Source organism: Rhincodon typus, chromosome 31, assembly GCF_021869965.1.
Source record: "Rhincodon typus isolate 14 chromosome 31, sRhiTyp1.1, whole genome shotgun sequence".
Classification (NCBI taxonomy): domain Eukaryota; kingdom Metazoa; phylum Chordata; class Chondrichthyes; order Orectolobiformes; family Rhincodontidae; genus Rhincodon; species Rhincodon typus.
Window position 1 is genome coordinate 20,388,632 of NC_063362.1, and position 72,089 is coordinate 20,460,720.

The following is a 72,089-nucleotide window of genomic DNA, read 5'->3' on the forward strand; positions in this document are numbered from 1 at the left end:
CCCTCTCTAACTAGGGTTCTGTTTGGGAAGTGCAAGATATAGCAGTTGTGGATGCCTTATATCTTGTCAAGTATTCATTGCAGGAGTTTTAAAAAAAATTAATTTGTTGAGCAGAGGCAGTTGAGAGATGATCTGAATGAGGTGTTTCAAACATTACTAGGATTGAATAGGACAGGCGTAGAGAAACTATTTCCTCTGGCAAGGGACTCAAGAACAACTTTCCCAAAAACTCTCAGAAAATAGGAGCTTTCAAGACCGAGATTAATATCTTTTTGTTAGATAAGGACATGATGACATGATGGAGCAAAGGCATATAAACTGAGCTCAGGTGCAGATCAGCTAGGATCTAACTGAACAGCAGAACCACCGCACAGACTGATTAGCCATTCCTATTACTAATATTCCTTTGATGCTAAATTGATGTAAATTATGGAGAAAAATTATGTTTTTGACAGGTTTTCTCTTAAGAAATCAACTCCCATACAGCATGGGCATAAAGATATTATGACAGGGCAGGATTAAGTAAAAATGGTGGGAGGAGGTTCATGCAAAGCATAAATGCCAGAACAGACCTCTTGTGGTGAATGTCCTGTTTCTGTACTGAAAATTATATATAATTCAATATACAGATATGAGACATCCAGATCATGACCTCCATTTTCTTGTACTGTACTCTAATGTACCCATGACTTGTTGACTGTGCCTATAGATTGCCATCACCCTCTGTTATACAAACAAGAAGAAAGAGATGTAACTTGAACTAAACAGACGATAGATAAAAATCTGTGTTTGGGGTTTTGCTTGTGCATCTTCAATTGGAATTTCTCAATATTATATCACATAATCTGCTCCTCTATGCTATATTAACAACTTCAATAATGAGTTGAGAAGATTCCTCTGATCAGTATAAGTTAGTAACATTGTTAATATATTGTAAAGGAACTTGCATGAAGATTTCACCAGGTTGAATAAACAGAATTCCTTTAAATGTTTACAATGCCATGAATGCACAGGAAAATCAATCCTGCATTTAATCAGATAAACTTCAGGAAATACAATATTAAGAACAGAAAATAGTGAAAATATCTAAGAGATCAATCAGTAAAGACATTGAATTTGGAACTAAGTCAGGATGGGTGTTCTGGGATGGAGTACAAGTTATAATACAAGCCAGTAGTATTGAACCTCATGGGTTGAAGTGGCAGTGGGTTCAAGTCCCACCTACTCTGTAATAACTTTTCTGACTTGAAAAATATCTAGGACATAGACAGCACATGAACTAGATTTGTGTAGAGTGGAACTCCAGAGGCCAGTGAAGGAAAAATTGAGCTTCGAGATGATATAGACCTGGCTGAAGACTTTGTTAGTCACTGGGACAAAGCTGAATAATATTACAGAGGTAGTCGCCAGTATGGGTGACAGACTGGAGATAGTAGGAACTGCAGATGCTGGAGAATCCGAGACAACAAGGTGCAGAGCTAGATGAACGCTGCTCCTATGATGCTGCTTGGCCTGCTGTGTTCATCCAGCTCTGCACCTTGTTGTCTGGGTGACAGACTGGGTTTGGGTTTGAAAATCAGACCAGTTCGGCCAGAATGGTCTACGAACACAGTGAAGGAGTTGCACGCAATCATAGGCTGTGATGCAGACTTTCTGTAATTTAACAAAACATCAACATCTTACAGGTGCTACCAGAACTGCTGTGCATTCTCAGTATATTCTGTTTCCATATTAGATAAAGAAATGCCTAGTAACAAAACAGAGGATTTTACTCAGTAAATATGCCAGGATATTCACCCAATGATATAAGTTGTAAAATTAGTGAGCGTTTGCACCCATCAATCATTGACAGCACATGTATACACAAGTTAAAACCAGAGGTTTATTTCATTTGGTGAGTTGACTGTCTGACATGCCCTGTAATGTAGATATTTTCTAATCAACATGCTCAAAGATTTAACTTTACTGGTGGGACTTGAACCCAGGCCTCTTAGATCAGAATTAGGGACACTACCACTGAGGCACAAGCACATTCAGTTCCCCTTTATCCATCACTGAGTTTCTGCAGTGCAAGGGATTCATGTATATATGTAAACAAGGTAGGATGTTAACAGAATTTCCTTAAGGAGAGATCACACAAACCTAAATTTAGAATGTAAGTACAATAAATTAAGGCTTTATTGACCCCTAAAACTAAAGCAGGATTGTTATAGATCAATTTATTTAATCATTTAAAAATGTGAACTGAAAAGTAAACAATGGTAAATTTCCTGCACCTTTTCCAACTATGACCATTTAATGCTCTATCCATTGCATTGTCAGGGTTATCCAAAACAACTGTGATGTTGTTTCTGAAGTTTCCAGTTATGAACAGGCGTAACAGTGTTACTGGAGAAGCTGTACTCAACACGGGTACAACACTTCAGGTTTACACCTTCAAATCAGACCATTGAGCCAGGCTACCCTCTTCGTCAAAGTGATCTCCATCCAGAAGACCTGTCTGATGTCACATTTGAGATTAGCAGACCATGTTTGAAGCAGTCAACCCAATTCCACCACATTGGAGAAGGTCTATACAGTGCCTTAGTGCTGGCCACAGATTCTTATCATGACTCTACTGACACCTAGAGCCACCTGTGCATTCAGACTGACAGTAGATATTATCTTCTGTTCCTCTTCCTTTTATCAGTATTTTTGCTGAAATTGTTTAGCAAGACATAGACGATAAAGTAAATATTAAAAAGCATCTAAGGGCTTTACCCATTTGAGTTTAGAAGAATGACAGATGATCTCAATAAAGCATGTAGAATCTTGAGCAGACTGGATAGGTTGGATACCCAGAGAATGTTTTCCCATGTGAGGGAAAACTAAAAGCAGGGGACACAGCTTAAGAAAAATATGCCATTTTTTAAACACAAAGATGAGATCATAGAATCCCTACAGTGTTGAAACAGGCCCTTCGGCCCAACAAGTCCACACCGACTCTCAGAGCATCCCACCCAGACCCATCCCCCTATAACCCACCTAATCTACACATCCCTCAAGACTATGGGCAATTTTCCATGGCCAATCCACCTCGCCTGCACATCTTTGGACTGTGGGAGGAAACCCATGCAGTCACAGGGTTCTTCTTCTCTAGAGGTGCAAGGGAGTGTTCTTCTTTTCCCCAGATGGGAATCTGCGTATTTAAATTTATTCAAGGCTGACTTAGATTACAGGATGCAATCAGGTAAGTCGAGCTCAGACCATAACCTGATCAATCATGATCTTACTGAATGCTGCAATATGCTGGCTGATCCTAAGTCCTGTGTTCATCTAAATATGTTCAGTTGACACTGTGGATGATAAAGCTCAGCACATATATCCAATTCCCCAAATGTTCAAGTCTTGAGCAGTGGCCTCAGACTTGATTCTTAGTGAAGGGCAGGTCCTGAGGGGCATACATAAAAGCTGAAATGAGCCTTGCTGGTCCAACACTTCCATGCAGGTGAATGCACAGAAGCATACCAAATTATGCGGTATGGGCGGTCATTCTGCCCCTTCAAATTAAAAAAGATAGCAGCCAACTGGACAGGAGAAAACCTGTAAAATTGAGAAAACTCATTAACTAACCTAAAAGAACTAAAAATCTTAAGTGAAACACAACTGCCTATATGGCAATTCCTTGCTGTCAGACCTCAATGTAAAGTTATTTTCCACTTGAGGCATTTTGTTCCATTTGTTCATGGGATGTGAGCACTGCTGGTGAGGCCAACGTTTCTTTCCCGCCCCTAAATGTCCTGTAAAGGTGGTGGTGCATTGCCTTTTAAAACTGCTGCAGTCCACGGGGTAAATGAATACCAACAGTGCTGTTAGGAATTGAATAAATGGTCAAATAGAGGCAAAATACTGAGGATGGTGGATATATGAAACAAACACAGTCACATCTGAGATTAGGAGTCCGTGTTTGAAGAATAGTAGTCAACACAAATACTATCACATTTAGAGCAAGTCAGTATAGTGCCTTAGCACTGGCCTTCGATTGTAATCATGACTCTCCTGAGCTTCCAGTGGAGCTTAGACCACAACCTAATCAACCATGATCTTACAGACTGCTGCAATAGGCTGAAAGAATCTAATGGTCTACTCCTGCTCCTACATCCTATCAAACACAAACTGGAGAATGTTGGAGAAGTTCAGCAGGTCTGGCAGCATCTGTAGACAGAGAGAAACAGAATTAACTTTTCAGCTCCGATATAACTCTTTAGTTCTTCAGTTCACTAATTGAGTATAGAGAGGGGAATTTCTTTTATTCATTCATGGAATGTGGGCATCACTGGCTAGTCAACCACACTGTATGTTTAGTAAGGACGGCAGGTTTCAGATTTCATTAGTGAGCCAGACTTTTCCCCCTTCCCCAACAATCAACAGTGGTTTCATGGATGTTATTAGATTCTTAATTCCAGATTATTTTATTTAAGTCAAATTCCACCATCTGCCGTGGCAGGTTTCAAACTCAGATCCCCAGAACATTCCCTGGGTGTCTGGATTAATAATCTAGTGATAATACCACTAGGCCATTGCCTCCCCATCCACAGTTCAATGTCCTGAATTAGGGTGATGACAGAAAATGGGAAAAATAAGTCACACAGATGGTGCCAAGTATGAAAACCCGTGAAAGCACTGACAGGCATCCAGCGCGATTTGTTTTCTTTTTAAGAAAAGACAACTTTGTACCAGTGTGTTTACATTATTAAATTTTTTCCCAGCTTTTTGCTCTGTTGGGTAAAGGTCTTGAGGAGCAAGAGACCAGGCAATGGAAGTTCAGACAACAGCTCATCTCATCGTATATGGATTGCTGGTGTTTCTGGGTATTTTGGGAAATATTTTGGTCTTGGTGACAATATTAGCCACAACAGTGGAAAACCATGGACTTGCTGCTTCTGACATCATCCTCAGCAATCTGGCAGTAGTCAACCTGCTCATCTCAACCTTCCGGAACATCCTCCTGTTCATCACAGAGTCAGGAGTCAACATCTTGCTGACCCTCAACTGGTGCCGAATGTTCATGTTCCTCTGGGTGTGGCTAAAGTCTGTGAGTGTGTGGGTTACCTTCTGCCTGAGTTGTTTCCATTTTCTCAAGATAAAACAACATGTCCATCTGAGCACCAAGAGGAAGGAGATTATACATGTGCTGGTGATATTGTTTGCAGTGTGGTCTGTTAACTTTTTCTATGCAGTCCCAGCTTTCATTTACTCCTGTGCTGTCAGTGGGAATGAAACAAAGATTCTGATGGTGGTCAGCACCACTATGGATCCTTTCCTGGGCTATGTGTGGAAGTTCCCAACTTGGAAAAGTGGTATAATGTTTGCAATGTTCACCCTTGTCCTTCACGAGCTCGTACCCATTTTACTAATGGTGGGCACCAATCTCAGCACTGTGTATTATCTCAGCAAACACATCAGAGCGATCGCAGATGAGCATCTGCACAGTGTGCAGGTCGAAAGGACAGCTGCCAAGCTGATCCTGGCTCTAGTAACATTGTTTGTCCTCTGTACACTCACTCACTTGTTAGATGTGGGCTATTACAATCACAATGCAGGCCCATCCACTGCCTTTCTGCTGACCCTGGCGAGGTACTGTGCCTCAGTGTTTACAGGCTTCAGTCCTCTGTCAATAGCTGCAGGACACAGCAAACTGCGAAATAAAGTTTGCAAAGTACTGCACATCAAAACAGTTTAATTTTTTTCATATTAAAAATGGCATTAATGTTCTTAACCATCAGTGCTGAGGTTAGGACTGATAATTAAAGTGAACCAAGTGATAGTGACAGTGTGTTTTTTACTGCTAAATTTCTTTCCACAGCTCTCAAAATGATAGAAAGTTAATTGTAAAAAATCAATGTTGAAAAACTAAATAAGTGTCAGTGATTGCAATGGAATAAATTACAGTATTTATAGCCCATTATACATGTATTATTTTATTACAAGGAACATGTAAACAGTCTGTAACAAAATATATAGAATGCTGAATTACATTACTAGATCAACTGAGTACAAGCCAGGAGATATTATATGAAGATTGTACTGGACACTGGATTCAGTTTTGGTCATAAGAACATAAGAGAAACATTCAACTTATAAAACCCATGAGAACAAGTGAACCAAGTTTAACCTGCTCCTCAACCTTGGGTTTAGGCTCCTGTTGTTCTGATCCATAACCTCTCCACCAAAACCTCCGGCTCCCATCGCAGTTGTATTTGTCCCTCTTTTTACTTCAGTCAACTCTGTCTCCACATTTTTCTTATAAAGACTTGTCTCTATACCCACTTTAATAACGCAGTAGCAGGTTCCTGTAGTGTGATTATAACAAGGTCAGCCAGGTTGACTTTGTAGAATATGAGTTCCCTGTTTGGGGCTGTTGGTTCAATCAGGGAGCCCTGCCTGACAGATAAGAACAGTAGTCTCAGACTTCCTGTTCACTCTGACAGCTGGCTCTGAGGGTGCTGGATCGGTGTCAAGGACTCTCCAGGTATAAGCAAAGGATGACTTGATGACAGATACCGGCCCCTGTGGAGTTATTTCAGTCCCCTTTAGCAATCTTCACATTTTCTAACCAAGTCCAATATGCTGAACCATAACATTCATGAAGGTCCCAAATCTGAGATCCCAAACATTATAGTGAGTTATTAGAATTATCCGACCTGATAGCAATAGTTCAGAAGGTTGTGGGTTCAAATCCTACTCCAGAGACTTGAGCACATAATCTAGGCTGACATTCCAGTGCAGTGCTGAGAGGGAGCTACATTGCTGGAATCATAATCCACTGAATGACATGATACTGAGAGCCCATCTTTACTCTGAGATTGTTAGAAATATCCTATGGCACTGTGTCAATGAAGGACAGGGAATTCTTGGTGTCTTGCAAATATTTATCCCTCATCTAATATCACTAAATCAGACGAACTGACTGTTAGCACATTGGTGTTTACGGGTCTTTGCCCTCACAAACTAGTCACGGCGTCTCTTCCAATACATCAGTTACTGCTTTTGTCAATGCCTAAGACCCTGTACACAGTGGAGTCATTAGACTTTGGCAAAAGGGAAAGATTGCATGAGGCATAAACAGAACCTCATCTCTGAGATTAAGGAGTAAATGGCTTCCTAATATTGCTCTCAAGTACAGAATTTTATCAGGAAATATCATCAACTTACTGAAATAAGACAAACAGGCTTTTGTTGCATGTTTGAGAATTGCAAAGATGTTTGAACATGGAATGATAGGTTGGCTGCAGCGCAGGAAGCCATTTAGCCCACAGTAATTGTGCTAACTTTCTCCTTCTCCAAGATCAATTCACCTGGTCACAGGACCCTACCTTTTCCCTGTTACCTTTCAAATATTTTCTCTTCAGATAATTGTCCAATTTTCTTTTGACAAATGGAGAACATGCACTGATATCAACAGGTGCTGATATTGACAACCTCAGCTCGATAGGATGATACTTCATTCTCAGCGTGGTTTCACTGAACATTCGAGACACTCACAGTTCAATAGCTCCATCTTCTGTTTCATCCAGGTTCGGCTAGTCTGTGACAGTGTGTTTTTACTGCTATCTTTCTTTCCACAGCTCTCAAAATGATAGAAAGTTAATTGTAAAAAATCAATGTTGAAAAACTAAATAATGTGTCAGTGATTGCATTGGAATAAATTACAATATTTATAGTCCATTATACATGTATTATATTATTACAAGGAACATGCAAACAGTCTGTAATAAAATAAATAGAATGCTGAATTACATCACTAGATAAACTAAGTACAAGCCAGAAGATATTATATGAAAATTGTACTGGACACTGGATTCAGTTTTGGTAATAAGGACATAAGAGAAACATTCAACTTCTAAAAACCATGAAAATAAGTATAATAAGGTTGGTCCTTAGCGTTAGAGAATTGATTCTGAGTAAAGTTTGGAGCGAGTGGGGCTTTTTACCCTACAATAAAAATGACTATGATGAAACCTCATAGAAGTATAAAATACATTAAATTTTACTTCAGGAAATGCAAATAGATATTAGAATAAGGGGCTATTTATTAAATATGGCAATGGGAAATAATCAAGAATGAAAAGTAACTTGGACCCTTCAATAAACAATAACATTGCAAACAGAGAATGCTGGAGAAACTCAGCTGGTCTGGCAGCATCTGTACAGAAAGAAACAGAGTTAACATTTTGAATCCAGTATAAAGAGTCATAGATGCTGCCATACATACATATACCATAGAATAGTACAGCACAAGTCCGTATCCGTCAATTTCCTGCCCAAAGGTAAGGTACAAAGTGATAAAGGTGCAGACATCTCCAAATTTAATTCCTGATCAGCATTGAATTAGACGAGCTGACAGGGCAGCAATAAAATCTCCTGTAAAATTCCAAATCTTTCCACTGAGTTTCTCCAGCATTCTCTGTGTTTGTTTCAGACTTCCAGCATCCATAGTATTTTGTTCTCATTGCAATAAATTACAATCTGCTGTGTGTTTTATTCTATGGATGAGCTTTTTTTTTATACTGGTGTTTCCACCATCTATACTTATCTTGTGACTTTGCCTATATTGCTGTGGTTAATTAAATCTCCATTTAATCCAGAGATGTTGCTCGTCATGTGCTTACATTTATTGCAAGAGTTTTTCATTGACATTCACTAGTTTTCTACATTAGGAACTGATTTTCACACCACCTAAGAGATTGCCATGTAATCACTGACAGGTGATAAACCACCATGTTGTCCCTAACTTTGAAATTACAACACATATCCATCCTGTTTTAACATAACAGTGGCTGTGAATGCTAGCAAACATCCATGGAACTCATTGAATATGGCATTCAATACTTCATCTCATTCACAATTAGACTCACTTTTTACGTCAATTAACATTTTGAAATATAATTTTCACTATAGTAGACATCTGATGTTGACTGTTCCCTTGTTTCCAAGATGGTTAGGTAATCCCACATTAGACCAAACGAAAAGGAACAGGAGTAAGCTGTTCGGCCCCTGGAGCCTGCTCCACCACTCAATAACATCATGGCTGATCTGACATTCTTCACGTCCATCTTCCTGTCCTTTCCCTGTAACCCTTGATTCCCTTACTGATCAAGAATCCATCTCCGCCTTGAAAATACACAATGTCTCTGCAACAAGGAGTTCTAAAGACTCTCAACCCTCAGAGAAGAAAGTCCTCCTTATTTCAATCTTAAATTGATGCCCCTTTATCTTGAGACTGTGCCCTCTGTTCTGAGGCTTCCCATGAGGGGAATCCTTCGCTTGTATTTACCCTGTCAAGCCCCTTAAGAATCCTATATGTTTCAACGAGATCACCTCTCATTCTTCTGAATTCCAATGAGTAGTGTCGCAACCTGAATAGCCTTTGCTCATAAGAAAATCTCTCCCTACCAGGGTCCACCCTAGTGAACCTTCTCTGAACTGCTTCCAATGAAATGATATCTTTCCTTAAACAAGGGGACCAAAATTGCTCACTGTACTCCAGATGTAGTCTCAAAAGTATCTTGTACAATTGCAGGAAGATTTCCCTACTCTTATACTCCAACCTCCTTAATTCCACCAGATGTTACGATCGGATTTGAACCCATATCCCCAGAGCATTAGTCTGGTCCTCAACATTACCACTACACCACATCTCTCCAAGACTTGCAGGATAATTTTGTTACATATTTTAATCAACCTGTTCAGGGATACTGTAATAGCCTAGTGCAGGTGGATCTTAAATCCAGGCCTCCTGGTTCAGAGGCAGGGGCACAACAGCCCATGCACTAGCTTCTATAATGGAGATCAAGCTTTGGTTTATTATGCCAAAATAAAAGCCTGTGTTCTCAGTCATAGCAGGAGCTTGTTCATCCAACTAACCAAATACCATTGAAGGAACTCTTAGAGGCTTTGAAGTTTCGTTTGCAGAATAGATTTCAATACAAAACACCCTGTTACTATGTAGTAATGTGCTATAGACAGTGAGGCAGAATACTAGTCCATGATTTGATTGCAGACACAGTGAACTCTTGATAAGGTGAGTCATTGTCAGGAATTTGCCAAGTGGGCAGGAGAATCTGCCATGCATGGAGAAAAGAATGGTCAGATCATGACCTATTCCCACATAATTCTCAATAATTAGTTATCAAAACAATCTAAGTAAAATCTATAACCAAGGAACACAAAATGTAACTTAGGATTGTTGAAAAATGGAGGGAACATTGCTGGCTAGTTCTCAATATTCCAGGAATACAGAGGATTAACTATCTAATGTCCTTCCTTCCTGCGCTTGGGAAATAGTAAGAGAAGGCCATTCAGCCCCACAAGCCTCTTCTGGTATATCTCCCTGCCCGGACAAACTATTTTGAAAATTTCATATGATAACCATTTGCCCACAAAATTCATGACTTCAAATTTGAATGTGTATATATCACTGATCACCTACATCATGCTGTGAATTCACAGGCCACAGCGGTAATTCTCCTCACTGTGAGATCTGCTCTGCAAGATGAACTTGATTGGAAAATGGGACTAAAACAGGGACTCCACCAGCAACTGACGCATGGTTTCAAACCTATGGTCACCACCTTATACTCTTACTTACCAGAACACCCTTAAACAGGTGGCATTCTTGTATTAATAACTAATGAACTGTGCAAGGTTTGGCTGTCTAGAATGCCCTGAAAGGAAGGAGGAAATCTTAAGGAAACAAGTTGCATTTAGAAAGGATATTTGGTGTAGTAAAATGGAAAAATGTGCTTTGCAGGTCCATTAACAAATAAAATTTGACACTAATCCCATAAGGAGATGTTAGGACATATGAGTAAAAGGGGTAGATTTAACAAATATTTTCAAGGAGGAAACAGAGGTGGAAATGTGGATGAGAATTTTAAAATTGAAGTACAGAGGCAAAGGATGAATATGACCTTGCACAAGTGAAGATGCAGAAAGCAGAACTTAGATGAACTCAAGTTTATGAAGGCTGAAAGACAAAAAGTCAGCCAGGAGAGCACGGAAATTTTCAAGCCTGGAGGTAACAAGGGCACAGATATATATTAAATATATTTCTTTTAAAACTCACAGTTTTACCTTTCTTCTTATATAAGGTTGGTTTGCTGTGCGCACTTCTAACACCTCACATGCTCAAGTACCTTGGCTAATTAACAATGTCCTTCATGCTTTAAATTAGAAAATCTCAGCAGACTTTTCCGGCTGATATGGGGGACAGTGAAGTTCAATTTTATTATCACAGAATATTCACAATTGTCTCTTTTCAGCATGGATTACTCAAAATAATCAAGATTTTGACTTTTTTTCCCTCTTAACTAGCCGAAGGCAGTGCAGTTGAGTAGAGTGCCTTCTCTTCCCCAAAAATATATTTATCAAATTCTGCTGTGCCCAACCAGTCCTGAAGAAGGGTAAAACCCGAAACGTTGACTTCGCTTTTCCTCCAGATGCTGCTTGGCTTGCTGTGTTCTTCCAGCCTCCTGTTTGTCTAATTCAGCACATGCTGGGATGAAACCAAGATCTCTTTGAGTCTGTATATTTTAGATCCACTCTGGCTAACATATTTAACAGCCACAATGAGGTAAAAGTAAGTAAAGAAATATTTCAAACCAAACTAGAAATCATATCTATTTGTACCAAGAGCCAGAGAAACCTACTGTAATTTTATAGGCATAAATGTCGCTGCATGGAGACAGTTAATATTTAAATGGTTGAAACCCAAAACTTTCCCCTTGTAAAGGATGAGCACCAAATAAGAAATAGATTTACCCACGAGGCAATATAAAATCACAAATTAGTTTAAAAGACTGCTGCCAATTGAGAAATAGACTGGGACGGATTTGGATTGTAATTAAAACAGAATGAAATAAAAGAGATTGGGATTGAATTAGGATAAAAATGGATTATGATCGGGACAGGCTGCGATTACATAGTGGATTCGTGCTGAAGGAGACAAGATTAAGGACTGAGGCAAGTTAAAGCTGTTTTTTTGTTTGGGGGCAGTTTAACTCCAGCAAAGGTTGAGATTGAGAATGGGATTAAAGGTCCTGGTTGGAGTAGGTTCCAGAACAGATTGATGGCTAGTTGAGTGGTTTGCTGAAGTTAGTCCCGGCGCTGCGGATACTGGGGGGTTGGAAGCCAAAGGCCACGGTTTCGCTGCTGCCGGGTTTTTTGGGAGGAAGCTTCACGCCGTAAGAGCGTGTGGGCGCCGGCAGCTTCAGGCCCCTGGGACCCGCCTCCCCAGCCCTGGCGCTAGTCACCTCCGGCGGGTGGTGCCGGCACGCAAGCCCGAGGCTTCAGACTTGGCTCTAGGCCCTACTTGAAAAGAATAAAACCGGCAGCGGGTACGTTTTGTTGCGTCAAAGGATATCACAATGTACCAGGACTGAGCTCAGCTTGTCCGACTTCACTCTATCACATCATGTAGTATAGTTGTTCAGCTTACCGTCAGCGCTCAATAAATATCTTCTATTTTCTCCTTTTCTCTCTTTTGCTGCTTCAGAACTTGGGGTTTTCTCCTTCACTTCGAGGGCAAGGCCAGAGTGCCCTTGGCTCTGGTTTCTTGTTTTCTTGCCTTCTTGCCCTCCACCCCAAGCCTTGCATCTTCTTCTCCAGTTGGATCCTGTCACTGTGGTGACACTCTGCCCTATGCCTATCTGATGATCCTGGTTCGCCCTCTGCAGCTTCCATGTGGTCCTAGCCGGCTTCTGAGCCATGTCCAAGAAGCAAGCGGTCAAAACCAGGACTAACAAGAAACTGGATTTGGAGCGGAAAAGAGACGAGAAGGCGGTGAGACGAGCCCTGGCTAAAGAGAGGAAGAACAGGCCCCAGGAGGGCTCAGAGGATGAAGAGTTTTTGAGCTTTGCCAACCAACTGCTGGCCATGGGACTCAAACTCAGGGAAGTTCCTGGTGATGGGTAAGAAACATGTTATTCACACAGTCATTGCCTAATGATTCTGCAGCATGAGACAGTTTTAATATTTTAAGATAAAACCTGTTGGTGATTGATGCTATACAATGTTTTGATTCTGTCATTAGTGTAATACATAACTTTGAATTTCCTTCTTCTAAAGAGTGGAGGAATTAAATTTTGTTTTTCATATGGCATCCTGCTCAGCAGATACCTCATGTTGAGCTGTAATTCTGCTTTTTCGCTAAAACTGCCAGAGAGTAAATTGGTCACCAGTGTTGCTGTGTGTGGAGACCATAATTATTCAGCAGTGAGGGATTGTCAGGTTTGAGGTTTAAAAACCCAGCTGCTACTGATGTCATTTGCAAATTCCATCATGGTGAAAAATCAGATCTAACTTTGTTTAACACGCTCAACTTGAATTGAAAATTCTTTGCTTCAAACCTGACGTTGGTGTGTATGCCCAAGCATTTGTTACAAATTTTATGTAGCATATAGACTAAGCGATCTTGCAGTCAGATACTTTCTGCCTTGTAATCTTCCCTCAAGCTGAAGTTATGGCCTTTACATTCTGATAAAGGATTACTGGATACGAAATGTTAACTCTGGCTTTCATGCCACGTTTTCTGCCAGATGTGCTGAGTTTCTCCAGCACTTTGTTTTTGTTTCATGGTTTCTATTCCTGGTTTCAGAAAAAATGTCTACTTTAAAAATGGTGTCCGGGTTATGAAATATTGAATGTACTGTTAGTTGGATGGACAGATTTCTATATATATTTTGGTGAACTTTAGGATTTGCATTTCATATTTTGATTTTCCTGAGCTAATAAATTGAACTATGCATTATCAGTTGAAAACTTCGCGTGCTCAGATTTAATTTCTCTGCCTTCCATTTTAGCTGACTAGTTAATCTGTTAATAATAGTAGAGAGAAGAGCTTGAAATTACAACTAGCAGCTTTGACTTCTGATTGTTCAGTGCATTTTTGTGATATGCCTTGGATTTAAACAAAGTGTTTAGATGCCTCTTTGAAATAGAACGTTGAGAATTTCCCACGCAGATCACATGGTGTAACTCCAAAACTGTAGTCACCTCAGATCAACGCTTTTTGAAAGTAAACATAAGTGTGGCTGAAGGGCTGTCTTTTTTCCTCGTGTCCTTGCCTGAAGTAGCTCTTAACAGATTCACCTCAGAGAGGCACTGGAGAAAGTTGCAAAACAACGATTTATGAGAATGGTATCAGAACTGAGAGCTCGTGCTTGTCCAAAAAAATTCAACCTGGCTCCTCCTCAGAAAAAGACATGGCTGGAGGAAGATAGGAAAGAGCTCTTAAAGGATATGAAAGGTTAGCTATAGAGTGCACGTGTCCACTTGCAGACAAGACTAGATCCTGGATGGTAAATGTAAGATAGTTCCTAATAATTCCAACAGAGAATTCAGGAAAATCTTTGGTAGAGCAAATCAGGGCAGGACTTATACACTTGATGGTAAGGTCCTGGGTAGTGTTGCCGAACAAAGAGACCTTGGGGTGCTGGTTAATGGTTCCTGAAAGTGGAGTTGCAGGTAGGCAAGGTAGTGAAGAAGGCATTTGGTACACTTGCCTTTGTTGGTCAGTACGCTGAGAAGAGGAGTTGGGAGGCCACGTGGCTGTACAAGACATTCGTTAGGCCACTTCCAGAATACTGCGTTCAATTCTGGTCTCCCTGCAATGGGAAAGATGCTATAAAACTTAAAAAGGTTCAGAGAAGATTTACAATCATGTTGGAGGGTTTGAGCTGTAGGGAGAGGCTGAATAGGCTGGGTCTACTCTTCCCTGGAGTGTCAGAAGCTGAGGGATTACCTTTATAGAAGGTTATAAAATTATGAGGGCCATGGATAGTGTGAATAGCCAAGATCTTTTCCCCAAGGTAGGGGAGTCTAAAACTAGAGGGCATAGGTTTAAGATGAGAGGAGAGAAATTTTAAAAAGGACCTGAGTAGTAACTTTTTCATGCAGAGGGCAGTGCGTATATGGAACGAGCTGCCCGAGGAGGTGGTGGAGGCTGGTACAATGACAACATTTAAAAGGCATCTGGATAGTATACAAACAGGAATGGTTTAGAGGGATATGGGCCAAATGCTGGCAAATAGGACTAGATTAATTTAGGATATCTGATCAACATGGACAAGTTGGAGTGAAGGGTCTGTTTTTGTGCTGTGCAACTCTGACATACATTAAGAACCAAATACAGAAAAAGATGGAGAAGATGCAGCAGGTCTAACCACATCTTTTAGGAGAGAAATAATTAACGTTTTGAATCTGATATGAAAGCGGTTGGAGAATGGTCTTTATACTTTTTGACCGGCAGAGGAGGGGCAAGGAGATCAGATGGTGGGAAGACTTGGTGCAAAAGACAAAGGGCTTATTAATTGAGGTGACAAAGAAATAGATGTAAATAAGGTGTGAAAGTGAATCTTTGGCTGAGAGTAAAGTAAATAAGAGCTGTGGGAGAAGAACAATGTAAGCAAAATGGAGGACTGATGTAGTCAGGCTGTGAAGTTGTGGAATTCAATTTTCAGTTCTAGAAGCTGTAAAGTGCCTACGGAGAAAAAGTGTTTCTTGAGTTTGCAATGCGCTTTGTTCAAATGTTGCAGCAGGCCCAGGATCAAAATGCTAGCATGAGGAATTTATGCTAGCATGAGGTTTATTGAATTGGCAGGCAACTGCAAGATCAGGGCTATTCCTACATACAGGAGAGGTGTTCTGCAATTCAGTCACTCAGTTTGCGTTTGGTCGTGCTAGTGTAAAGGAAACTGTGTTGTGAGCAGTGAACAAAATAAAGTAGATTGAACAAAGTACAAGTAAAATGCTGCTTCACCTGGAAGTTGTTTTTGGGGCCTTGGACAATAAGGAGGGAGAGGTGAATGCGCAAGTGTCAAACCTTTTGTGATTGCATGAGTATCTGCTATGGGGCTGTGAGGGAGTGATAGAGGAGTGGACCAGGCTGTCACAGAGGAATAGTTCCTGCAGAATGCTGACAGTAAAGGGCAGGAGAAGATGTGTTTGGTGACCTCCTGCTGGCGGCCAACAAAATGGCAGCGGTGATTCTTTGAGTGCAGAGTCTAATATGGTGGAAAGTAAGGACAAGGTAAACCCTGTCATTGTTCTGGGAAGGAGAGGAAAGGGTGAGGGTAGAAGTGTGGGAAATGGGTCAGCCATGGCTGAGGACCCTGTCAACCACTAGTCAGGGGAAGAGTCCTCAGATGAGGAGAAAGGAGGTCATGTTGGAGGCACCCCTAGTGGAAGGTGTCATCAGCAGGATAGATGTGTCAGTCATGGAGAAACTGGAAGGAATGAATAATATTCTTTATAGAAAGTCTAAGTGGAAGTATAGTCAATGGAACTGTGGGAATTGGTGAGCTTGTAATGGCTGGTGGTAGACAGCCTGTAAACAGAAGACGGGGAAGAGTTAGACGTTGACCAGAAGATGAGAGAAGAAGCAAAATTGGAAGCAAAACTGACAAATGTTTCCAGTTCCTTTGAGAGCCAGAAGCAGTACCGATGATGTAGTTGATGTACTAGGGAAAGAGATGTGGGGTGGGGGCCTGAGTAGAACTGGAACAGTAAATGTTCCACAGACCCCACAAAGAGGCAGGCATAGCTGGACTCATGTGGGTACCCATAGCCATACCCTTGTCTTGGAGAAAGTGTGAGGAGTTAAAGGAGAAGTTGTTCAAAGTGAAAATGAGCTCTGTCAAAGGAGGGTAGAGATGGATGGATTGTCATTCCAAGGAAAAAGCAGAGAGCCTTCAGACCGTCCTGGTGGTGGATGGACATGTGGAGGGATTGCACATCTGTGGTGAAGTGGGCGTAGCTAGGACCAGAAAACTGGAAACTGTGTAAAATGTAAAGCATCAAATGAATCATGAATGTAAGTGTGGAGGGACTGAAAAAGGGGAAAAATAGAGTCATGGTAGAAGAAGTAAGTTCAGTGGGGCAGGGACAGGCTGAAACAATGGGTCTGGCAAGGCAGTCCCACTTGTGATTTTGGAAGGAGGTAGAAGTGGGATGTGCAGGGTGGGTTGGAGGTCTATGACATGGAATGCTGTGGATGGGAGACTTCCAGAGGAGATGAGGTCAGTGACAATCCTGGAAATAACTGTCTGATGTTCAGTGGTGGGGACATAATCCTGGCAGTGCTGAGAACAACCATCTGAGACTTGGTGCTCAGCTGCTGTAAGGTAGAGGTCAGCATACCAGATGATGACCTAATTGCCAGGTTCAATAATGAATTCAGGGGTGGACCTGAGAGAACAAGTTGCAGCAAGTTCAGAAGGTGACAACTTGGAGTGTGTGAGGGGTGCAGAAAATTAGGGCAGCTGATGTCAATTGACAGTTCTCCATGAAGAGATCAAGTGCTTGTAAAAGACACTGAGGGAGGGGCCCAAGGGGAGGGAGAGTGGAGATGGCTGAAAAGTCTTTCTGGCCGGGAGAGGAGTCTTGTCCAAAGAAGTGGATATGGAGGCAAAGAAGATGAAAAAAAAGAGTTCGCCATTGTGTCATGTGCAAAATTCAATTCATTGAGGTGGGGGCGTAACGGGATAAAACTAAGTCCTTTGCTGAGCACATTGTTCAGCATCAGGGAAGGGAAGATCAGAGGGTATAGTGAATGCATAGCAAGAGGTGGGAGTAGATGAAGAGATGGAGTCAGGGAAGGGAAAATGAGGAAGGATCCAGGAGGATGTTGGTACCCTTGAGTATTTGGAGCTTGCGTTCCTTAACACTTGAAAGGAAGAGACAATGTTCGTTAAAGCAAAATACCGCGGATGCTGGAAATCTGAAATGAACACAGAAAATGCTGGAGAAACTCAGCAAGTCTGGCAGCATCTATGGTGAGAGAAACAGGGCTAATATTTCAAGTCTGATATGACTATTCAGAACTGAAAGTTTCTTGTTGAAGTGCTGTCTGAGCTACATTTCCTACTAAACATGCAGTGATAATCTCACCTTTGGACAATTTGCAGTTTTGATCTTGAATGTGGAGTGATGTAAGCATGGACATCCAAGGGTGTGATGAAGCTTAATTATTCTGGAGTAAAGGTGTGGTATAAAGCCATCTAATAGCATTTTGTCTGAAAGTTCTGACTGTACAGAATGAAGCATGTGTGTGTTGCTATTCCCTTGAAAGAGGGTTTGAAATTTTTTAAGAAGTTTCTTCGGTTGAAATTGTAGGGTTTGGAATTGTATCAAATGAGCCACAACATTCTGTAGAAATACTTGATGTGAGATTTAGAAACTTGCTCAAATCCAAATAAACCAAATGTAAGCCCACTGTTCCCAACAAGTGTCACATTTGTGTCCATTTTTGTCAGGACTACACTTTTATAAAGCACCTTGAGGCATTTATTTACTTAAAAGACGTTAGACAAATGTCAGATTCCAAATATGGAATTTCTCCGTACTTCATACAGAATAGATTGATGCTATGAATACCATGCATGTATAACAGAGAAAACATATCTTTTGAAGAATGCAGCACATCTTGAACGTTTTAGTGATAAGGTGGTGACACTTTATTCTCACAGTTCAAGGTCATTGTATCCTCTTGATGTACTATGTCCTCTACAAAATTTAATTTTTATGGTTAGCCTCTAGATTTTGAAGCGTAGAATTTCAGAACAAAGAATCATTCGGTCCATAATTCTTCATCTGGATTGCCTTGCACTTTTCCTCTTATTTCCCACCTTTATTTTGAATAATTATTAGAAAGTTAAAAGAGAAATGGCAGATGCACTTTCAAGGGAAATGCAAGAATAATATGTTTGCAGTGGGAAGTTAGATGTGGATTTTGTTCTAAATTAGATGGAATTGAATTGTTGGAACAAGTGAAGGATCTGGTGGTCTTGGTGGACAGGCCACTAAATCTATCAGCTCAATGTTTCCAACCTGTTAAATAATCAAGTTATGCATTATGCCACAAGAGGTGTGACATAGAAGACCATAAGATGAAGAAACAGAAGTAGGCCAGGGTAGTAGAATCTGCTCCACTATTTGAGATTATGGCTGAAGTGAAAATTCTCAACCTCCCCTTTCTGCCTTATCCCCATAATCCTTGATTCTCTTTATTGATTAAAAATCTGTTGACCTCCGGCTTGAATATACTTATCGATCCATCCTCCAACAGTCGTATGCAGTAAGGAATTCCACAGATTAACTATCTATGGACAAAAAAATCTCTGGTCTTAAATGGCAACCCCTTAGTCTGAGATTGTGTCTCTGGTCCTAGATCTCCCACAACAGGAAACAACCTCTCTGCATCTACCCTGTGAAGCCCCCTCATAATCTTTTATGTATTAATGTCTTCTTTCATTCTTTTGGACTCAAACTACCTAACCTTGCCTTGGAAGGAAATTCCACACCACCCAGAACCAACTGTGTGGACCTTCTCTTGACTATCCCCAATGCCAGCAAATCTCTCCTTAGATGAGGAGACCAAAACTGTTCACAGTATTTCAGATATGGTCTAACTAGTGCCTTGAATAGTTTTAGCATGACCTCCCTATTTTATTCTTCATTCCCTTTGAAATATTACACATACAGATTCAGGGGTGTCACGATTATAATGAGGTCAGCCAGATGCACCACACAAAATTGGAGTCTCCTGGTTGGGGCTGTTAATCTGGTCCAGTCAGGGAGCCCTGGCTGACAGATAAGAGCAGGCCGTGGGGCTCCAATTATGCCTGTCTCTTTTTGGGATGCAGGAACTTTTGTGTCCCAGTCCTACTCTGACCCCCATCCACAACTCTTTCTCCAGTACCATCGATGATATCATCGGTGCTGCTTCCCTCTCTCATTGGAATTGTAAAATTTTACCATTTTAACTTGTAATTTCCATCACCTTCACCTGGTCTATCTCTGATTCTTCCCTTCCCTTACTTGACCATTTGTTTCAGTTTTTGGAGATAGGTTGATATACACTACAAACTCACCAACTCCCACAGTTACCTTAACTATACATTCTTGCACTCTGCTTCCTGTAAGGACGCCTTCTCTGTCTCTACCACATCTGTTCTGATGATGCCACCTTTCGCAGGGATGGCCTCAGAAATGTCCACCTTTTTCTTTCCCAACCAAGGATTCCTTTCTGCTGTGTTCAACCCATCTCCCACACTTCTGCCCTCACTCTTTCCCTTCCCTCCCACAACATTGATAGGATCCCTCCGGTCATCACTTGCCATGCCACGAGCCTTCACATCCAAAGGATTATAAGTCGCCATTTCCATCACCTCCAACAGGATACCACAACCAGACACACGTTCCCCTCCCCTCCCTTGTCAGCATTGCGCAGGGACTGTTCCCTCCAGGACACTCTAGTACACTCCTCCTCCATTCCCAACACCTTCTCACACTCCCATGGCACCTCTCCGTGCAATTGCAGAAGGTGTAGCACCAACCCATTTACCTTCTCCCTCCTCCTCATCCAAGGCCCCAGGTGAAGCAGTGATTGCTCTGTACTTCATTCAATCTAGTCTATTATACTTGCTGCTCACAATGTGGCCTCCTGTACACTGGGGAGATGAAACACAGGCTGGGTGACCGCTTTGCAGAACACCTATGCTCTGTCTGTGAAAATCGAGTTCCCTGTTGCCTGTGACTTCAACACACCACTGCGTTCACAGCCAACACATCTGTCGCTGGCCTGCTGCAGTGTTCCAGCAAGCCTTCGTGCAGGCTCGAAGAACAACAATGCATTTTCTGCTTGGTGAGCCCTGCAGCCTCTGGGACACATCAAGTTCATTAACTTTACAGCCTGATTGCAAACCTCTTTTCTGCAACCCCACCCCACCCACAGTTCGGCTTCAGTATAAATACGAGTGTTTCAGGCGACCTCTGATGGAGAATCATGGGATTCGAAATGTTAACTCTGCTTTCTTCCTACAGATGCTGCCAGACCTGCTGAGTTTGTCCAGAAATTTCTATTTTTGCTTAAGCTAATATGTGGAACAGATTGTCAGTATGAGTTGTGAAGAAAAAAATTATGATGAGTTTCAAGGGGAAAGACTGGTTTTGTCAAAACAAGAGAGTTCTGTGTTATTTAAAATGCACAAAGAAAAGATTGTAAATTATTGGTCTGTGGGCCAAAGGTCATTTCAACCAGAAACTGCTCTATCACTTGTTTATGTAGCTTTCAAAATATAACAATGAAGTGTGTTGTGCACCATGGAATATTGTGCTCATCCCTTTTGCTACAGTTAGATTGCATGCTGAATTACTTTGACGGTGAAACTTTGACATTATTTAGCAATGGCTCAATCCATGACTGCCTAATGATTGAAATCCTTCAGGAACTTGGACAGCCTATACTTGTGCTTGTGAGGCTACCATCCTATGAAATCTCTTGACCCTGAAGTTGCTGATTTTTGCTTACTTTGTTTATAATTTAGAGTGGCTTCAACAAAATGTCTACTTTTTTTTTTGTTAAGGAATTGTCTCTTTCGTGCTCTCGGAGATCAGCTAGAAGGTCACTCTCGAAACCACCTAAAACACCGGAGGGAAACAGTGGACTTCATGATAAAACATCGTCAAGATTTTGAACCATTTGTTGAGGACGATGTCCCTTTTGATCGATATGGTGAGTCTTAATGTGATTGTCTCATTAACCCAAAGTATGAGCAAAAAAAGAGAGGTGATAGCAGAAGATTAACATTTGCCAAAGTTGTGGTATGGATGTGTTGCACGTGCTGTGCTATCAACATTACTCTGGTTCATACTCATTGTTAGCCTGGCGGTCCTACACCAGCTTCCTTCACCTGAGGTTATCAATAGACTTGGCTAGTTAGTCTAACATCTGTCATAGGGAAATTGCTAGAATTCATTATCAAGGAGGCTATAGCAGAAGGACATTTATAATGGGGTCAGGAAATATCAGACGTTTTTTTTATTTGCAAGGGAAATTGTGTTTACCTATTAGAGTTGTTTGTGGAAGTAACAAGCAAGGTGGTTAAGGAGGAACCTGCAGATCTGGTGCACTTGGATTTCCAAAGGCATTTGAAGATGGATGGTGCAGGCGGGTAATCTGTTGGCGTGGATAAAGGTTTTGTTAGTTAACATGAAGCACAGACGAGGAATAAATGGGTCTTTTTTAGGTTGGGGAAATTGCGACTGATGGAATGCTACAGACATCAGTGGAGAGGCACGAACAATTTGCAATCCATATCAAAGACATGGATGAAGGGACCAAAGGGGAGTCGATGGCCTAGTGATATTATCGCTGGACTGTTAACCTAGAGATCCAAATGATGTCTTGGGGACCTGGGTTTGAATCCTGCTATGGCAGATGTTGGAATTTGAATTCAATAAATATCTGGAATTAAGAGTCTAATGATGACTGTGAATCCATTGTCGATTGTTGGAAAAACCCATCTGGTTGACTAATGTCCTTTAGAGAAGGAAACTGCAATCCTTACCTGGTCTGGCCTACATGTGACTCCAGATCCATAGCAATGTGGTTGACTCTTACTGCCCTCTGGGCAATAAATGCTGCCTAGCCAGTGATGCCTGCATCTAGTGAATGAATAAAGAAAAAAAACAATGTATGGTAGCTAAATTTGCTGATGATTCCAATATAGGTAGGAGTGTAAATTGTCAGGAGGAACTGAAGAGTCTGCAATGGTAATAGGTAGTTTAAGCGAGTGGGCAAACATTTGGCAGATGGTATAATGTGGGAAAATGTAAATTCATCCCATTTAGCAATGTATTATTTGAACAGAAGGAAATTCACAGAACTCGGAGGTACAGAGAGATCTGGGTACTCTGATAACATGAATCACAAAAAAGGTTAGTATGCAGGTACAGCAAGTGATTAGGAAGACAAATAGAATATTTTGGCTCTTGCAAGAGGTTTGGGATATAAAAGGGCATTGGTGAGAGCACATCTGCTGTATTGCATACAATTTTAGTCTCCTTTATTTGAAAAAAAATTAAACTCCCATTATAAGTAGTTCAGGATCATCTTATGAAAGAAGTTTGAACAATTTGGGTCTGTACCCATTGGAGTTTAGAATAATGAGAGGTGATCTTATTAAAGCATGTAAGATCCTTAGGGGACTTGAAAGACTGAATACTGGGCAGATGTTCCTCATTCTGGAGAATTAGGGAACACAGCTTCAAAATAAGAGTTCTCCCTTTCAATATGGAAGTGAGGAGATTGCTTTCTTTCAGAAGGCCATTAATTTGTGGAATTTTGTTCCACAGAAAGCAATAGCATGGCTGTTGAATTTATTCAAGACTGACTTAAACAGATTTTTGATTTAAACCAAGGCTTTCTCTGCCATCTCAGATAGCACCCATGACTGCAGTGAAGCAGGGCAGGGAATTCTCCTGGTGTAAGGGAGTTTTTTTTTTGTTTTAACCGCATCATCGGTATTTATGTACAAATTGATTGCTGTATTTCTTTGTTTATAACAGTGAGGACATTTCAAGAGTATTTTATTGACCATGATGCACTTTGGAATAACCTGATGTTGCTATGTGATTCTGAAAACTGCACTGTTTGCTGGGGTGTCCAACTGTTTCTAGCAACATCTTTTGCGTGCAGTTGTGCTTAATAAGGTAGTAATTGCTGCAGCAAATGCTACCTCCTGGTACACTTCATGATCTTTCACCTATAGTCAACAGCATTTGCACTTATTTAGTGCCTTTTAAAAAGATGTCCCAAAGCCTGATGGTGGTGATAGGCAGATAAACAAGCAGCCAGAGTACAGGCATATGGAGAGATTTAATTAGAGGGATGCAAATTTTAAATTTTGAGGTGCTGGGGAATCGGCACTAATTGCAGATCGGTGAGGACTGATGTGATAGGTAACAGTGAAGATTGGTGTGAAATATACTGGTTCCTGTACCAACAAATCTCTAAACTGACACTGTTGAGACCACAGTATTAACTTACTTCAGATGGGGATAACATTTGCTGTATATTATGACTATTGCTTTCATATCTAATTTTCAGTTGCGAATCTGGAAAAGCCGGGCACATTTGTTGGCAATGATGTGATTGTCGCCTTCGCAAGGAACAACCAAGTGAATATTGTGATTCACCAGCTTAACGCCCCACTTTGGCAGGTAACATACAGTGCTGTGTAACAAATCACACTGAAGTGCCAAGCTAATATACGGTTTTTAGAGGATGTTGCATTGGAGACTCTAATTTCTCAATACCTTTGCTGGGAGTGATTTGCACAGAACATTTTCACATCACATTCTCTACTCGGCTTCCATCTTCAGTATTCTGCAGCATGCTTGTGGTATTCTATTAAAGACCTCAAATAAATATACAGAGTCAGAGTCCTATAGTATGGAGACAGGCCCTTTGGCTCAAACTAGTCCATGCCAATCAAAATGTCGATCCGCACTAACCCCATTTCCCTTCACACGGCTCATATCCTTCTAAACCTTTCCTATCCGTGTATTTGTCCAAATGCCTTTTAAATGTTGTTAATGTACCCACCTCAACTGCTTCTGCTGGCAACTCATTCCATGTGCATACCACCTTCTGTGTGCCCCTCAGGTTCCCATTTATTCTTTCCCCGCTTACCTTAAACTGATGCCCTGTAGTCCTCAATTCCCCAACCCTTCGAAAAAGACTAAGTGCGTTCACTTATCCATGCCTCTCATGATCTTATACACTCCTATAAGATCACCCCTCAGTCTGGTACACTCTAAAGAAAAAAGTCCTAGCTTGTCCAACCTTTCCCTATAACTCAGTCTCTTGATTCCTGGCAACATCCTTGTAAATTTCTTCTGCAGTCTTTCCAGTTTAATAATATCCTACCTATAGCAAGGTGACCAAAACTGAACACAGTACTCCAAATACAGCCTCACCAATGTCCCGCACAACTGCATCCTAACTTCCCAACTTCTATACTCGATGCCCTGACTGATAAAAGCCAGTGTGCCAAAAGCCACCTTCACTGCCCTGTTTACCTGTGACTCCACTTTCAGAGAACCGTGCACCTGAACTCCAAGGTCCCTCTGTTCCACTACACTCCTTAAGGCCCTCTCATTCACCATGAAACTCTTACCTGGATTTGACTTTCCAAAACGCTACACCTCACACTTATCTATATTAAACTCCACTTGCCATTTCTCAGCACACTTCCACAGCTAATCAACATCCTGTTGCAATTTTTGATAAGCTTCCTCACTGTCCACGATACCGCCTATTTTAGTGTCATCTGCAAATTTACTAATCATGTCTTGTACATTCTCATCCAAATCATTGATATAGGTAACAGCAAAGAGCCCAGCACTGATCCCTGAGGCACGCCACTAGTCACAGGCCTCCAGTCAGACAAGCATCCTTCTAACTATTACCCTTTGCTTTCTATCATCAAGCCGATTGTGTATCCAATTTGCCAGCTCTCCCTGGATTCCATGTGATCTAACCTTCCAGAACAGTCTACCATGTGAAACCTTATCGTAGGCCTTACTGAAATCCATGTAAACTACGTCTACAGCCCAGCCATCATCAATCTTCCTGGCCACTTCATCAAAGAACTCTGACAAATTTATGAGGCATGATCTCCCATGCACAAAGCCATGCTGATTACTCCTAATCAAACCCTGTCTTTCCAAATGCATGTATATATTATCCCACAGAATCTTCTCAAGTAACTTACCTACCACAAATGTTAGGCTTACTGGTTTTTCTTTGCAGCCCTTCTTGAACAATGTTAGCCACCTCACCCGTGGCTAACGATTATGCAAATATATCAGCGAGGGCCCCTGCAATTTCTTCTCTTGCAGGGTTCTCAGATATACCTGGTCAGGACCAGGAGATTTATCCACCTTCATACATTCTAATACGTCCATCACCACCTCTACTGTGATATGGACTGTCCCCAGGATATCGCCACTAACTTCCCCAAGTTCCTAAGTCTTCATGTCTTTCTCTACAGTAAACACAAGAGAAATATTCATTGAGGACCTTTCCCATCTCCTGCGGTTCCACACATACATGTCCACTTTGGTCTTTGAGGAGCCCTATTTTTCTCTCTAGTTGTTATTTTTCCTTTAATATACTTAAAGAATCTCTTTGGATTCACCCCAATGTTCTCCGCCAAAGCTATCTCGTGTCCCCATTTCACCTTCCTGATTTCCTCCTTCAGTAAACTCTTGTATCCCCAATATACGTCCAGAGATTCCCTTGATCCCAGCTGCCTGTACCTGAATCATGCCTCCTTTTTTCTGGTCAAAACCTCAATATCTCTTGTCATCCAGAGTTCCCTACTCCTGCCAACCTTGCCCTTCACCCTCAGAGGAACATATAGACCTTGAACTCTAGCTATCGCACTTTTAAAGGCCTCCCAATTGCCAGAGGTCCCTTTGCCTCCAAACAAACTACTCCAATTGACCCTTGCAAGCTCTTGTCTAATTCCATCAAAATTTGCCTTGCCCCAATTTAGAACTTGTGGATCAGTTTTGTCCCCCAGTATGACCATTTTAAAATTAATAGAACTATGGTCTCTGGTCCCAAAGTGCTCCCCACTGTCACCTCAGTCACCTGTCCTGCCCTATTTCCCAAGAGTAAGTTGAGTTTTGCCCCTTCCAGAACTTTCCTGAACACCCTAACAAATTCCAGTCTATCTAAGCCCTCAACACCATGGCAGCCCCAGTATATGTTAGGAAAATTAAAATCCCCTACTAATGACAACGCTATTGCTCCTCCAAGTCTCCCTGCATATTTGCTCCTCTAATTCCCATTCACTGTTTGGGGGGCCTATAGTACAACCCTAATAACGTCACAATCCCTTCGTATTTCCATCCACAAAACCTCAGTGGATGATCCCCCTCAGTTATTTCATCTGACTTCTGCTGTAATATTCCCCTTAATCAAATGCGACACCACCTCCCCTCTTGCCTCCACCTCTTTTCCACCTAAAGTTCCTGTACCCTGGTATATTAAGCTGCCAGTCCTGCCTCTCCCTTAGCCTGTTTCTGTAATGGCTATAATATCCCAGCCCCATGTACCTATCCACGCCCTGAGTTCACCGGCCTTACCTGTCAGCCGTCTTGCATTGAAATAGATGCAATTTAATCCATTAGGCATTCCTTGCACCCTACCATGTTCCAGCCTGACCTGTCTCTTCAACTTGCTATTTCTGATTTCTGTATCTCCTTCAGCCTCGCACTTTCCTCCCTGTTGTTGAGGATCTCACCCCCTTGCTAATCTAGTTTAAACCATTTCTTGTAGCACTAGCAAATCTGCCCACTAGGATATTGGTAGCCCTCCAGTTCAGATGCAACCCGTCCATCTTGAACAGTATAATGGTGGAATTCTGATGCAGAGTTTTAGATTTGCATCATGCATGTGGTTTGGTGTTTTCATATGATGTCCAGCCAGCAATGTTTCTGAAAGCTCATTATTACAAAATGTGACATTGTCAATTGACAGAGCCCGTGTGTCAGATGTTTATTGTCACATACTGGGGTGTAGCCATTTGATGGATGATTATTTTGCATCTGTTTTGTTGTTTTTGTGGTACCACTACCTTGGCTAAGAACTACTATTTACTAAAATTGCAATCCTTACATCTGGTTCTAAACTGCTGGTGACTCACAGGTATTTCTCATAAGCTGATTCCATACAAATCAAACTTGCCATGTCAAATTAAATTAACAGATTAATCATCCATCATGAACAATCAGGCAGCTCTTGCCTCTTGTGACATAACAACAAATCTAACTTCAAGGAGATGCAATCCCTTTGCCGTCCCAAGGTTCAGCAATTGCAAATACAGTAGAGTGAGCTTGGACAGTGAAGTAGGTGATTGCTGATGACACAAACTTTAAAATAGAGGAATTAAGATAGAGCAGGATCACAGCCCCATTCTCTTCTTATTTAATCAGGATTAGAGGGCACAAGGAATTAAATAAACAACTGATACATTTATACTTTTTGCAACTTACTGAAAGTAAATTAAATGAAACCAACTTTTCTGGGCTTTTTCCACTACCACATCCTAGAAGCAACAACAAACCTGCAAATCTGGAGGTGGGGTATTGGAAAGGGTATTATAATGGGCTAGGAGAGAAAAAATGTGAAGGTTTGGTGGAAATGTCTGTGCTATCCCATTTCTGCTGACATTCAGTGTCTGGCCTTGTGTGTTAAAGGATTGGGGAGTTACATGGATTCGTCACTTATGCTAATAGCAAAGAATTAGCACTTTCAGAGAAAGAAGAAAGGTTTAGCCAGAAGAAGTGAATGTGTGGCCAACATAAATCAAGCATTTACATGGAAGCTTGTGAAAAAGTACTTCTATGAAGCTAGGACTTCAGTGTCCGTCAACAAGAAATTTTTTGAGATTTGGTTTCTGTTCCTGGCCTATTGTTAACAGAAAATCGTAACTGTAAAACAAACCATACATCTCATGACTGTAAGCCTTCTATTCTGATGTATCTCTTTCCCCTACACCGCAAGGCCGTGGACCAGAAAGCAATTGAAGCAATTTATCGTTAATGTTTTTTTCAATTAATTCGTATGATGTGTGCATTTCTGGCCAGGCCAGCATCTATTGCTGCGTCCTGATAATCCTCGAAGGTGGAGTGAGCAGCCTTTTGAATTGCTGAAGTCCATCAGGTGCAGATGCACTGAGTGTTAGGGATTGAGTTCCTGCATTTTGACCCAGCGACAATGAAGGAACAGCGATATCTTTCCAAATCGGGAAGGTGTATGACTCGGAAGTGATCTTGCAAGCGGTGGGTGTTTCCAAGCACCTGCTGCCCTTGTGGTAGAAGTTGTGGGTTTGGAAGGTGATGTCTAAGGAACTTTGGTGATTTGTTGCAGTGCATTTTGTAGATCGTACACACTACTGCCACAGTGTGGCAGTAATGTGTTATAACATGCATTCATAAAGAATGAATGATTAATTTTTGTAACCAGACTCTCTCTCTCATGTTTACTTCTTGCAGTAAACTGCATTATTGGTGATTTTTAAAGTTTTTTTTTCCAGTGGTGGTTGTGCTGAAGAAGAGGAAAGATGTTAATCAATGCACAGTAGTGGAAAATATTCCTGCTTTGGGCATTCCATGTCAGTCTCCAGCACTTCAGGTCAAGGGAACACCAGATAGGACAGTGTGCTGCATTACTTACTCAGCCATTGGATGTATTTTCATGTCGACCAGGGATGATAGAGTCTTATCTACTTAACCAGTAGAGGTTGGGATTGGTTAGCTCAGTTGGCTGGACCACTGATTTGTGATACAGACTAACGTCAACAGCATGGGTTCAATTCCCACACCAGCTGAGGTTACCTTGAAGGTCCTTCCCTTCTCAACCTGCTCTGTTCCAGCCCCTTGTTTGGTCACTTTATGGTGATCCTTGGGTTAGACTCGCTACCAGTTGTCTCTATTGTGAGAAGAGCCTCTCATGTAGGACATGAGGTCCTCTCAGTCTGTAATGACTTTACTTACCAGTACAAGTGATGGTCCAGACGCTGCCGTAAATGGTCTAGGATTAACTTCAGAAACTGGGCCCCTGATTGTTTCGGATAATGTGGTGTAACTTGTTGCAAATTAGGGGAAACAATAGAATAATAGTCAAGTGACTAGCTGACAGGAGACCCAAGTTTGTGCCCTGCGGATGTGGATGCAACTCCCACATTTGCGGCTGGTAGCGTGTAAATTCAATTAATTCATAAAAATATGTAATTGTAAGCTAGTCTCAGTCATGATGATGATTTTCATTAAAACTCATCTGATTCACTGATGTCCTTTTTAGCAAGGGAAATCTGCTGTCCTTATCTACTCTGGCCCACATGTGACTCCTGGCCCATAGCAATATGACCGAGTCTGATCTGCCCTCAAATGGCCTCGCAAGTCACCCGTACAAGAGGGCAATTGAGATTGGGCAACAGATTCTGGCCTTGCCAGCGACAACCACATTCTATGAAAGTTTTTAAAGAAATCCTAAGCAGTCATCAAGAGGTACTAGACTGCTTTTACACAAGATTTCTGTGCAGCTGGCATTTGAAGTCTACATTTTCAGGTTCTGCAATATTCACATGGAGTAAATACCTAGGGCACTATCATTATAAGTTAAATGTGGCCTCTGTGTGTATGTGTTCTAGGTCACTCTTTGTCTTTAGTTCACTTGCACTGTTTTCATTGAATCTGATTGTGAGAAAAGGTTTCCTCTGTTTATAATTCCATTATACAAAACAAAAATCATGTGAAGAATATGCACAATGTAATGGAAATCTTATTCTGGCATATCAAATATCTCCTTTGTGATCATTATACAAATAACACACTTCTAAATAATTATTAGAACAGTAATGGTTAATCAATTTTTTTTTAATTCTGCAGGTTTTTGGAACCCGCAAGAGTAATGCTATAGAGCTGCACATTGCCTACAGATATGGGGAGCACTATGACAGTGTACGCATGCTCCATGATAATTCAGAAGCACCTGCAAACCTAAAGACAGAGGTTGGTGGACAAATGTGACTGTGTGCCATTTAACCCTTTTGAACACTTCCCCTTTATTTGGTTCATATCTTTTCCATGGGAAACATGCAATGTTAACACTGAGTAGTTAAATTCATTGGAAGTATCTGTAATCTGCATTCCAGTTCTTAGTCGGGAGGAAGAGACTGATTTGGATGTCAATAAGTTGCTTAGGAAACATTTTTGTATGAGTTTGCTTGTAAACTAACTTGCAAAGTCTTGCAGACATGGAGGTTTAATTCTTCTAATGTTGACTAGTTATGTTCAGAGAATCTGAACACAGTTCAGGATGAGGAGAGGCAAAGCATTGTTCTGATTTTTAACTTCAGTCTACTGTGAATTACAAGGCTAACTGAGAGTTCTAAAGAAATTTTGAGGCAACGTGCTGGAGGCCTGCTTCTCATTTTGCAGTGTTTTTTTTTTGTGTGGTGCGTGGTATTAATGTAGCACTTTTTATACAGCGAAAAGATTGGCACATCACCAGATCCACAGGAATTCATGTTTAATTATGACTCTCTCAGATGCTCATTAAAGATGAAGGAAAGAAGAAAGATCGAAACAAAATGAGTCCTTACCAGATGGAAGATATACGGGATTTTGAAAGGGAAGTGACCAAGACTGATTTGGACGATGCAATTCAGAAAGTACGCAATGCAACGGGGTGCATGGTAAGTAAGTGAAAATGGATTGGCCAGACTATTTTCAGCAAGCCTTACCTAATCTTGCAGTAAAGCCCATGAAGTAGGATTCCATCTGCTGGGATCAGGCTCTGTACTTACTAATTTGTATTCTTTCACGGGATGTAGGCATCATTGCCAGGCCAGGATTTATTGCCCATTGAGAAGATGCTCGTGAGTTATCTTCTTGACCTGCTGCAGTTTATGTGCTATAGATACATCTACAGTGCTGTTAGAAAGTGAGATCCAGAATTTTGATGCAACTACAGTGAATTAACAATATCAAGTGAAATCTTTCTTAATTAATTGTAAAGATGTAGTATCTATCTACTCAAATAATTTTTGATTTCTAACAGATTTGTAGTTTTCTATAAAACTGTTGTAATGGTGTCAGCTGTGTGACTTCACCTGACAAACCAGCAGTGCACTAAAAACTTGTGATTTCAAATAAACCTGTTGGATTATAATCTGGTGTCGTGTGACTTCTGACTTTGTCCATCCCAGTCCAACATTGGCACCTCCACACCATGGTTCTGTAATGAACCACCATAACTTGGATTGCTTGATCCAATGTTGTACTCAATTATACTGACCAGGAGTTTGTCGGTCAACTCAGCTGCAGTAATGTTGCTACAGTTGACCTTGATACTATTTGATTAGGGAGTGGGGGAGAATCTTCCAGGATTGGTGCTCCGTTCCATTCTTCGGAAACGTATACATACGTCTTCTGTGAGGACAAAATGGGTTTTCGTTGTGATAACAGCTGCAGTCAGACATCCAGTGTTTTCTTGCCTCATTAATGGCCAGAGGGTTGAGGTACAAGATGGTATGCAGTGCTCTTGGAGCCTTTATGTCAATGACAGTCAGTTCTCGAGAAAGATGACCCCAGAAAAATTGGGAAAGTGAAGAAGAGATTTTATTGTACAGTTAGTGTTCTCCTTGTTTTCCTGTAGGACACCGATGTGATTATTCAGAATCTGGAAGCTGAAAACTACAACATAGGGTCTGTAATATTTGCAATTTTGCAGACAGATGAACTGAAGAATAGCAGTGAGTTCCACACCTGAACATTTACATTTATTCTGTGTACAAGATTTTGTAAGTTCACTTCAACAAGAGAAGTTGAATTGCAGTGATTCTCTGACTGACATCTTATTTTTGTTATTGCTGTCTCTAAGACTTTCATTTTGGTATTCCAGATTCAATGTTGTTTTATACTGTAAACATCCAACTTGTCGAAGATTCTGAGCATAGCATTTGCTGCAGAAGTTTAGGCTTCCATTCATAGCATTAAATATATTTCTGAATTGTACTTAGGTGTGCAGTTTGGTTTATACAAGTTTCCAGACTGGTCCTAGTTTATATTTCCTTAAATAGTCCCAGAAAATAGCCTAGCTCCAGCCAAATAAAGATTACACCTTGTAAGAGAAGAGATTTGACAAGTTGCAATGGATGTAGCCTTCCCTGTTAGTCTAAGTAAATCGATTGTTCGGTAGAACAGAATCATATTTATTTGGGAGATCTTTAAAACATAATATAGGTCCAGAATATCACATCTTTTACATGATGCAGTTGAGATTCAGTCATTCTGTGTATTCACTGAAGCAGAACTGCTGTCTGTTGAATGATCTAGTTTCTGGCCTGAATGTGCATCATATTTAATTTCATTTTATTTTTGATTTAGATAGTGATGAAGATTCCAACAAAACCAGTTCTAATTGCAGCCCTCAGAACATGTCACCCCTGTGGATGGAGAATGGAACTGGTAACAGGATTTTTGGAAATCACACTGTCAACGCTGAAGAGTTTGAAAACAACAGGTGGCCTAATGACATAGAAGAAAACAAAAGGACCAAAAATAAGGTGTGTAAGGTCCATGTTAGATAGTATGATTAGGACAGATGAAAAGAGAGAGATCTACAAAGTGATCTGTGTCTACAGTGTAAGCACCTGAATGAATGGCTCCTTTATGTGATTCTGTGACTTGTGCCCTCCAGGTTCTCAGTGACTTGGACTCCTCCATGTTATAATGCAGAGTGGATTTTGCAGCACTGTAGAGACAGTGACATATGGGTAACTGTCCACTCCTAAGTCTTTCAGTTCATGGTTTGCAACATCATTTCTGGCTAGCATTCGTAGAATCCCTACAACGTGGAAGCAGGCCATTCAGCCCATTGAGTCCACACCAACCCTCCGAAGAGCATCCCACCCAGACCCACCACCCCCACTGTAACCCTGCATTTTCCACGGCTAATTCACTTAGCCTGTATATCCCTGGTCAATTTAGCACAGACAGTACACCTAACCTGCACATCTTTGGACTTTGAAACATTTATTTCCTAATGAATTCTAAAGAAACAATGGCAGAAAACCAAATCAACTTTTTGGGAGACAGTATTTACCTGCCAACACAGCCTTCAAATTTAATATGGCTATAAAAGATGTGCAGTAAGAAAGTGGAAATAGTGTAACTTTGTGTACATCTTTTTTCGCCTGTCTGTCCTGAAAACATTGATTCCTTACTGAATTTCAGTTCCCCAAGCAAAGAGTGTTCTCCCACACCCAAGTATTTTGCTCAAATGGCCAGTACTCAAGTTTTTCTCAACAATGAACTTTGGTAAGCTATTTGACTGCAAAGGGCATTCCCAAACTTGCCTTCCTTCGACTTCGAAATACTTACACTTCTAGTGTAGTCACTAGGTAATGGTTAATAAGAAGTAACACATACCTTCTGCATTCCTGAAGAAAGAAGAAGCAAATAATGGCAGCTAAACTGTTGCCCAGCTGAGATCAGTTTACTCAGCAAAGATGAGGGAGCAAACCTGGAAATTTTCTGATTTCAGATACTGGAGAAACTTGGGGCTACCAGGGAACTTCTAAAAGTACAACTTCAACATCATCTGTACTATTCTCTGAAGAAGCACTTAAGGAAATATTTTACTTAGTATAAAGATCATTCTTGAAATTCTCATTACAGAAAACAGTGAAATATTTACTAAGGATATTGGTTGTTAAAGTGGGTAGTATTTATCAATACAGCAACCTGATTTTGCTAGTCTGTTTGCATTTTAAAATTTTAGGTAACAAACAAGCAGCGAAAAGAACAGCAAAGGTTGGAAAAGAAGAAACGACAGGAGGAACGACACCGACAGAAGGTCCTAGAGAGCAAGAGCAATAATATGGAAGACAACGGGACCGATAGAGACTTTCAAGCACCAGTTACCCTAGTGAAAACATTTACAACTTTAAATATTTGATCTGTGGACAGCAGCCGGCAATCATCTGACATTGAATGGGTTTCATTAGTCTCCTGGGTGGGGGATAACAACATGGGAGATGGAGAGGTTATCTGATGCTGCTCTCGATTTAAGAAAATATTTGATTTCACATCTTTTTGAAGAACTTGTTTTGTTTGCAAACTTGCACATGGGCAAACAGGAAGAAATGGCCTAAAGGTGGAAGCAGTGGATTATTTGCATTTTACAAATGCAGTAAATCTTCAAAGAGTAACAAGTCAGAATTTAAATAAGCATTTGAAATGTATGTTTAGATGAATTAGCAGTAAATGGACTTACAGACAAGAAAGCTCTTTAATAATTGCAACATGGGTTAGAGGCTGGCTATAATATATATGTTTTAAGTTATCACATACTCCTAACACCTTCAATAATGATCATTACTGGAGGTGAAATATGAGGCCCTTTCTTTAGAAGCTGTATTATACACTGGCTTTTGCATATTGGACATTTCTAAAACCATCATTGGTATGGTGTACACGAGATGGTGTTTTCCTGTAGGCATCAGGAGGGGTAGGGCCATAAACACTTTTGGAAGTGAAGCTGTTCCTTTTTTTTTTAATCCTTGCCAGGACTTTATTTTTTAAGTAAAGAGTACAAATATGCTGCTAACCACCAAAAATGAAGGTTCCTTTCCATACAGAATGTGCTAACAACTTTATCTGAGTAGGCTCAATGGCTGTTAATCTAGTATAAAGCAAGTGGAAGAATTGCAACTTTTGATTAGCACCAGACGTTCCTATATCTAACTCATTAAAGCTTTGTCAGAGATATTTTTGGAGGTGACTTAAGTTAATTAATCTCCTGAATTTGTTTATTGAATTTCTACCTCTTGAGAATTTTCCTTGCTTGAAAGTAAGGAACCATTTGATTGTGGAAAGTGGTTCAGAATAGCCACTAAGTGTTTGAAACAGTAATTCTTACGGACAACAAAGTAAGACAGCTGGTCAGCCTATAATGCTTGTGTTTACTCTATTTTTCCTCTGTATATAAAATAATAAATATCTGTTCACCCCACTGAGAAACTAAGCTTATTAAACAATTTCTAAAAGTTTTATTTCTGTCACAATGATTTGGAATGAGTAAAACAACCTAAAAGTGGCCAGTTGTTATTTTCTTCAAACACAAACCAGTATGGATTGACAGTTGGCTTATATACCTCATTAGTGACTTATTTAATGTGTAACAGGTCAGAAATTGTTACTAAAAATCTATTCTTTTACAATTTTTTTTTTAAATTTTAAGTTGTGCATTTTGCATCAATGGTCACAGCATCCTGATTTGATCAGCCTGGTATCTCTGGTTGTTGGAGTTAGTGATTGAAATAGGATTCTGGGAGATATTCTGTTTTGAATGACCGTTCTATGGCTAACCAGTTGCTAAAACTGGGTATGATATGCTTTTGCCAATCCACCTACTGCTGTATGTTTATTAATGTCCTCAGGGCAGTGAAAAAAACTTAGTCGATGTGTGTCTCTACTCTCATGCTACTTGTCTGAATTTGATTGCCCTAGGGGCAATCAGAAGGGAATACATTCTGGCAAAATAAATCTTTGTTTACGGTTTTTCGAAGAAATTTAATCCCAAACATCCCAAATTTTAATTTTGCAGATGAAAAAAATTTGAATCAAAGGAATTTGTTTATTACAAGTTTTCATTCTAGTCTTTACAAAAGGTTATTGTTTTTAAATGTTAAAATTCACTTCTCTCAAAGCTACAAGAATGTTAAGACATAATAAATTTGGAACAAATTATGTTTGAGGTGTTAATTATTTGCTACAAATCCCAAACTGTTGTATATAGTGTTGGTTTAGTAATAGCAACTATTTTTAGGATGTTTTGATGCTGAACTGAGCTTTAAAACCCAGACCAAGTCCAACAGCCTACTAATTCTATCTCTGTGTGAAAGGGATCAGAAATTAAGAGGAGAGTTTAGATAGGAGCATGTGCATGCTTGGAACTTCTTTAGGGAGCTTTTTAATGGTGATAGAGTGTGAAAGCAAGAATGGAGTTTCCAGGGTGTAACAGATGATAGACACAGCCTCTATGTGACCAAAAAATCACAGCTCACTGTAAGTAAAGCAGCAGATCAGATTACCCAACATTACAGCCCAAAATTTAAACTGATTTTGAAGCCCGAACTCTTGAAGACTGGGTTATAGATGATCATTCAAATTACCATTATTTTCTTCTATAACTTACTACCATTCCTATAATACTCTATGTAGCTTACCACCAGCTCTTAACTACCTTCAGACTCTCAACTCTCACTTCGTGTAACAGTTAGAACAAGGTGAAGAGGGGTGCATTGGTTTTCGTCTTTTGTTTAAACCTGCAGCAAATATTTTTGTTCTTTTTAACATGCAGCTACTTTACACTTCAGTTAAAATGTTGTTCTAGTGAAAGTTAAGGAGCCAAATGGAAGGATGTTGTGAAACTCAAAGGGGTTCAGAAAAGATTCACAAAGATGTTGCCAGGCTTGGAGGGTTTGAGCTGTAGGGAGAGGCTGAATAGGCTGGGACTATTTCCCTGGAGCTTCGGAGGCTGAGGGATGATCTTTATACAGGTTTATAAAATCCATGAGGGGCACAGATACAGTGAATAGGCAAGGTCTTTCCCCTGGGGTGGGGGTGTCCAGAATGAGATAGCATAGGTGTGAGGTGCAAAATTTATAAGGGACCAAAGGGGTAACTTTTTCACACAATGGGTGATGCATGTATGGAATGAGCTACCAGAGGACATGGCGGAAGCTGGTACAGTTACAACATTTAGAGTCCTTACAGTATGGGAGCAGGCCATTTGGCTCATCAAGTCCACGCTGACCCTCTGAAGAGCATCCCATCACCACCACCACCACCCCACCAGTAACCCCGCATTTCCCATGGCTAATCTATTAGCCTGCACACTATGGGCAATTTAGCATAGCCAATCCACATAATGTGCACATGTTTGGATTGTGGCAGGAAACCCACGCAGACACTGGGAGAATGTGCAAACTCCACACAGTCACCCAAGGCCGGAATTGAACTTGGGTTGCTAGTGCTGTCTGGCAGCAGTGCTAACCATTGAGCCACTATGCCACCCTTTAAAAGACATCTAGATGGTTATATGAAAGGAAGGGTTTAGAGGGATATGGGCTAAAAGCTGGCAAATGGGTCTAATTAATTTAGGATATCTGGTCAGCGTGGACGTGTTGGACTGATTGGTCAGTTTCCATGCTGTACAGCTCTATGACTCTAATTACAAGGTTTCCTTGAGTGCTCTTATTGTTGACAGTAACTAACTGTTTGGACTTTATTACCTTCTTTATTTGTACCTTTATAGCTTCCCCCAAGCTCTCTGCTACTCTCTGAATAACTTATTGTGAGCTCTGTTGACCAATATAATGAACTGGAATAATAATTGCAATTTATATCAATTCTGTATGTGTGTGCTTCAGTAGGGAGGACCATGAAGGCCATTTCTGAGTTGTATGTGCATTTAGACTCTAAAGCTGACTGGCGAAGGAACCGCAAGTTGAACCTCCTAGCATTGTTTGCTGGTGGTGAAAGGCCAAGTGTTTGGACCTTAAGTGTTTGCTGTGCAGCTGCTGCTCACACTGGAAGAGTTTCTTGCCCATGTAGACCTGCTGTGATTCTTGAGGTAGCCTGAGCAGGTAACAACCTTGCTACAGAAGACTGACTTGAGGGATGACAAGCCTACAAAGCCACCCTCCCTGATATCTGCTCTAATTCTCATAGATGAAGAAACCAGGCTTTGAGTGCTTATCGTGGTTGGCCACCCAGTGATTGCAGCCTAGAAAGCATTTGTCACACACCTCAGTAGATGTGTTTTCTCTTGCAATGGATGCACCACGGAACCATAATGAAACCCTTGCTACATGCCAAGCAATGGAGAGAAGGGCTGTCACTTCATTGAAGGTGCTGGCCTACCTTTCAGGCTGTAGCAGTATATAATGACAGATCTTTGCTGCGTGTGCCAATCCAGAAAGGTGACCCGCTGCTCTGACTGGATTTTGATAAATACATGAGTTGAAGCCTTGATGTTGATCCCCTCATTTTGAATTCAATCATTTTTATCACTTCCTATCTCTTTAAAGGCTCAAAAAGTAACTATACTCATCAGCACATACTGTCTTTTATTTGTGGGTCTGTTATTCAGTTGAATGTAGGGTTGGTTTGTGATGCAGAATGAAGCAATCAGCATGGGTTCAATTCCTGCACCAGCTGATGTTACCATGAAGGTGCCTCCTTCTCAACCTCACCCCTCACCTGAGGCGTGGTGATCCTCAGATTCAACTCACCATTAGTCATCTCTTTTTAATGAGAGAGCAGCCCTATGGTCCTCTGAAACTATGGCAACTTAACTTTGTGGCGGATAAGAAAACCTTCACAATTAAAGTTAAAACTTTGAGTAATCCACCATATTGTTATTTCCAATGATTGACACCTTTCGCGGCCAAACTAATCAAGTCGTATTGGAGTGCTGAAGCTGGCGTTCCTGTCTGACAGTGACTGGACCAAACTACACGTTGCAGAAAATATTGAATTATGTTGTAGCAGCAGGATGAAATGTCATATTCCAGGCAAACTATTAATTGTGCTCTGCTCCAAAGTAACCAGTCAATAGCTTGATGAAGACAACAAGGTGCAGAGCTGGATGAACACAGCAGGCCAAGCAGCATCATAGGAGCAAAAAGGCTGACGTTTCGGGCCTAGACCCTTCATCAGAAAATCCTATGATGGTGCTTGGCCTGCTGTGTTCATCCAGCTCTGCACCTTGTTGTCTCAGATTCTCCACATCTGCAGTTCCTACTATCTCTGTAGCTTGATGAAACCTGTTTGTGTTCCAAATAAACACAGTCATAAATTACTTCCAGTTCTCTAATTTATGTGTAACACAGTGGGTATTAGGACTCAGAGGAATAAGAACACAATTTATTAGGCAGTCTCCGCAAGCAATGTGCAAGTATCCACGGTCTATTGCCCACTACTTATTGTAGCACATTCCCAAATTGAATTGAAACTTTAACAGTAACTTCTGATCATTAGTACTTCATTCTGCACCCTCATGGTACTGTTGCATTTACAGTGTGTGATAGATAAAACTAAACTAGCCATAGTCTCAGCAGACCAATAGGACTGGTGTCTCACTACAGAGACACACAACCAGTGGTGGTTTAACCTTGGGGTCACCACATCACGGGCAAGGGGCGAGGCTGAGAAGGAGAATCCTTCCTGGTAACCTTAGTTGATGTAGGAATTGAACCCACGCTGTTAGCGTCTCTCTGCATCGCAAACCAGCTGTCCAATCAACTGAGCTATTTGAATTATGTCTGTCCCATCATTGGCCAATCTTCTTAGCTTGACCTGGTCTTGAATATAGTAGGCCAAACTCATGACCATGAAAGATCGCATCCAGGTGCTTGGAGATACAAGATCCTAAATACTTTTCTTTAACAGGCACAAGAGTCCTACATCTTTCTCCGCTCTGTCACAGTCGCTTCCTACTGTTTCATGATTCATTCATTAACATGCTAATGATCTATAAAACTGTCCCTTCTATAACAGTTTGTCCCTTTTTGTTTGCAAACTCCATTAATAAGGTAGCATCAACAAACAATTAATATATCTGCTTAGAAAATGTAGTGACCTCCGAGACATTAACTATCACCCCACATTCCCCAAGTGATATGTCTTACAATTCTTATCACGATCCTTTAACTACAACAACCATCTATCACTCCACAACATCTGTTGATACCTGAAACAGATTAAAGCTCAAAATAACCAAACAAATGATTACACGGAGGCCAGTTACATATTTAAATTACAAAACCGAACCATTTTAAAACATGGCTTGAGTAAAAGAATTTTTCACATTTGTTGGCCTAAATTTATGTTTGCTTGAACCATAAAATATTAAAAAGACCATAAACCTTACTTTTGATGTGGTCGTGTGATGTTTTTCCATTCAGAAACTGTTTAACTAACCATAATTAAACAGGATGTAATTTAAATACTGAAACAAAAACAGACATTGCTGTAGAAACTCAGCAGGTCCGGCAGCATCTGTGGGAAGAAAGCAAAGTTATGTTACAAATCTGGTAACTCTTCATCAGGGCTGTTAGCAGTGTGGAAAAGGCTGTATTTATACTTAAGCCGAAGTGGGGGGGTGAGCAGATAAGTGGAAATGGAGTAAGAGGCAGAGAGATATGAAAAGGTTAGGTAAACAAGGAGATTAAGGACAGCAGGCCAGGACAGAAAAAAGGCTAAATAAATACTAAAAAGAGCTAATTTATTATATAATTTAATTCCTCACTTGTTTTATATTAATCATTGAAAAATAATTCAAACTTTACCTGTTGGTTTGACAAGCTCACCATCACTTTCTCAAGAGCAATTAGGGATGGGCAGTAAATGGCAGTCTTATAAGGGATGCTTGCATCCCAAGAACAAATAAAAGATAACTGCTACTGGGACACATCATATAGTAATCAGGAATTGGAAGCCTGGCTGCTTTTTCCTTAGTCCAGAGCCAAGTAACCAGACGCTGCTAATATTTAGCTGCTTTTCTTTCCTTCTTCATTGCTGTGATTGAAAGTAGTTGTGCAGCCTGAAACTTTAATAACAATGTTTGAGAGAAAATCCTGTATCCCAAGAAGCTTAGTATAGCCTGATTCCAGATCCTATGATTACAACAATTAGTAGTTATATTCCTACTGTATTTTAATGTGGTCAAACTTCTCAACATGTTTTGCAGGAGTGCAGTCAGGGAAAAAAAGGACATTGAGCCAGAAGACAGGAGAACAAAGAGAATCTTAAACAGGGAAAGAGAGTCAGAGGGCTTTCAAAGCCTGTGGTCTGGTCAAATGAAGGCATAATGCCAATCATAGGATATGTGGATTTGCTGAAGAGGTCAGAGTTGGAAAAATGCAAAGATCTCAAAGTGTTGTACAGCTGGAGGAGCTTAACAATAGGGGACAAGGAAGCCAAGAAGGGATTTAAACACTGATTGAGAATTTTAGAATTAGGGTATTGCTGGACTGAGAATCAATAAATTTAAGCCAACACTAGGGTGATGGGTCTCAATGCAAGTTAAGATAAGGCCAGCAAGTATTTAGTTTTTGGAGAATGGATGGTGGGAGAGTGGCCAAGAGAGTAATGGAATTGCCATGTCTGGGTTTAACAATAGCTTTTCATTTCAGCTTCACGTGAGCCAAAGCAGGGCCGGAGATGGGCAACACCACAAACCAAACCATGGACAGGATATGGAGGCAGATATCAATTCAGGGTTAAATAGGCCACTTAAGTGGTGAGCTGTCTGGACTGGCCTAAACAGTGACCCAGGAGAGTCACTAGCATTTTCTGTGGGGACAAAAGACTATTCTTTCAATGTTTAATTAGAGGAATTTTTGGCTCACCCAGGACCTGATATTGGCCAAGCAGACTGACAGTGCAGATAATCAGCACTGGCCTAATTCTTATAAGTCTTGCATTGTATACATATTTCCCCATTACAGCCTATACATTTATCTTTTAAATTATCCCTTAACTGCCCCAATAAACAATTTATTTGTCTTGGGAAATGAGTGTCATTGGCTAGGCTGGCATTTATTGTCCATCCCGAAGTGACACTGAGAAGAAGGTTGTGAGCCACCCTCTTGAACCGTTGCAGTCCTTGAGGTGAAGGTACACCTAGAGTGCTGCTGGGGAGGGAGTTCCAGAATTTTGATGCAGTGACAGTGAAAGAACAGAGTTATAGTTCCAGGTTAGGGTGGTATAGGCTTGGAAGGAAACTTGAGTATTGTCATCTTACCTTCTACTATTCAGCTAGGCACATAGGTTTGGCGTTACCAGCAAATGTTAAACTATTAGGTTGACAAATACCAACAGCATTGCCTCCTCGATATCCTGTAAATCCAATAATACAATATATGCTCCATTGTTAGTCTCCTCTTTCAGGCCAACATCCCCAGCATAGAGGCATAAGTTATGATCAATCAGTTGCATTGGGCAGGCCACAGAGTCATGTTTGCCATTAGACATGCAAAGCTAGCTCTCTACTCGGGTTTTGCCACAGCAAGCAGTTACTAGGAAGGCACAGGATGCTCTCAAAACTCTGAAAGAATGCAGCATTGCCATCGTATCATGTGAACCTCTCTCCCAACGCTACCCAAACAGGAGAAGAAACATACGCGAAGGTGCCATCCATTTTAAGTGTCTCCGACTGGCCCAGATGGAGGTCAAGCAGAAACAGCAAAAGGAGTGTGCAAGGATTCAAAAATACCAATCTCCCCCCTCAACAAACACAACTTATCCCACCCATAGTAAGCTGTGCGGATCCAGCTAATAAGTCACATCAGGACACATCGCCCCAGAAAAATGTCATCCTCAGTCTTCAGGGACTGCCTTCTCTGATAGTCTCCACAGTGGTCTCACTGCTTTCACACAAACTAATAGTAGTATTTGAAATTAAGTGATGAATTCTGGCAACAAACTTCCAGAGGCAAACTGCCCTGACCGCAAAACCTGGAAACCCAAAATGTAAAAAATCAGCCTTTATTTAATGCAATGTTACCTGAACTGAAATGTTAATCGAGTGATTGGCAAAATAATACTAGTGAACAGATTGAAAGTTGGAACAAGATACACGGAAGCTAACTGGGATACAGGTTACTGCAATTCGAGAAAGTGACACAGACAGGCAGATAGAAATCAAGTAGAGAGACACAGATCAATGAGGGAAGAAGGGGTTACAAAGACCAACTGATGAGGATAATGACTGGTCTAAGGCTCAAATACTTGCTTTCATTTTATGAGTGTAGTTACTGACAAAGAAAGTGTTAAATGCAGGAGGAAAAATATTTAAAATTATTGTTCCATATGGAATTTCTGAAATTCATGGTAGCACCAAAATTGTTTAATCTTTTTCTAATGCTGGGAAGTTATATTACAGCTCCTGTCAGCTCCACTATTAGTGCTGGTCTGAACCAATGGGTATAATTACCAAGTGTAATTGGAAGAGCCCAAGAAGCCTGACTTGTATTTACTCTTATGGAGAAGGTCACTTTCTTGTTCTATACTCAATTAAAAAGAACCGATAAGGAAGGGATCATTTTCAATCAAAAATTCATGTCATTTAAGAGCTCTTTTATATAAAAAAAATTAATGGGCATGTGAATATCTCTGGCAAAGCCAGCACTTTGATTGCCTGTCCTTTTCAGAAGTGTTCGTGAATTACCTTCCTGATCTGCTGCAGTCCAATGTGGTGAAAGTACTCCCACGGTACTGTTTCTGGGATTTTATCCCAATTCTTTGATAACTTAACAGGAAGGAGCCAGGCACTATCATGGCAATTGGGCTGATGTGTCAGATCACTGCATTCTATCCTTTGGCAGATATTTAATCAGATCTCAGACTATATGCCAACAGTGAGTGACAATAACAACTTGGATTTATATGACACCCTTTACATAGTAAAATGCCCCAAGGTGTTTTACAGGAGTTTATCAAACTTTGACACTGAACCATGTAAGGAGATATTAAGCCAGATGACCAAAAACTTGGTTAAACTTGTAAGTTGGGAGGAAATAACGAATGAAAGATGGAGATGGGTAGGCAAGAATACAAATTTTAGAAAACATATTAAAACCATGGATGTTCAAGACACCAGGATTGGAGGAGGACTGAGATCGGAGGAGGGAAATGGTGACAATCCATCTTCACAAATTCCGAGTCCTTCTACATTTGGAAATAAGGTTGGATAGACCTGGGGTGGCATGGTGGCTCAGTGCTTAGCACGGCTACTTCACAGTGACAAGGATCTGGGTTCAATTCAACCCTGGGTGACTGTCTGTCTGGAGTTTGGACATTCTCCCCATGTTTGCTTGGGTTTCCTCCCACAGTCCTAAACTTTGCAGGTTAGGTGACTGGACATGTTAAATTGCCCATCATGTCCGAGGGGTGGTGCTGTGCAGGCTAGGAGGATTAGTCATGGGAATTGCAGGGTTGTAGCGGGTTAGGTTGAGGTGGCCTTGAAGGATTGGTGTGGACTCTATAGATCAAATGGTCCGCTTCGACACTGTAGGAAGGCTTCTGTTGTTTCACTGGCCCATGCTGCCCAGTAGGAGTTAGTATTCCAGATTTGGACTTGCAGGCCCCAATCCTAATGTCCCATTCTGTTGCAGACCTGGTTTTTGAGTATTTTGCCACAGCATTCTTCAGGCTAGCTTCAGTCTAATGAAAGACCATGTGCTGCCAGACCTGCTGAGTATATTCCAACATTTTCTGTTTTAAGTCTGTGTCACCTTGTTCCAGACACGACCATCCGAAGTCCGGGGAGGTGAAACTAAGAGTCACAGATTCTTCGCTTCAGCCTCCTGGGCCACGCAGCAGAACCAGTCAAGTCTGGATGAAAGTTTGTTGGGCGTGACCCTGAATACAGATAGCGCCCCACCAACCGCTCAGTACTCCGTTCAGCCTGTGTCATTGACACAGAGCAATAACCCTGAAAGAATTTCAATTAGCAGCACCAACCGCTGCTGAACTGAGTCAGTTAGAACTTATCAAGTCAAGATATAAACTCATTAAACTAGTTACACATTACATGCGATACAACCCTCAGGCGAATTGTGCAATGAAACTTTTGAGCTGAAAGAAGCTGTGAATGACCTCCTGTAAAGCTATAAATATACCGAGAGCCTCAGACAGAAGGAGTCTTAAGGAACCTCGACTCTGCTTTTGAGTGTTGGGTTTGAGACTATCCGTCTCCAGAGCAAGGATGGACAAAATGATGAGTAGAAGTGCCCCAGCAACAGAGCAAGACTGCCCCATCTGCTTTAACAAGTACGATTCTTTCGTTCGAAAACCCAAGCTCTTGGCATGCCAGCACTGTTTCTGTGCAATCTGCCTGAAGATCATGGTGTCAGTCGAGGATGGCTCCTGGGTCGTCACCTGCCCTCTCTGCAGACGCTCCACGCTAGTGATGGAAGCACTGATCAGCAATCTCCCGGATAATCCGCGCCTGATGGGCATTCTGTCCAGGAGGATGTCCGCCTTCCCTGAGTCAGTGCCCGAGGTACTGCTGTCTCCACACCTCCTGCTGCAGACCCACACTAGCACTTGCACTCTCGTCAGCCCGGTCCCCAGTCAGCCAGACAACGAGAACGCGCACTTTAGGAATCGGATAACCACATCAGTCATCAGACGCTTTCTCCTGACCATGATCTTCTCCTTGGTCATTTTGTTTGCACTGCAGTATTTCTTCAAAAACCCGGCTCTGACCTGGATTCTGATCGTCCTTACTGTCCTCTGTGCATTGACGGGGCTGTGCCTTCTATATTTCGGTTGTCAGAGGGGCCGGAACGGGCCAGCCACAGCATATTGCAACTGTCTGCCCATGAACGACTAATCAAATGCAACAACTTCAATGCTAACAATGTAACAGTTCGAAAGTAACATATCGGAGCTTTGAGATCACAATTCATACGCCTTAATGCAGCAACAAAATGGCAGTTTCGTTGCGGGACAAATACATCGCCTGATAGGACTGGGAACTGGGCCATAAGTTCAATGCCATTTTGAGCTATGGGTGAAGATTTTTATTTGAACCGCTTAGTATTATGTTGTCAGCCTGTTAGTTTTATTAGTGAACCCACTTTTAATGGGGTTGTAATGTGCCTTTCGTTGATCTGCTGGTGCCTACCAGTCGCTTGTCTCAGCAAAATAGGACAAGAGTGTGTATTTGTTGTATGTGTTGAACTTCAGTTGAAAAAAAGTTTTAAATCAAAGACTTCATGTGTTTTTCCACAGTGCAATGAACAGGCGAACTGGTCATTCATGCAAGAATCTATTCTGTAATAAACTGAAATGTACATTTTATAGGTAACAAAGGAAGTAAGCTGAGTCAGTGGAGGTCTGCATTTATGTGATTGTCTGTAACCTGGAACGTTTTACATCAAGAGATACCAAATAAATTGATTTTTTTTCTATCCACATTTTTATTTTATTCACCTGTCAACTCATGTATTTCCTATAAAGCTTCAAACACTCTGACTGGTCATGTTAGTGTATCTCGTATTGGAAGGGTACAGCTGTCTAATGTTGATCTGTCCAATTCTTTTACTTCAATTCTGCAGCCCAGGAATTGATAATTCAACCAAACCAGTCTATTAATGCTTCATACTGTACCAGGTTTCTTTTCATCCTCCCACATCTACCACAATTGGCAAAGCCTTCTTTACTTTCTTCTCTCTTGTGTATATTGAGCAACCCAGAAAATATATCTCTGCTGTTCCCCTCAGTTACTCCTTGTGGTAGTGATTTCCACATTATTGCCAACCATGCTTACTAAGTATATTGTAACTGTGGATGAGACGTTCTGTTACACAGCTCGGACTACCTTAAGTTTTAAAATTTAAGTGTTTTAAAATACTTTGATCTGTTGCTTCATGGATTATGTTTAGATCTGTTTATTTCACTAGTTCTACAAACTCTTTACACGTGTTAATGCTAAATCCAACAATTCCATTTCTTACGAGATTTCATCGATAAATTTGACCTATTTCCAAGTAAACATTACACACTAAAACTCTCAATGTTTTAAAACCCAGCCAAATTACAGATTGATTCACAATATTCAATATTTTCTGCTGGATTACAATTTTTCTGATTAAAAGAACTGGATTAATTTGCAGATATGTTGCATTTCTCAGCCAGTCTGAAAACCTCTCTCACCCATTCATTTATCACTTCCAGGCTTGAGTAATCCGGTACCATCCACCTGCTGGCTACCATTCATCTTTCATAAACTTCAGCTCATTCAAAAGTCTGTTGTCCATGTTCCAACTTGCACTGAGTCCCATTCATCCATCACTCCTGTGCTCACTGACCTCTGGTCTGCTCTGGCAACATCTTGGTATCAAATCTCTCATTTTTAAATTACTCTGTGGTCCTATTCCATCCTTATTCTAAAACTTTCTTCAGCCATACAATCCTCTGGGATCTCTGCACTCTTGCAATTCTGACCTCTTACATACCCCCGGTATTAATTGTTCCACCAATGGTGGCTGTGCCTTCAGCAACCTAGATCCTAAGCTCCAGAATTTCTTCCCTTAACCTCTATTTCTAACCTGTTTTGAGTTATTCTTCAAAACCTTCCTTTTTAGCTAAGCTTTTAACCACCTTTCCCAGAATCCTTATGTGGTTTGGTGCCAAATTCTCTTAGATAATACCCCCGTGAAGTGCCTTCAGGCATCTGTTACATTAAAAGCACAATATAAATGCAAGTTGGTGCTTTCGATACCGACCATATGTAAGTCTGGTTAAATTAACAGTGAAGGTCCTGTTCTCTGAAATGCTTTTAGAGTAAAAACCTCAGAAGAAGGCCCAGAATATATACATCACCCACATTGAAAATATTAAAAACGGATATTAAAGCAAATGAAGAGGGGGTGAATAAACAATGTCAAAAATTGGATTTTAAATTCCTCCACATTGTAGGAGTGAAAGGAAGATGTGGTGAAGAAGAGTTTCACAATTTATCCAGACAAATAATTAGTTGGGAGTTGGTGAGGATGCCCTAAATCATTATTTTAACAGAATGCATGAAGAGGATGACGTATAGGACAGAATTTTGAGCTTAGAAACAATGAGTGAAAATTCAATAGGGTTAGGATAATTGATTATAGTAATAGTGACAAAGTAGACAAAGACAAAACAGAGAAGTTAGAGGTGGCACGGTGGCTCAGTGGCTGGCACTGCTGTCTTACAGCACTAGGGACCTGGGTTTGGTTCCAGCCTCGGCTGACTGTCTATGTGGAGTTTGTACATTCTCCCTATGTCTGTATGGGTTTCTTCCAGATGCTCTGGTTTCCTCCCACAATCCCAAGATGTGCAAGTTAGTTGGATTGCCATGCTAAATTACTCATTGTGTGCAGGCTAGGTGGATTAGCCATGGGGAATGCAGGGTTATAGGATAGGGTCTCGGTGGAATGCTCTTTGGAGGGTTGGTGTAGACTTGATGGGCCAAATGGCCTGCTTCTAAACTGTAGGGATTCTATGAAGTTGGAGCTGGTTGTGTAATAGACTGTCAAATGATGACTTTTTTATGATATACTACTTAGGAGTGAGGGGGCTGGGAGATTCCTCTCAATACAGATATGGACCAAATACAGGCAAATGGGACTAGTTCAGTTTAGGAAACCTGGTTGACAGCGAATAGTTGGGCTGATGGTCTGTTTCTGTGCTGTGTGACTATTTGACTCTATATGGAATCAATATTCAAGTTTTGGGATAGACTTGGTCTCAAAAAAATTAGAAGTTACTAAGTAAAAAGGTTGTGCTTGGCATTGAGATGAAAGAGGCAATGTAGCTTTGTGGAAGCTTTCTTTGCGATGGGTATTTTGGATTTCTAATTGTGGTTAGAAGAGATAATGACATCAGAGATATTTAAGGACCAAGGGTGGAACCATGGAAGGTCAGGGATGGAAGTCATTAGTTAGTATTGTGAGAAATTTTCACTATTCCATTGAAGGATATTGGGGAAATGAAGACATAGCGATTTACATATTGTACTGTAAGAGGACTGCTATTGGTGAAGACAGAGGATTTGAAATGTCAATTTGATAAATATAGTGGATTTAGTTGGATGATGAGTGGACTTTTTTATCCATTGCCACTTGATGGCGCTGTTTACTAGTTAGTAAATCAGAGGTGGAGTGGTCAGCACGGTTCCTTTATTGTGGTTTACACAGTCACAAACAGCTTTTTTACTGATATTAATCATAGTTAAAAATGCATTCTTCTACTCACCAGGGATGACGCCACATTTGAACATTCCACCAACACATGATAAATGCTCTCTTCTTACTGATGCCTTTTCGACCCAATCCCAGACAGAGGTAGCTATTGTTGAAAGGAGTCATTAAAAATATGAAATATACGAAATACATGAACAGGGTCGGTCAATCCTTGATCCAAGCAGCAATGCAGTTTACATAAAAATATTTATATCTAGCTTCTATTGTTTAAATTTGAAATAGCCAGGTAACATTTTTTAATCATTTTTGGAATTCAGTCAGAGCAAATTAACTGTTTGCATCTGTAGGCTTACATTGGATCTATAGTTTTTGTTTACTGTGTTACACCAAAATGATTGCACACAGCTGCATTGTAATCTGTCTTTCTTCTTTATGTAACGTCCTTCAGTTCCACCACTGTCTCAGATATCTGTGCTCCTCTTAAGCATCACCAACTTTGTAACTGTTCCACCCCCTGGTAGCTAGCTGTTCCTTCAGTTGTTTAGGCCCTAAGCTCTGGAATTCACTTACAAAACCTATTTGCCTCTCCCTTGCTTCCCTCCTTTAAAGGGCTCATTAAAAGCTACTTCTTTGGCCCAGCATGTGGTAATTTGATGCAATATCTCCCTATGTCACTCATTTTTATTTTATGTTCTTTAATAGTTAATACCCCTGTAATGTACCTGTAAATATATCATCATATTAAAGGTGCAACATAAATGCAAGATGTTCCTGTTGTCTGAAGATTGCTTGTAGATTGCAGGTTCCTGGTTCCCCCATCTCGTGTTCGTGGACATAAGCCGCTCTATTACCCAGGTCCTAATTGTGAAAGGCTGAGCCATCAGCACGACAGGGCAGAATGATTGGAAGATGTGGATAATCAGTTTCAGGTCATGCCCTGTGAGCCATGAAAGCACCACTTCCCAGTCTGCTCGTTTTCCTATTTCACAGTAAAATGTGGAACTTGCTATATTCAAAATTATTCATGGCATTCAAGTGTAAATTCTTTGTTTAATCGGTCCAATTTATCTTCTGAAGATTGATAGAAGACTTCACTCAAGTTGATGAGGTGAATATTATATGTCATTCTCATCAGGAATGTCCTTAATTGGTCTCTGAAGACATCAATTATTACTGTAATTCATTACTGAACACTAAAGGAATTGATGAATAAATATATGTTTTAGGCTTTGCAGTTAAAATAAGTTCAAAAAGGATATCAGTTTGGTTCATTTGTAGCACTTTCAAAATCAGAAGGTTTAAGCCTTACTCCTAAACATACTCCTGATCACATATACTAATCAGCTGACACTGGTCATTCACAGTTACTTTTACTGATACCAGCATTAATATTAAAAGTATTTTAAAAATTATATCAAATTCTCAAACTGTCAAGATGAGGTAATTACTTTTTGCATCTTGGTGAAGCTGTGTTGGTGAATTAGTTATGGCTCAAAAGTTCTTTTCAATGGGATATCCAAAACTGCATATCATACTTAAACTAAAGCTTAACACTGGTCTTGCATGAACTTTACTTTGATACTGGTTCCCTACAGGTTCTATTTACAAAATCCCAAATGCTTGCTGGCCTTTTCAAGAAATTAGGAACCTATATTCACATGTTCAGAAAATGGATCCAAATCCCTCAGTCTCTGCATTCCTCAACCCTTCTGCTTCTCCCAATTGAAAGTATATTTTAAAAACTTGCATTTATAAGGTGCCTTTCAAAACCATGTGATATATTCACCAACATTGCCTTTCTTCCCCAAATGCTTCTTCCCTGTATGTCACCCAACTTCAAATCCTGCTAAACTGCCTACGTCCGCTTGAAATGTTTTATAGCTCTTATTTTTGTCAACTCCCCGTTTGTGGCATCAGCTACTTTTGTTATTTCATTCTTCATGCCTAAGTCCAAATCACATAATGTATTATATAAAGAAGCATGTGCATGTAAATGGTCACCAATTTGATCACAGATTACAGATTTTAATATCCAGAATTGAGATAGGTTAGTTGTTCCATAGTTAATTCTCTTTTTTGATCAGAAATGTAATATTGACTACCTTCGAGTGATAAAATATGATAATAAATACATATTCCTTTTATGTCCCCTTTCTTATGGAACTATATCCCTCTGTTATTCAATTGAGTATGTTTTGATTGAGGAAAGAATCGTGATCAGATTGCTATTTTGTGCATCTTCAAAAATTGCGCCTGGCTCTTTAACATTCACCAAAGCCACCAGACAGGACATTAGGTTAGCATCTCATTTGAAAGATAGCATCTGTGCCAATGCAGCACTCTCTCAAGACTGGACTGGAGTGTTAGCTTGGAGTATATGTTCAAATCATAGGGTAGGCTTTGAAGCTATCAATGTTGATTCAGCCCTGACAACTGAGCCATGATAATGCATTGCAAAGGGATCTAAAAAGTATTGAAGCATTTACTGAAAGGGACACAAAAGTGCATTGGCTGGAAGGTTAAGAAGTTTCCGCCCATGATTTAGATTGTATTATGTCTCCTACTGAGCCCTACAGACCAGAAAAACCTAATTATTTTATTTCTATTTTCTGTTGAGCTAACCAAGCATATTGGGAATGAGAAGTAGTGAGACTGGTTTGAAAAACACTTCTGGTACACACAGAATTGACCAGATATGTTTTGGACTGTGTTCAGGGACTATTTTGTGGTCCGAGCACATTACAGAGGGCAGGTTATTTATTAATCCATATCTCAACAGCATTGATGTCAGAAGCATGAACGTATATAGACCTATGAAGAGATATGGATGATTTAAACGATCACTGATTGACGTTATATGATCAGAATGTATGTTATCAGAAATAGAAGGCTGTTAAGAATGAGCTGCACTCTCATAAGCTCAAAATGTTGCAATGTCCCCAGATAGATACCCAGGAGTTCCAAGTTTTGATTTGTCCAATGTGCAGTTCTCTCCATGATAACAGCAACAGTCTCCGTGCTATGACCCTATACAGTATTGTCTATAGAAACATGTGCAAGATATAATGATTTCCACTTTAATCATCAAACTGACTAACCGCACGTAACATAACTAACCCATGTGCTATCGATGGCAAAGTGCAGTTTAAGGGAAATAGACTACAAAGCCCAGGGTGTTGAACAATGCTTTTGATTTGTAGCTCAATTTGCTGGAGTCTCTTGATAAGATTCAATGCACTCTGTTAAACAGCTCCTGATCAACAGACCGAAGCGGCATTTGCTCTCTCTTCCAAAAAATGTTTATCTCTTGGCTCAAATAAAACTTTTTAATCAACCTATTCAGACACACCCCTACCGTAGGGGAACAAGAACCAGGACCCTCTGAGCCCATATGGTGCTGCAGTTATTGCCTAGCCTAAAATAGAAGCAATAAAATGGGACTCACTGAAAGAGGTACTCTTACTTTGCTTTGCTTCTGAGTCAGTATGGTTTGAGATACCCAATTTACATGCTGCAAGATTAATGTGGGTGCAAAGCTGAAACTTCTGCAATGACGCACCCAACTTGTCGAGAGCTGATCATAGGATATCTGCTAACCTCATTAAACATATTGCATCTGCATTCACTTCCTGTCAACCTTTCAAAGATAAATTGTTATGTCCATATTGGTTAGGTTCAATAACTTTGAAAATTATTTCCTGTTTCTTTATGTGAGGTGTTTATGATCAAGGTCCTTTTGCTCCGGTGTTGGTTACTGTACAAGCAAGAACACCATGTATTAGTAACAGGAGTTGTGACCTTAATAATCCAAAACAATTTACTGGATTTTTTACCTGCTACTGGATTTGGTTAGGTCAACATGCAACTGCAAAACCATTCACCATCCCCACTATGCCTGTTCTTTCAAGCCACAACATTTGCACATTTTAGTGTTTTTTAAAATGTTATTCACTGCCCTGAATTATTTACACAATTCAAGAATATAAACCTTTATAAGAAACTCATAAGCGCAAACAGCAACATAAATTAGAAATTACTGAACATAGCTTTAGTGGATGATTATTCAAATATCTTTGTCATATCTTTTAAAAGTGGTAGCACAGCTTCCTCTGGATGACATCAAATCAAAACCTTGTTTGTCCGTTTCAGTGACATTAAGATCTCTTCGCATTAATCGGAGGAATCTCTCCAAGTGCCTAGGCCAATGTGGCTTTTGCAACTAACACCATCTAAAACAGATTAGCTGGAGTCCAAATTTTGAGGAAGGGTCATTAACTCCGTTTTCCTCTCCACAGATGCTGCCAGACCTGTGGAGTTTCTCCAGCAATTTCTGTTTTTGTTTGTTAACTGGGGATTTGTCCAGTTGTTGGCTGTGAAACCTGATGTGTGATATTTTTGCCTACATAACAGCCTCACATTATGCATTAAATGTGCAGCACTTTGAGATGTTTCTGAGAGTAGTAGTATGTAACATAAAAGCACTCTTTCTTTCTTGACATTACATGTATTACCCCAAAAATAAAAGGCTATTCAATATCCAAAATTTTCTGAAGTCATGTGATTTCTTCTCCTCATGAATTTTGCCTGCACACGGGAATGAAACTGATATAGCACTTTGCTTTGCATCTTTTCCAACCAACTATCAAAATACATGTCATGCAAAGGATAATTAGAGCAGTGGCCCTTTTATTTTGCCTCTACAAAAGGCCAGAGTCAGTTCCAAGATCCCACAGAAATTTTTCCCACAGTCATGTCTACTTTTGCTTTAAAGTTTCAATTTTCCCAATTTGCATTTTCCGATCGTTCCTGCTTCCACTGGTCCCAGCTACATATAGCTCAACACAACCAGTGGAGATTTTCTGGTGTAATTATAGGGTTCCAGTCTCTGAGGGATCCCAATCTCTGATCTGGGAACACTGAAACATAGAAACACAGAAGATAGGAGCAGGATGAGGCCATTTGGCCCTTTGAGTCTGCTCCGCCTTTCATCACGATCATGGCTGATCGTACAACTTAATAGCCTAATCCTGCTTTCTCCCCATAACTTTGATCACATTCGCCCCAAGTGCTATATCTAGCCGCCTCTTGAATACAACTTGGAATCAACTCTTGGTATCAACTACTTCCCGTGGTAATGAATTCCACAAGCTCACCACTCTTTGAGTGAACAAATGTCTCCTCATCTCAGTCCTAAATGGTCTACCCCAAATCCTCGGACTGTGACCCCTGCCTCTGGACACACCCACCATCGGGAACATCCTCCCTGCATCGACCCTGTCTAGTCCTGTTAGAATTTTATAAGTCTCTACGAGATCCCCCCTCATTCATCTAAACTCCAGTGAAAACAATCCTAACCTAGTCAACCTCTTCTCATATGTCAGTCCCACCATCACCAGAATCAGCCTGGTAAATCTTCGTTGCACTCCCTTGAGAGGAAAAGCATCTTTCTTCAGAAAAAGAGACCACTGAATTCAAGTCTCAACATACAATTTGAGGGCCAAGGAAGGTGCATTCATAAAATAGCTAAACAGGTTGAATATCAACCCGTAAATCCTCCCAGCTCATCTCAGTGGCTGGTGTTTATAATGGGAGAGACTTCTAGTCAGCCATGTGATCTAAAGAAACAGGGGCCTCTACCATCACTATCCATGTCTCCAAATTACAACATGCATGAAAATGCAAGTTGACATAGCAACTTGATCTCCCCCTCCAAATGAATTGTAACACCACAACTCCATTTCTGCCACACCCAGATGGCCCCCAAAATTAGTCTGAACTAATGCAAAATCTCTTTCTCCCAATTTGAGGTGAGCCACTAGTCCATTTGGAAATCCAAGAGGATTGGTTAAAGCAATCCCTTCAAACTAAATCAGAGATAGCAGGAACTACTGCATCCGCTGCTCCCGATGTAGCCTCCTTTACATCGGTGAGACCAAGGGAAGGCTCGGAGACCGCTATGTACAGCACCTGCGCTCGGTATGCGACAAACGAGAATACCTTCCAGTTGCAAACCACTTCAACTCTCCCTCCCACTCCCTGGACGACATGTCCATCCTGGGCCTCCTCCAGTGTCACAATGACGCCACCCGGAAACTGGAGGAGCAGCACTTCATATTCCGCCTTGGGAGCCTACAACCCAATGGTCTCAATGTGAACTTTACTAGCTTCAAAATCTCCCCACCCATGGCCTTATCCCACGACCAACCCTCCCTCTCATTCCCGCCTCCTTGACATGTCCATCTTCTCTCCCACTTATCCACTCCCCCCACCTCACTGACCAATCCCCACCACTGCCTACGTGCACTCACCTATCGCCATCCCACCTACCTTCCTCAGCCCCTCTCATCCCTGCCTCCTTGACCTGTCCGTCTTCTCTCCCACTTATCCACTCCTCCCACCTCACTGACCAATCCCCACGACTGCCTACCTGCACTCACCTTTGACCATCCCACCTACCTTCCCCATCTCCACCCCTCCCCTCTCTCTTTCAAAGCCCCCCTCCTCCCCTCCCCCAATTCTGAAGAAGGATCCTGATCCAAAACATCAGCTTTCCTGCTCTTCTGATGCTGCCTGGCCTGCTGTGTTCCTCCAGCTCCACACTGCGTTATCCCTGCAAACTAAATTATGCTCTTTAAAATTCAGATTACAGTATACAGCTAATTCAAAAGTTGTTTCTGCACTAATTTGTTTTCAAGTTATTCAATAATTTGAATGAGACATTCATGACAATGGTAGGTTAGCAGGAACTGTTGGTTTACTTGTTATTAATTCCTTTGAAATGTATGAAGTTTAGAATGTTCAATCAATTGATCATGTGTGTTGGCATAACTTTGTCAATGTAAGTGCATGTCCAAAAAAGGGCTTGAATGTTAATGCAATTTAACCCAACTTTGATGGTTTATAGATGGTTACTTCTGCACTTTTATGATCTACAGAAAATTCTTTAAAGTGTTTCTGGATATAAGGTAGCAAAAGTACTTCTTTTGATGAAGAAAACGGTAATTCCTATGTTCTTTGCAGTTTCTAAAAGACTGGAAAATTCATCAAATAAAGGATCAAAAATCTAATTTATCTGGGGGCACATATCCTCAAACTTTCCCAGAAAATAATCCTGGTGCACACAACACTTGCATCCTCTTTCATGTTTCATGTATTTAAGAATGAATGCTCGGTTTACCCACATCTTAAATTACAAGCCTAAACACCACTAAACTTTGAATTTAATTGCTCATTTTCACACCACGGCCCCTGTGGAGCTGCCAGCTGTTCTTGAGCTGTATCAGTTTTTTGCTAGTTTTCTAAATTGGTATGTCAGAAGGACGAAGGCTAAGCAGGAAAGAGGTGAGATTGTGGGCAGGTCAAACATTTGCATGGTTAGGGGTCAAAGATACATGGGAACGGACATGAATGTCCCGTAACAAAGACTGTAGCTACTGAACAAATTATACTAAACAGTAAGCAACATCCTGGGAGATCTGCCTTCTCTAAAAAATATTTACACATCTATTAATCTTTTTGTGTTTTATAGGGACAAGTTATAGTAACTCTTTCTAAACTTTTGTTTGGTAGTATAGAATTTGAGTATCACTGAACAAAGACATATTTTTGTTGAAGCTTTTTGTCCTACATTCATTTGGACAATTTGCAAGATTAGCAATGTAAAGGGAAACAAGATTTTATGTTGTATGAGAAAAGTATGCTGACTGGTTGGCAAGTAGACTATGATTGATAAAGGTGTTGCCATGAAAAATTTACCAGTTAGATGATGACTGACAGTTGACTTGCAAGTTTTGTTCAAATTTAAATCAGGCAGGTTGACTCTGCTTGGTCAACAGCATTGCTCTGAGGAATGAACTAGAGTCTGGCTGTCACCTATTTCATTCACTGAAACAGACAGTGCAAAACTTTTCCTGATGAGTTTAAGGTAAAAATATTCAACAAAATGTGTTTTTTTTCCTGCAAGTTACTCACTGTCTTACTCCAGTGTCAGTATCATTAAACAGGGAAACACATTTATTTCCTTTCATTGAAACCTTTGGAAATGGGTTAAGCAGAGGCAATTCAGGCAGGTTTCCTCCTTCTGTTCACTATGTTCATGGTTGAAAGGCACATTCATGTAAGAACGGGGTGAAAATTATATCTCAAGAAAGTTGGATCTGAAAAAAGATCTGAAGATGGTCCTCACAATTCAATAGCTCATACATTGTAATTGTCCATGAGCCATAACTGAGATATGGAATGATAGTCTGCATGCTAACAGGAGCAATAAAAACCATGCCAAAATTCTGACCAGGGTGGTCAAAGGAAGGTGGGGTAAATTGGGACGTAGAGGTTGGTTGAGGTACTACAGGAGTTTCTTAAAAATTCATTCAGAGATTCATGCACATTCATAGTTGACCTTGAGATGGTGGCAGTCAACTGTCTTCTTTAACGACTGTAGTCCATTTGGCGTAGGTACACCCAATGTGCTGTTAGGGAATTTCAAGGTTTTGACCCGGTGACGCTGAAGGAATGGTATAAATTTCCAAGTCAGGAGGGTGGCTGGCTTGGGTTGTCTTCCAATGTATCGGCTACCTTTGTCATTCTAGATGGAAGTGGTCATGGGCGTGGAAGATGGTGTTTTATGAGCCTTGGTGAATTTCTATAATGCATCTTGTAGATGGTACACTGCTGCCACTGAGCATTGGCAGTTGTGTGATGGTGGTGGAGGAAGTGAATGTTTGTGGATGTGGTGCCAATCAAGCTGGTTGCTTTGACCTGGTGTCAAGCTTCTTGAGTGTTGGGCCCATCCAGTTAAGTGAGGATCCAATCAGATCCCTCACTGGCACCTTTTAGATGGTGGACAGTCATTTAAGAACATGTGGATGAGTGCTTAAAATTCCAGGCTATGGATCAAAGGCAGGTAATGGGATTAGTGTAATTTGGTGTTTATTGGTCGGCATTGGTGGGCCGAGGGGCCTGTTTTAGTGCCGTATGACTCTATGGCGGTGAATTACACACTGCAGGTTTCCTCAAAAGATGCTGAACCTTTATAAAAACACTTCAACTGCATCATTGTGACCATTTCTGGGCACCGCGATTCAGGGACAATGCCAATTCTGTGATTTCATTTGCGAGAGGTTCAGAATTCCTAATCAACCAACCCATTAAATTAAACAAAAACAAAAAGGAAAGGTCACAACACCCGAAACGTTAACTCTTGACTTTTTCTGCACAGATGCTGCCAGACCTGCTGAGCTTTTCCAGCAACTTCTGTTTTTGTTCCGGATTTAGAGCACCCGCGCTTCTTTCGGTTTCTACGAGATTAAAGTCGCCTGTGTGTTCTGGTTCAATCCAGTTACTCTGCACAAGCTCGTGCACCGGGTACTTCGCGTGCCAGTAGACGTGCGCGCTCCAGCGGCCCTGAGCGTGCTCGCCCCCGTCCAGTGACCGGAAGCGGCGGCGGAAGCTGAGAGCTGGCATTTAGCAGGTAACGGACCCCTCCCCACCCCCAGCCCCACTCGCTGTTATTTGCCACCGGAGGTTCTACTAATCAGTTTCTCTCTAGGCCCCGACCCCCAAACGCTTTTCTGTGTTGGTGTAACTGTCTATTTCATTAACTAACTAACTGCTGCTGTTGTGAACTGTACGTTAAGACAGATAAATACTCAGGAATTGCTGTCTTCATCAGGAAAACCACTTGCCATAGTTAAAAACAGGGGGTAACCTGCTTAAATACCACCTGCAACAATTATAGGTATTTTTCCTGAGTTAATCTGCCCCTCAGCCAGAACAATAATGCCCTCATCTAGTCAGAAGTGCTGAATAATGCCCACACTCCTTGATAAGTACAGAAAGTAATCATAATTCCCAAAGGGAAAATACCTGACTGATGCCTTTTCCTGCTCAACCGGTAAACATTGAATCTAATCCTGATTGGGGGAAAAGGCATCCACTGTTCTCGGGTTCCAGATTCAGTTATACCAGAACTGCCAGCTTTCCTGAATTGCAGTGCCCAGACTGATCATAGTGCTGCAGATCAATTGTTTTTACAAAAGTTCAGCATTTCTTGAGGAATCTTGCAGCAAGCAACTGACCTCCTATCCCTCCAAAGCCTGTCCATCAAGGCATATTAGGTTTCATTCCATTCTCCAGATCAATGCCTTCTTGCATCAAAAGTAGAGCACAGTCAATGCAGATCAACAAAGATTCTGTGTTTTTGAAATTCCCTGTGAAACTAATGTGTGCAATGAATATTTTTAAAATTTGACTACTTGTCTATAGGTCTGAAAAGATTAATACTGAGGAGTGCCATAAGCACCGCTCATGATGAAGGCCTTGGCTTAGGATTTTGAAGGAGTGGGACCTAATATTTGGCACATCTCTGTAACAATGTAACCAATCACTAACATGCAACAAACTATATTAACTACAAGAGCCTGTTGACCCTGAAGTGGTTTTCCTTTATTACACTGGACCAAGCCTCCCTGTTGTTTACTTAAAGAGGATGGTAGGGGCAACCTTCGTGATGAGCAGCAACATTGCAGGGAACTGACATGACAAGTGGATGCTAACCTGCAAAATTGTTAATTTAGACTTAGAAGTAAACTGACATTCACTTTGAAACAATCAAGTGAAACTGCCATTTTGGGATGAAAGTACTGGAGAAACCGGATCCCATCTAATATTATTAGAGGGACAGAACATCTGCCATAAAAATAAACCATAAAATATTGAAATAACTTAATTTTGAGTGCTCTTACTGCTCTTGGGATAGCAGTCAGTGTATAAAGAGGACTGAATTCCACAGCAAGGCAAGCTTTAGAGTAGTTTAGTCTGAAACTGACAAGTATATGAAATCTCAACCAGACAATGGAGTATGTCTGGAACTCATTGCCTGAAAGAGTGGTAGATGCAGAAACTTTTGTTGCGTTTAAAAAAAAGTTTGGATATTCATTCGATGTGCTATAATCCACAAGGTCATGGACCAAGAGTTGGAAAGTGGAATTAAGCTGGATAATGCTTGCAACATTGTGTTATAGATTTTCTGCATTTCGGTATTTAAAGGATTCTGAGTAGTGATGGATGTTTGAGACCTTTGTTTTGCTTGAGGCTTGGTCCAGATTTGAACGTGAAGCTACTGAATTTCACACCTATTTGTGAAATTTGTCTTTTGTCTATGATCAATGTGATGAGGGGTCAGATGTGGATAAGGAAGCATCAACAATTATGGCTGTAAAATTACAAAGTAAGTTATGCGTAACGGTAATAGTGATCTGTCTCAGGACAGCCCTTCTGCTGACATCTCATGGTCTTGTCCTTTCTTCCTGTTGTTTATAAGAGTCTCATACTTTTGATTTCAATGAGCAGCATGACTGTAGGAAGTGAATACAAGAAATGGTTTCCCATTACCTTCCCCAAATATGTTTAAAGGAAACACAAATCGTCTTCCTGAAGGATCCTTTGCCTGTAAGCAGCCATGGTCTCTTGAGGTTCTAGCTCTTCCATCATCACTATTGGAAACCTGCTGGTTTCACTGTTGACCATGGCTCATGACCCTGACAATGCACCCTTACTTGAACTTTCTTGGGATGACATGCAAAAGTATGGAGATGACCTCCCTCTGAGGTCTCAAATGAGCCTGCTACCCAAGTCACAATTGTAGATTTGATTTTATGAGTATGCAATTAAGTGTTTGTCAGAGCTCTGGTGCTGCCTTCCATATCTTTTTTCTATGTAACTTGTCCACATTCTATTGCTTGTTCCTTGTTGACTGAAATCACATCCTATCATAGGGCAAATAATCTATTTAAGGGCTTCTACTATTCTGCTTGGTTCATATCAATGTGTTTTTAACAGTAAAGTGGCATCAGTTTATTTGAGATCTGGCAGGCCCAGTGTTAATAATAAAGGACCAAATGGTGTCAACCTCGGTTCAGTTGAAGCCACTGATCTTTAAATGAGAAAGTTGTGGATTCAAGTCCCACTCTCAAGATTTGATGTTTCAGTGCAGGATTGGGGAATTTGTATACTCTTGGACGTTTCATCTCTTAACTGAGATGTTAAACTGAGGCCCAGTCTACCCTCTTGATTAGATCTGAACAATGATCAGGGGAATCCTCCTTGTATCATTATCCTATTACTGCCTGTGAAACCTTGCTGTGTGCAAATTGTCTGCAGCATTTTTACATTGCAACAGTGACAACATTTCCAGATTATTTAATTGGCTGTAAAGTGCTTTGGGATATTCTGAGGTTGTGAAGGGTGATATATATTTAACAGTACTGATCATCTCTAGTATCTAGGCAGGCAATGGTTTATGGAGAGTTAAGGACCAATCAGAATTATTGTTTTGAGCCCAAATGACTTTTTGATTTTAAAGATTAATTAACTTTGTTTAAGATCAATGTGTGATACAGCATTACGTAAAATTCATGCAGTCTCTTTGAACTGGCTGTGGGATGCAGAAGTTGGTCACGTCGGAGATGAGAGCTCTGCGGATACTGGATCTTCAGCTGTTTAACTGAATGCATTTTAGCAATTGAGTGAAACTTGTCCTCAGTCAGAAAGCCTAATTCCTATCGTGAAGCTCATTTGAGTTAGTGTATCAAGTAAATATTCCCCATTCTTTGTATTAGGAGCCGATGTGAAATTTTGAAATTTGCTCACTTGCCAATTGAGTATGCACCGCAATTACAAGGGGAAACATAGCAAACTCAGATCTCTTAAGATACAGCTGTTAATGGAAATCTAGACCCCCTGAGTTTGGGTGCTGAATTGATGCAGTTCTTGCTGACTGGTGGAGCTCATTTTGAGCAGCTTGCTTTTTTTAATGTTTGGATCATATTTCACAGTTTGCTGCAGGGATTCTGTGATTTTGAAGGTCATAACCAAAAAATAAGGTTAGTGAACAATGCTGCAAGCTGAATTTTTCACAGCCCCAACTTTGAGGAATATTGTGAGAATTTCTTGTTTCCTCACTGAGGTTTGCTGCCCTGCAGTTGAGTATACAACCTGTCTAAATTGTATGAAACATTTGAAGTATGGGGCAATGCATGCCAAGGTCTCGTTATAAATTAATGTTCTGATTAAGGAGTTCACATGGTGATTCAAGCTTCAAGAGAGATAGTTGAGTAATTATAGAGTTATTACTATTAACAGAACAGTGAAATTCAATTTGAAAACTGTTTGATATTTATTCTAGTATAATGTAAATTCCATGGAGCCTATTCTATTTAAGTTCAGTTACTGTTAACAGTCACTTTCACCATGAGACCCTAAGCAGTAGTGAGACAGGAGAGAAGGTTGAGACTGGTACAGAAGCTAAAGAGAACAAGTTAAATAGACAAGGCAGGCAAGAGAACAGCAGAGGACGAGAGGAGACTGATAAATTAAACTGCATGTATTTCAATGTAGGAGGTCCTACAGGTCAGGCAGATGAATTCAGGACATGGGATGGGGATTTCATAGCTACTACAGAAACATGGCTGAGGGAGGGACAGAACTGGCAGCTCAATGTTCCAGGTATAGATGTTATAAGAAGATTAGAAATGGAGGCGAGAGAGGAGGGTGAGTGGCATTTTTGATTAGGGAAAACATCATAGATATTCCTGAGGGATTGTCCAGTGAAGCTATATGGGTGGAACTGGGAAATAAGAAAGGGATGATCACCTTATTGGGATTGCACTATAGGCCCCCTCCCCCCAATAGTCAGTGGGTAACTGAGAAGGAAATATGTATGGAGATCACAGATAGCTGTAAGAATAATAGGGTTGTAAGAGTAAGGGATTTTAACTTTCCAAACCTGACTTGGACTGTCATAGTGTTAAGGGCTCAGAAGAGGAGGAATTTAAGTATGTTCAAGAAAATTTTCTCAATCAATATGTAGATGGCCCTACAAGAGAAGGAGCAAAACGCAACATCCTGTTGGGAAATAAGGCATGCCAAGTGATTGAGGTGTTAGTGGGCAGCACTTTGGGACCAGTGACCATAATTCCATTAGTTTTAAAATAGTTATGGAAAAGAAAAAGGAGTAGGGAACACTGGATGAATATTTAGGCTCTAGGTTAAGAAAATGAGGGAGGCATATGTCAGGTATAGACAGCTGGGATCAAGTGAATCCCTTGAGTATAGTGGGTGTAAGATTGCACTTAAGAGAGAAATCAGGAGGGCAAAAAGGGGACATGAGATAGCTTTGGCAAATGAGGTAAAGGAGAATCCAAAGAGATGCTACAAGTATATTAAGGGCAAAAGAGAACAAGGGAGAGAATAGGGTCCCTTAAAGATCAAAAAGCCCATCTATGTGTGGAGCCACAGGAGATGGGTGAGATCCTAAATAAATATTTTGACTCAGTATTTACCATGGGGAAAGGCCCGGAAACTGGGGAACTCAGAGGAAATAAATAGTGATGTCTTGAGGAGTCTACATTACAGAAGAGGAGGTGCTGGAGGTCTTAAAACGCAAAAAGGTAGATAAATCCCAGGACCTGATCAAGTATATCCCAGGACATTGTGGGAAGCTAGGGAGGAAATTGTGGGGACCTTAGTGGAGGTATTTCTATCATCGACAGCCACGAGTGAGGTGCTGGAAAACTAGAGGATAGCTGTTGTGCCATTATTTAAGAAAGACTGCAAGGAAAAGCCAGGGAACTATAGACTGATGAGCCAACGTCAGTGGTAGGTAAGTTGTTGGAGTGTATTCTGAGAGACAGGGTTTGTATGTGTTTGGAAAGGCAAGGACTGATTAGGGATAGCCAGCATGGGTTTGTGTGTGGGAAAATGTGTCTCAAATTTGATTGCGTTTTTTGAAGAGGTAACCAAGAAGACAGATGTAGGCAGAGTGGTAGACATTGACTACAGGGACTTCAGCAAGGCAAAAACCTTTGACAAGGTTCCTCATGGTAAACTGGTTAGTAAGGTTAGATCACATGGGATCCAGGGAGATCTAGCCAATCGGATACAAAATTGGCTTGACGATAGGAGACAGCGGGTGGTGGTAGAGGGTTGTTGTTCAGACTGGAGACCTGTGACCAGTGGTGCCGCAAGGATCAGTGTTGGGTCAATTGTTGTTCGTCATTTATGTAAATGATTTGGGTGAGATTGGATGAGAATGCAGGAGGCATGGTTGTAAATTTGCGGATGACACCAAAATTGATGGTATATTGGTCAGTGAAGAAGGTTATCTAAGGGTACCACGGGATCTTGATCAACTGGCCAGTGGGCCGAGGAACAGCATGGTAGCTCGGTGGTTAGTGCTGCTGCTTCATGGTGCCAGGGACCCAGATTCAATTCCAGTCTTCGGCGACTGTCTGCGTGGAGTTTGCATTTTTTCCCCATGTCTGCGTGGGATTCCTCCTGGTGCTCTGGTTTCCTCCAACTGTCCAAAAATGTGCTGGTTCGGTGGATTGGCCATGCTAAATTGCCCGTAGTGCCCAAGATGTGCAAGTTAAGTGAATTAGGGATGATGTGGGACTGGGTGAGATACTTTTTGGAGGGTCGAGTTGGACTTGATGGGCCGAATGGCCTGCTTCCACACTGTGGGGAGTTCTATTATTCTGTGAATGGCAGATGGAATTTAATGTAGATAAATGCGAGGTATTGGATTTTGGTAAAACAACCAGGGCAGGACTTACACAGTTAATGGTAGAGTGCCATCACGGGTAGACAGGGTGGTGAAGAAGGCATTTGGCACACTTGCCTTCATCGGTCAGAGCACTGAGTACAGTAGTTGGGATGTCATGTTATCGCTGTACAAGACGTTTGTAAGGCCACATTTGGAGTACTGTGTACAGTTCAAATTGCCCTGTTAAAGGATGTTATTAAACTGGAAAAGGGTGCAAAAAAGATTTACAAGGATGTTATTGAGACTGAATGGTTTGAGTTATAAGGAGAGGCTGGATAGCCTGGGACATTTTTACCTGGAGCGTGGGAGGCTTCCGTAGGGTGACCTTATAGAGGTTTATAAAATCCATGAGGGTCATAGATAAGGTGAATTGCCAAGGTCTTTTCCTCATGGTAGGAGAATTCAAAACTAGAGGGCATAGGTTTAAGGTGAGAGTGGACAAAGGGTGATGCATAAATGGAACGAACTGCCAGAAGAAGTGGTAGAGGCGGGTACAATTACAACATTTAAAAGAAATTTGGACAAGCACACGATGCTGTGACTTTAAGAGGTTATTTTGTCCTTTTTTTTGAGAAGTTTTAAGGCAGAGGTGCCAACCAGTCTACAGAGTGGTTAGCACTGGTGCCTCACAGCGCCAGGGACCCAAGTTCAATTCCACCCTCGGGCGACTGTCTGCATGGAGTTTGCACATTCTCCCTATGTCTGCGTGGGTTTCCTCCGGGTGCTCCAGTTTCCTCCCACAGTCCAAAGATCTGCAGGCGAGGTGGATTGGCCATGCTAAATTGCCCGTAGTGTATGGGGGTGCGTAGATTAGGTGTGTTATAGGGGGATAGGTCTGGGTGGGATGCTCTGAGGGTCGGTGTGGACTTGTTGGGCTGAAGGGCCTGTTTCCACACTGTAGGGATTCTCTGATCTATGAAGACCCACTGGGGTAAACAGTTTGTGAGGCCTTGGGGGTTTTTTAAAAGTTGGAACCATAGAAGCTGCCTGGATGGGTTCTCTCACAGGCCAGGATTTATAGTTTAGTGTTTTAGCTTTAAACAGTTGCTGTTGTGGACTTGAAGAATTGGAAGCTATTTTCTCTCTCTTGATTAAAGCAAAAGCTGGGAGTTCTCTTCCTGGGTTGCCAGATTGCTTGTGAGACAAAATCTGTTTTCCTGAATTTGCCTTTTTGCCAAGGGATGTGTTTATGGGATGTTACTGAATTGGAACGGTTAATTTGTAATAGATACTGTATCTATTATTCGGTTGAGTTTTTCAATACAGTTACTCTAATCCTTCCTTCTTTCATTGTGTTTTAACTATAGTGTTTAAATAAATTGTGTTTTGCTTAACATCAAGTAGTTTGACCAGTCACATTGTTTCTGGAGCATGTCACTTTATATTTGCCTTAAAAATAAGAAAAAGTTCAGGTCTAGGCTACCTTCTTAAAATATTTGAGGGAATCTGGTCTGGTCTATATCATATAGATAGGAAAGGTTCAGAGGGCTATGGGCCAAAAGCAGGAAAATGGGACTGGTCTCAGTTTAGGAAACCTGGACAACATGGATGAGTTGGGCTGAAGGGCCTGTTTTGTGCTGTTATTCTCTGTGACTGTTCAACTCTATGGGTGTTGTGTTGCACATTGTCAAGGTGCACAAACAAGTTCATATGTGTATCACTACGTTATTGCAGAATTGTTTAGAAACAGTATTGGAGTTGATCCATGTTTACACTGCTCATGGTTTTCTTTTTACTCTCAATCAATTTTCTGTTTTGTTTGTAGAAAATCTCCTTTTCTCTGATACCAGCTGAAGATGACCATATAACTGGCCAAGACAGAGCAGCTCATGGCCTTGTGACAATGGCCTGCTCAGATGAAACGAAACTTGAGTTGGTTGGTCGACTGCTGAGTGAACCAGGAAGGTTTGCATATGGCGGCCTGTGTGGAGTTACGCTGTCATTGTTGTTTTTAGAAGAGGAACACAGGTTGGTACTCCAGTGTAGAACACCAAGTATCAGGAGTTGGTACTGGATGTTTAGTTTGGTATCCACCTTACACACTTGCAGCAGGGATCGCTGAATAGTAAACTGAAAAAGGAAGCAGGCTGCTTTTTTTTTCTTTGCCCTCTCCTTAATTCTGGGGCACTGAGATCCTTGTTGTGATTTTATCACTATCCTAGATGAAAGTGGACAACTTAGTACTAGCCAGGGATGGAAACTGAGACTAGACCATATTGGGCAGTAGCAGATGTTGATCACATCAGGATCATTTTCAAACTGGTTTCCAATTTGAGCATTATGTAGCTTTCAACCATCTGCTTTTAAGTAGCCAAAACATTTGGAAAAACTCTGAGGAAGTTGTTCAAGAACTGATCGATACATATGTCTGTATGTATCTGTATATGTGTTTGTATGTATTGAGTGTCAGCTTTTCAACCCAGCTGTTAGAATCTAACATGTAAAAGTTGCTTTACTTGTTGGCCTTGAGGCCACTAGCATTAACTAAGCAGGTCCTTTAGAATGCAAGACTAGAGTTAGATACTAAGAACTGACACTAATTCATCAATGTTATTTACTTCCATTGGTTGTTAGCTAAATTTGAGGCAGGAAAAATTAAACTGAGATCTAGATTGTGGATGGGTTTATTGACAATTTATCTCCCAAAGAAGTTTCATATAATATCAAGCCTCAAAAATGCAGTTTCTAAAAATCTTGTACTACCTTGAAAGGACACTCTCTGAATTATATCTTGTTGTTGCCTTATGTGAAGCTTATTTTCTTAACGCTGGTTGCAGCTGATTTTTTAAAACAAAGTAGATATTTCCTGATATGAAAGTATTAATGGCTTTACTTGATCACTCTATGCTACTAAAATTGTGAAATTGCCGTGGTTTGTAGCTAAGTGAAATTAAAATGATTTGTTTTACTTAAATTGATAATACCGAGATATGCTTTTAGAGCTACAGACAATTCCAAAATGGAATTAAATGCAGCTAATCAGTTACAAAATACACAATGTTTGTAGGTCTGTGCCCACATAAGATAATTCTATTGCTTTTGGAACTCTCATTTTCCTGTAACCTCTAAGCTCTGATTAATTGTGCTTTTATGTGCTGTAATAAATGCGATGCAATGTCTGCGTACCTTGCAACTTAGATTATGACAAACTCATGTCCTACAGAACTATTGTTCTAACCCTCATTATCATGAGCCAAAAGTCTAAATTCATGACTGTTTTCACAGAATCGTAGAATTGTTACAGAACAGAAAGGGGCACTTCAGCCTATTATCTGCAGAACAGTTCAGCTAGTGTTACTCTACTGCTTTTTCCCGATAGCTCGCAATTATTTTACTCTTCAGATAATGAGCTGTCAGTGCTCATGTGTACACATAGGTGGGTACATCTGTGTGACTGCATATGCTCATATTTATAGGTCTGTAAAGTGTTCATGCATATATGCATTGGTCACTTTTATTTACAAAATTTATTAAAGAAAGGTCACTAACTGTATTTCTTGGTTTTGTAGGCAGTTCAGAATGAAATTTATTAAAGGACTTGTACAATGGCTGCAGCTCTCAGAATCTGTCTTGCCAGTCATGGAGGTTTTTGCCAATGGAATGGGAGGGGAAGGAACAGACACGTTTGCAGACCTGCTACTAAAAGAACAGGTTTTGGAGGGCAGTCCAATCCTCATCACTCAGGTACATATTCTATATGGCATCCTGCTGTGCTGTTCTGTCTGCTGTGCCCTATTGGATTGTTCACTTTTTTCTTGAGGTTCCATTGGTGCTGCATATGTTTGTTTGAGAATTTCTGTGAAATGTTTTCTTTTACTTTGGAAGAACTCATATTCAATCTAATTTTTGCTCTTCTGTCTTAGGACCTTGTCTCCTTTTCAGTGAAAGATGGTGAGTTCTGGATCCTGTAACGGTAAAAATAGAAAATCCTGGAAATATGTTATTTTGTAATATCCCTCCCACTTCTACCTATCAAATTACTGAACCAGAAACCTTCCCAAATAGTTTCCCTCCTGAGACCTGTCTTTCATGCTTGACAATTGGTGTGAGGAGAATCGTTTGGATTTGAAAGTTTAGCTGTTCACAGATACTGTCAGAACTGTTGAGTTTCTCCAATACTTTCTGTTTTTATTTAATATTCCAAGACTATAAAGGCAGTAGGAGTATACTTAAGAGGGAAATCAGGAGGGCAAAAAGGGAACAAATAGGGTTAAGGCAAATCCAAAGGGATTCTACAAATACATTAAGGACAAAAGGGTAACTAGGGAGAGAATAGGGCCCCTTAAAGATCAGCAAGGTAGCCTATGTGTGGAACCGCAGGAAATGGGGGAGGTACTAAACGAATATTTTGTATTAGTGTTTACTATGGAGAAGGATATAGAAGATATAGAACGTGGGGAAAGAAATAACGACATCTTGAAAAATGTCCATATTACAGAGGACATGGTGCTGGATGGCTTAAAATGCATAAAGGTGGATAAATCCCTGGGACCTGATAAGGTGTCCACTAGAACTCTGTGGGAAGCTAGGAAAGTGATTGCTGTGCCCCTTGCTGAGATGGCCACAGGTGAGGTACCAGAAGACTGGAGATTGGTTTATGTGGTGCCACTATTTAAGAAAGGTGGTAAGGAAAAGCTAGGGAACTATAGAGTGGTGAGCCTGACGGTGATGGGCACGTTGTTGAAGGGAATCCTGAGGGACAGCATTTACATGTATTTAGAAAGGCATGGACTGAATAGGGATAGTCAACATGGTTTTGTGCGTGGGAAATCGTGTCTCACTAACTTGAGTTTTTTGGAGAAGTAACGAAGAGGATTGATGAGGGCAGAGCAGTGGACATGATCTATGTGTACTTCAGTAAGGTGTTCAACAAGGTTCCTCATGGTCGACTGGTTAGCAAAGTTAAATTGCATGGAATACAGGGAGAACTAACTATTTGGATACAGAACTGGCTAAAAGGTAGAAGACAGAGGCTGGTGGTAGAGGATTGCTTTTCAGACTGGAGGCCTGTGACCAGCGGTGTGCCACAAGGATCGGGACTGGGTCCACTGTTTTTTGTCATTTAAATAAATGATTTGGATGTGAACATAGGAGATGTGGTTAGTAAATTTGCAGATGACACCAAAATTGGAGGTGTAGTGGACAGCGAAGAAGGTTACCTCAGAGTACTACGGGATCTTGATCACATGGGCCAATGGGCCGAGGAGTGGCAGATGGCGTTTAATTTAGATAAGTGTGGGGTGTTGCATGTTGGGAAGGCGAATCAGGGCAGGACTTATACACTCACACTTATACATGCCACATCCTTTCTTTGTTTTGCTTGCACTTTGTCTTTCCCTCACTTACTCATGCTGTTATGTCATAGAGTCATACAGCACAGAAACAGACATTTTGGCTCAACTCATCCGTGCTGACCAGGTTTCCTAAACTGAACTAGTCCCATTTGCCTGCATTTAGCCTATATCCCTCTAAACCTTTCCTATCCTTTTCTACTTGTCCAAATGTCTTTTAAATGTTGTAACTGTACCCACCTCTACCATTTCCACTGGCAGCTCATTCCATATATGCACCAACCTCTGTGTGAAAACGTTGTCCATCAGGTCCCTTTTAAATGTTTTCGCTTTCATCTTAAACCTGTGCCCTCTAGTTTTGGACTCCCCTACCCTGGAAAAAAGACCTTGGCTATTCACTTTATCCATGCCCCTCATGATTTTATACACCTCTCTAAGGTCACTCCTCAGCTTCCTATGTTCTGGGGAGAAAAGTCCCAGCCTCTCCTTATAACTCAAACCTTCCATTCTCGGTAACATCCTTGTAAATCTTTTTTGTCCCCCTTCAAGTTTAATAACATCCTTCCTATAGCAGCATGACCAGAATTTGTTTGTTTGGTGCATGTCATTGCCAAGTGTGCAGGATTGAGTAGTGTATAATCGCCAATCATTTTTGGAATAATCTGAAGGTCCATATTACTTAAATTGGAGCAAAATAATTACGACAATGACAAATCATTCCCGGAAATTGAAATTACATTTCAGATCAGTGAAGAATTTAAAGATGTGGATCTACAGTGGGGGGAATGAGCGGATTTATCAAAACGAAAAAACCTAGTATTATAGCATTAAAAATTGCAATTGATTCACTTATTATAGATTCATAAAATGCTGAATATTCAGATAATTATGTGAAGTTAAATTGTGTCTGAGATATTGAACTTCTTTCTGTATGTTATGGAGTTGATTGTTATTCTGCCACTTTTGCAAAACATTGAGTCAAGTCATCATTACTCATAGAGGTGCTTCCTAACCCTGGCTTTACATTAATAGCAGCTGCTGTGTGCCTTGCTTTGAATGATTTCCCAATGCAGAAAATTCCAAAGGTAGAAGTGTGGTTTGTAAATGAATAATCTGATCACAGGGAAGATTCAAAGTGATTGTGTTGATAAATGGATTGAGAAAGTCCCCAATTTGGGAGGAGTTGTATAAAGTTCAGGATTCCAAGATAAAGAGTTTGACAATGAGACAATGATTTAACTGATTCTGCAACATCACAAATTTTGATTTGTTGGTATTTGGTGGATAGTTCTCCAGCTGTGACATTGAACAGAAAGTAACATTGCGGAGAGAAGGAAACATTGGGAATTCTGTAAATGTGAAAAACAAAAAAATAGAAAGGCGCAGAACATCTGCACAAGAAAGATGCTCCAAAGGATCAAGTCCCAGCCTATACAGATTCTCCCTATGACTCAAACCTTTCAGTTTTGGTAACATCCTTAAATCTTTTTTGCACCTTTTCCAGTTCAATAACATCCTTCCTATCGCAGGGCGATCAGAATTATATGCAGTACTCCAAATGTGGCCTTACCAACGTCTTGTACAGCTGTAACATGACGTCCCCCAATTCCTGTACATGATGCTCTGATTGATGAAGGCAGGCATGCCAAATGCTTTCTTCACCACCCTGTCTACATGTGATGCCACTTTCAAGGAAATCTGTATCTACACCCCTAAGTTTCCCTGTTTGGACATTCAGGAGGGGAGAGAAGTAACTATGAATTGGACACTTGTGCATCCAAGATGCTTGGCATCTGTGTAGCTATAAGTTACCAAAGGCCTTAAGGATAAGAAGAAGATGGGACAAGATTGCTATGAAGGGAAAATAGAGGGAAAACAAGGCCCAGGGCCTTTTCTGTTCAGTTTTGTTACAACTTTCTATTTTGATACAAATGTTCTTCACTGGCTTCCCACACCAAATGTGAGGTAGCCAAATCAACTAAGGAAACCAATGACATTCTGTTCTTTTTAATAGGTTTCTCGACTGATACTGTGACA

At 40.8% G+C, this 72,089-nt stretch overlaps 4 protein-coding genes and 1 long non-coding RNA gene across 13 annotated transcripts in view; 4 read left to right on the forward strand and 1 right to left on the reverse strand.

Annotated features, from left to right (window-relative positions):
* The first annotated feature begins 4,795 nt into the window (after positions 1-4,795).
* LOC109929440 (olfactory receptor class A-like protein 4) lies at positions 4,796-5,722 on the forward strand. The gene has a single exon (XM_020529120.2). It carries the CDS (start codon positions 4,796-4,798, stop codon positions 5,720-5,722), a length of 927 nt encoding a protein of 308 aa, XP_020384709.2.
* A 6,162-nt stretch (positions 5,723-11,884) lies between these two features.
* On the forward strand, positions 11,885-36,153 carry otud3 (OTU deubiquitinase 3). 2 transcript variants are annotated; one of them, XM_048615108.1, is made up of 9 exons: positions 11,885-12,003; positions 12,717-12,950; positions 21,405-21,553; positions 23,930-24,042; positions 30,286-30,408; positions 30,948-31,094; positions 32,057-32,153; positions 32,788-32,966; positions 34,184-36,153. In XM_048615108.1, the coding sequence occupies exons 2-9, from the start codon at positions 12,748-12,750 to the stop codon at positions 34,358-34,360; spliced, it is 1,188 nt and encodes a 395-aa protein (XP_048471065.1). In that variant the 5' UTR covers positions 11,885-12,003; positions 12,717-12,747; the 3' UTR covers positions 34,361-36,153. The 2 variants fall into 2 exon arrangements, with proteins under 2 accessions (XP_048471065.1, XP_048471066.1); XM_048615109.1 differs by lacking the exon at positions 11,885-12,003 and adding an exon at positions 12,085-12,377.
* An 8,763-nt stretch (positions 36,154-44,916) lies between these two features.
* On the forward strand, positions 44,917-46,391 carry LOC109929438 (E3 ubiquitin-protein ligase RNF186). Its single transcript, XM_020529118.2, is given in 1 exon segment — positions 44,917-46,391. A coding segment is annotated over 1 exon segment (744 nt). The 5' UTR covers positions 44,917-45,067; the 3' UTR covers positions 45,812-46,391.
* An 11,659-nt stretch (positions 46,392-58,050) lies between these two features.
* tmco4 (transmembrane and coiled-coil domains 4) overlaps positions 58,051-72,089 on the forward strand; it is a 106,298-nt gene continuing 92,259 nt past the window's right edge. Inside the window, exons 1-4 of one of the 8 annotated variants that reach the window (XM_048615207.1) lie at positions 58,051-58,062; positions 66,527-66,729; positions 68,271-68,445; positions 68,625-68,652. In XM_048615207.1, the coding sequence (XP_048471164.1) occupies positions 66,605-66,729; positions 68,271-68,445; positions 68,625-68,652 (328 nt within the window). In that variant the 5' untranslated portion in view covers positions 58,051-58,062; positions 66,527-66,604. Of the gene's footprint in view, positions 58,063-58,469; positions 58,630-58,701; positions 58,897-60,289; positions 60,388-66,526; positions 66,730-68,270; positions 68,446-68,624; positions 68,653-72,089 lie in introns of those variants that run through there. The other 7 variants (XR_007265315.1, XM_048615203.1, XM_048615205.1 and 4 more) reach the window with 7 other exon arrangements.
* The window catches only part of LOC125486664, a 12,334-nt gene continuing 8,499 nt past the window's right edge, over positions 68,255-72,089 (reverse strand). The window contains exon 2 of the long non-coding RNA XR_007265316.1: positions 68,255-68,666. This is a non-coding gene — a long non-coding RNA (uncharacterized LOC125486664). The remainder of the gene's footprint in view (positions 68,667-72,089) is intronic.

What these genes read in the sequence shown, in the direction of transcription:
- otud3 (XM_048615108.1), top strand. Translation starts at nt 12,748, where the DNA reads ATGTCCAAGAAGCAAGCGGTCAAAACCAGGACTAACAAGAAACTGGAT. An exon ending in AGGGAAGTTCCTGGTGATGG is followed by an intron (nt 12,951 to 21,404) that starts GTAAGAAACATG and finishes TTTTTTGTTAAG; the next exon opens with GAATTGTCTCTTTCGTGCTC. An exon ending in GCAATGCAACGGGGTGCATG is followed by an intron (nt 31,095 to 32,056) that starts GTAAGTAAGTGA and finishes GTTTTCCTGTAG; the next exon opens with GACACCGATGTGATTATTCA.
- LOC109929440 (XM_020529120.2), top strand. Translation starts at nt 4,796, where the DNA reads ATGGAAGTTCAGACAACAGCTCATCTCATCGTATATGGATTGCTGGTG.